The 72089-nt window shown below is 45.5% G+C and overlaps 2 protein-coding genes across 5 annotated transcripts; one reads left to right on the plus strand and one right to left on the minus strand.

Moving 5' to 3' along the window:
• Window positions 1-22008: 22008 nt before the first annotated feature.
• clu (clusterin) lies at window positions 22009-32606 on the plus strand. 3 transcript variants are annotated; one of them, XM_066659065.1, is made up of 9 exons: window positions 22009-22120; window positions 25659-25788; window positions 27876-28024; window positions 28667-28837; window positions 29795-30179; window positions 30252-30392; window positions 30530-30756; window positions 32042-32217; window positions 32317-32606. In XM_066659065.1, the coding sequence occupies exons 2-9, from the start codon at window positions 25701-25703 to the stop codon at window positions 32327-32329; spliced, it is 1350 nt and encodes a 449-aa protein (XP_066515162.1). In that variant the 5' UTR covers window positions 22009-22120; window positions 25659-25700; the 3' UTR covers window positions 32330-32606. The 3 variants fall into 3 exon arrangements, with proteins under 3 accessions (XP_066515162.1, XP_066515164.1, XP_066515163.1); XM_066659066.1 differs by lacking the exon at window positions 22009-22120 and adding an exon at window positions 25445-25564; XM_066659067.1 differs by lacking the exon at window positions 32317-32606 and having other exon boundaries at window positions 32042-32221.
• Window positions 32607-34589: 1983 nt separating this feature from the next.
• reps1 (RALBP1 associated Eps domain containing 1) lies at window positions 34590-56719 on the minus strand. 2 transcript variants are annotated; one of them, XM_066659069.1, is made up of 20 exons: window positions 56108-56719; window positions 54438-54561; window positions 52321-52514; window positions 51811-51967; window positions 48833-48957; window positions 48348-48510; window positions 46848-46911; window positions 46353-46507; window positions 44935-45056; window positions 43633-43713; window positions 43118-43205; window positions 42777-42875; window positions 42559-42631; window positions 42183-42313; window positions 41830-41897; window positions 41134-41307; window positions 39427-39516; window positions 37466-37614; window positions 37271-37376; window positions 34590-35906 (listed from the first exon to the last, which is right to left on the minus strand). In XM_066659069.1, the coding sequence occupies exons 1-20, from the start codon at window positions 56258-56260 to the stop codon at window positions 35838-35840; spliced, it is 2385 nt and encodes a 794-aa protein (XP_066515166.1). In that variant the 5' UTR covers window positions 56261-56719; the 3' UTR covers window positions 34590-35837. The 2 variants fall into 2 exon arrangements, with proteins under 2 accessions (XP_066515166.1, XP_066515167.1); XM_066659070.1 differs by lacking the exon at window positions 43633-43713.
• Window positions 56720-72089: the final 15370 nt, after the last annotated feature.

Consider the following 72089-nt stretch of genomic DNA (forward strand, 5'->3'; position numbering starts at 1 on the left):
CCTGGAGTAGCAATAACTGAGGTTCTATTCTCCCGTTCCTTTAAAGGAACACTAGGTAAGATCTGGTATTGTGGCTCCTGTTCCTTTAAAGGAACACTAGGCAAGATTTGGTATTGTTGCTCCTGTTTCTTTAAAGGAACACTAGGTAAGATCTGGTATCGTGGCTCCTTTTCCTTTAAAGGAACACTAGGTAAGATTTGGTATTATTGCTCCTGTTTCTTTAAAGGAACACTAGATAAGATCTGGTATCGTTGCATCTGTTCCTTTAAAGGAACACTAGGTAAGATCTGGTATCATTACTCCTGTTCCTTTAAAGGAACACTAGGTAAGATTTGGTATCATTGCTCCTGTTCCTTTAAAGGAACACTAGGTAAGATTTGGTATCATTGCCCCCGTTCCTTTAAAGGAACACTAGGTAAGATTTGGTATTGTTGCTCCTGTTCCTTTACAGAAACATTAGGTAAGATCTGGTATCGTGGCTCCTGTTCCTTTAAAGGAACACTAGGTAAGATCTGGTATCGTGGTTCCTGTTCCTTTAAAGGAACACTAGGTAAGATCTGGTATCGTGGCTCCTGTTCCTCTAAAGGAACACTAGGTAAGATTTGGTATCGTTGCTCCCGTTTCTTTAAAGGAACACTAGGTAAGATTTGGTATCGTTGTTCCTGGGCTCTCCCTGCTGTTTGAGAGTGTAATTGACTTTCACAGCACTGTCCTGAAATCAAGGGGTAGGTAGAGGGGGGAGGGAATGGATGGGGTAGTTTTCTACCTGCCCTCTGAAGTTACATAGTGAAGTTTCTGCAGTGCTGAGCCTGGAGCAGCAACAACAGAGGCTCTATTCTTTCTTGTTACTGGAATCACAATGATTTTGAAGCTGCAGTGTTAAGGTACAGGTATCACCTAGAGTTGCTTTAAATGTTAGCATTAGATTAAACCTCATTTATTTGGCACCAACAGGACCTAGTACTACTCAGATATATGTTCCTCTGTCCTCTCAGCTGTGGGAACGATGGCCCGCCCAGATCTCACCAGCCCTGTGGTGGTCCTGTGGGACATGGAGGACTGCTACAAAGTATGCAGAGCAACAGATGGACTACAGTCCATAACATAACAAAGAGGTCGTTTTAATGATTCTGCTGATATCTGTATATTTAAATGATCTCAGTTCTGATTGGTTGCCCTGTATGTTGTTTATTATGCATAAGTATAATGGCTAATAGGGCTTTAGACAGTTCTGGAAACTGTGGCCCATTAGTAACAATGTCATGTTTCACTGCCAGCAAAACAACACCAAATCTTCTCATCAGATCTTCATTAAAAAGGCCCCAGAGATCACTCTCCATAACTGTAGCAATTTGAATTCTCAGGTGGAGGTGCAGGAAAGCAGCAAAGGTCATTTGTCTCCTTGAGCAGATGTTTTACAGCACACTGCCAATTTTCCGCAAAAACAAGGGCTGCCCAGACACCAGTCAGCCCCGCTCAGACCTGACTGTAGCTACACCCATATGAGACATTATTTTTATATTAGACAGACATGTAAATAGCATCTGGCTCTATATTTTCTAATTAGAGGGAACGCAGAGAACTCTGGACAGATTGCCAGTTGGCCGATCGTCTTTATCGAGACACCAGGACACGCTGATGACGAAAGACACATAGATTTGTCAGCGTCTACATTCTTAACCGACCTGAGCGTGCCAAGTTTCCTCTGAGATCTCTGTGGCTTTCTATCAGTTTCTGAGCTAGCAGCACTTCTTGGGGAGCAGCGTGTCTAGGATGTCTATGAGGCCCTCACTCTCCCCATCACTCTGTTAGTCAGTGTGGCCTTCTGTTGTTAACAAATCAGAATTAGCAAGGGCTCAAAACTGGGTTGAATGTGTGGTAAAATCAATGAATCCATCAATCAATTAATCAATAAAACACTTCATTTTCACACTCTCCACTACATGATTTCTAGATTACATTAGTGGTTATGCCCCTAACAAGTTGTAATCTGACAGTGCAATAAGATGCATTAAAGGCACACTAGGTTATAGTGAACAGCAAATATGCCCTTGATACTACAGGCTCAGTATGCAATATATACCTTTTGGAGGAGAGTAGGGAACCACCTACCCTGCCTTAACTCTGAAACTGCAGTGAGAGCCCAGCAGCAAAAATACATAATTTAGCAAGAGATCCTTTAAAGAAACACTAGGAAAGATTTGGTATCGTTGCTCCGGTTCCTTTAAAGGAACACTAGGTAAGATTTGATATCGTTGCTCACGTTCCTTTAAAGGAACACTAGGTAAGATTTGGTATCGTTGCTCCTGTTCCTTTAAAGGACCACTAGGTAAGATTTGGTATCGTTGCTCCCGTTCCTTTAAAGGAACACTAGGTAAGATTTGGTTTCGTTGCTCCTGTTGCTTTAAAGGAACACTAGGTAAGATTTGGTATCGTTGCTCCCATTCCTTTAAAGGAACACTAGGTAAGATTTGGTATCATTGTTCCTAGGCTCTCCCTGCAGTTTGAGAGTGTAATTGACTTTCACAGCACTGTCCTGAAATCAAGAGGGAGGGAGAGGGAGTAGGAGGGATGTGGGGTAGTTTCCTACCCTCCTCCATAAGTTACATAGTGCAGTTTCTGCAGTGCTGAGCCAAGAGCAGCAGCAACTGAGGCTCTGTTCTTCCTGTTACAGCTCAATGAAATATCACAATGATTTTGAAGCTGAAACTTTAAGGTAAAAATTCTACCTAGTGTCCCTTTAACATTTTTCTTTGTTCTCAGAGTTTAATCCAGAGCTGTTCCAGGGCTGCTGAGAAGTTTGTGAACCTGACCTTGGTGACCAACTCACTCTTCTTTCCAGTAAGTAAAAGTGTATATGAATAATGTTTTGATAGAAAGCTAATATTTGAAAAGAGTTCAGCCCCTGAGTCAGAAAGGCAATCCCGAGCTGTTATTCTGAACTCTGAGTAGCACAGCGCAGGGACGTAAGACCAGTCAGGACCTGGGATCCACCAACTCTGCCATGTGTCAGAAGTTTATGGACTAAGCTTTCATGCTCTGGATCTAGCAGGAGATTTTTAGAGGTTTGGTCAAAGAACAAGGATCAGAAATATTCCTCTCTGTGAGATATTCAGTCTGCCTCCTGAAAGAATAAGACCACGACACAAGACTTAATCATACCTAACCCTGTTCATACTTTTTATTGATCAGGATGTCACTGCTGATGATCAGGGCTGCTGCTGGCTTGATTAGTTTTGTTGGTGAACTATACTCAGACCAACAGTGACACTGAGGGGTTTAAAAGCTCCAGCAGCACTGCTGTGTCTGATCCACTCTACACCAGCACAACACACACTAACACACCACGTCAGTGTCACTGCAGTCAAATCCTACCTACTCTGTAGGGGGTCCTGAGTCTCGAAGAACAGGGTTACACCAGGACAAACATAGTATGGACTAGAGTCTGTAATTGTAGAACTACAAAGAGCCCCTGTGTGGTCAGGGGAGCTGAGAGAATGGACAGGGAGTGTAGACAGAGGAGGACAGGTTATGGCTGTGCAGTCAGGACTGTAATGATTTCAACTGTTCTAATCAGACTAAACTCTTCAGATCAGAAAACATACTTCATTCCCTCCTATCAGATGTGTGAACCCTTTTCAAAAGCTGCAATGATCCGGTCACTTCCTGACAGCCAGGAACTGTATGATGCTGTGTTCTTTTCCCATGTCTCACTGTAAAGTAAAACTGGGGACAACATCCTGCTTACACTAGGTAAGATTTGGTATCGTTGCTCCCGTTCCTTTAAAGGAACACTAGGTAAGATTTGGTATCGTTGCTCTCGTTCCTTTAAAGGAACACTAGGTAAGATTTGGTATCGTTTCTACTGTTCCTTTAAAGGAACACTAGGTAAGATTTGGTATCGTTGCTCCCGTTCCTTTAAAGGAACACTAGGTAAGATTTGGTATCGTTGCTCTCGTTCCTTTAAAGGAACACTAGGTAAGATTTGGTATCGTTTCTACTGTTCCTTTAAAGGAACACTAGGTAAGATTTGGTATTATTGCTCCCGTTCCTTTAAAGGAACATTAGGTAAGATTTGATATCGTTGCTCTCGTTCCTTTAAAGGAACACTAGGTAAGATTTGGTATCGTTGCTCCCGTTCCTTTAAAGGAACACTAGGTAAGATTTGGTATCTTTGCTCCTGTTCCTTTAAAGGAACACTAGGTAAGATTTGGTATTATTGCTCCCGTTCCTTTAAAGGAACACTAGGTAAGATCTGGTATCATTTCTTCTGTTCCTTTAAAGGAACACTAGGTAAGATTTGGTATCTTTGCTCTTGTTCCTTTAAAGGAACACTAGGTAAGATCTGGTATCGTTGCTCCCGTTCCTTTAAAAGAACACTAGGTAAGATTTGGCATCGTTGCTCTCGTTCCTTTAAAGGAACACTAGGTAAGATCTGGTATCATTGCTCCCATCCCTTTAAAGGAATACTAGGTAAGATTTGGCATCGTTGCTCTTGTTCCTTTAAAGGAACACTAGGTAAGATCTGGTATCATTGCTCCCGTCCCTTTAAAGGAACACTAGGTAAGATCTGGTATCATTGCTCTTGTTCCTTTAAAGGAACACTAGGTAAGATCTGGTATCGTTGCTCTCCTTCCTTTAAAGGAACACTAGGTAAGATTTGGCATCATTGCTCTCGTTCCTTTAAAGGAACACTAGGTAAGATCTGGTATTGTTGCTCCTGTTCATTTAAAGGAACACTAGGTAAGATCTGGTATTGTTGCTCCCATTTCTTTAAAGGAACACAAGGTAAGATTTGGTATTGTTGCTCCTGTTCCTTTAAAGGAACACTAGGTAAGATTTGGTATCTTTGCTCTCGTTCCTTTAAAGGAACGCTAGGTAAGGTTTGGTATCTTTGCTCTCGTTCCTTTAAAGGAACGCTAGGTAAGGTTTGGTATCTTTGCTCTCGTTCCTTTAAAGGAACGCTAGGTAAGGTTTGGTATCTTTTCTCTCGTTCCTTTAAAGGAATGCTAGGTAAGATCTGGTATAGTTGCTCCTGTTCATTTAAAGGAACACTAGGTAAGATTTTGAACTATACTCAGTCCAGCAGTGACACTGAGGGGTTTAAAAACTCCAGCAGCCCTGCTGTGTCTGATCTACTCGCAGCTTTTCAAAAGCTGCAATGATCTGGTCACAGCCAGGAACAGTACGATGTTGTGTTCTTTTCCCACGTCTCACTGTAAAGTAAAATTAGGGACAACAGCCTGCTCCACTTCTGCATGAACGGCCCGAGCTAAAGTGCTGTAGGCTGCAGGGACGGTGGACTGTTAATAGGTTCATGGCTATGACATCACAACCACGATTAATTCAAACGGCAGACTCTGTGGTTACTGCGGACTGAGGGCTGTTTTGAGCTGTTTATTTATGATGTATAAATCACATTGCTGTATTGCATAAAAGCAAGGACACATTTCAAAAGGGTTCTTTAAATTACACTTCTTTTTGCTGTAATTTTGAAGACATGTTTGGTCAGTTGTGGTAATCTCTATGTTCTCACAAATTCCAGAAGCACCTACTGAGGCCTCACTGAAACTAACAATGACAAGTGCTTCCCTTTCTGTTGGTCAGCGATCATCTCTTCCAGATGTGTTTTAAAAGGACAGCGCGGTCCTGATCTAAGCCATGAAATGTGAGGGGTGTATTGATGCGGATTCGTTGAGATGGCCTCACAGAGGGAACAGAATGAAGGCATTTGTGTGTTGTGGTCTGGGGTTGCAATAAAACACTGAAGCTCAGAGTATTACCATGCCTTGTGCTTCAGAAAAAACACAGGTTTCATGCACACGCACTGCATGGTAAAGCCAGTGTTTGATGAGAAACTGAATTCACACAACTTTACAATGTACACTGGAGCTCTGAGGCTAATAAAGCTGACTAACTACAGTTGAAATCATTCCTGTAGATACGTCTCTCTCTCAATCACATATTCAGTGCCATGTAAACATTAATTTGACAATCTGGAGCCCACCAACCCACACACTGTGAAATGTGAATGTGAAACTCTGTGGGTTGTGTATATCAGTAAACATGGGATAAAATGAGTCGTTCTGATTTTGTGCTGCATCTTATGTAGAGTGCAGAATTGTCACGCCCCCTCGTCTGAGTGTGTCCAATCACAGTGCTGGACCCGAATTAATGTGGAAGCACAAAGATGAGGTTAAAGAAGCAAAACAGACACATGAAAACCGAAAGAGAACAGAGCAAAAATGTCTAAAAGCCAGAGCTTCTGATTCTAGCTCCTCACTGCTGTGCACTCGGGGTCGGGGTGAACAGCGAGTGACTCACTATCATTTAAAGGAACAGGAGCTGAAAGCAGCCGTTCTGAACAGGGCTTTTTAGACATTGTGTGTGTTTGTGTGTATGTGTGTGTGTGTGTCTGTGTGTCTGTGTGTGTGTGTGTGTCTGTGTGTGTGTATGTGTGTGTGTCTGTGTGTGTGTCTGTGTCTGTGTGTGTCTGTGTGTGTGTGTGACTGTGTGTGTTTGTGTGTGTGTATCTGTGTCTGTGTGTCTGTGTGTGTGTGTGACTGTGTGTTTGTGTGTGTGTGTCTGAGTCTGTGTGTGTTTGTGTGTGTGTGTCTGTGTGTATGTGTGAGTGTCTGTGTGTGTATGTGTGAGTGTCTGTGTGTGTGTGTGTCTGTGTATCTGTGTCTGTGTGTGTGTGTGACTGTGTTTGTGTGTGTGACTGTGTGTGTTTGTGTGTGTGTGACTGTGTGTGTTTGTGTGTGTATCTGAGTCTGTGTGTTTGTGTGTGTATCTGAGTCTGTGTGTATGTATGTGTGAGTGTCTGTGTGAGTGTCTGTGTGTGTGTGTGTGCGTGTGTGTGCGTGTGTGTCTGTGTGTGTGTGTGTATGTGTGAGTGTCTGTGTGTGTGTGTGTGTGTGTATGTGTGAGTGTCTGTGTGTGTGTGTGTATGTGTGTGTGTGTGTATCTGTGTCTGTGTGACTGTGTGTGTGACTGTGTGTGTGACTGTGTGTGTATCTGTGTGTGTGTGTCTGAGTCTGTGTGTGTGTGTCTGAGTCTGTGTGTGTCTGTGTGTATGTGTGTGTGTATGTGTGAGTGTCTGTGTGAGTGTCTGTGTGTGTCTGTGTGTCTGTGTGTGTGTGTGTGTGTCTGTGTGTGTGTCGGTGTGAGTGTCTGTGTGTGTGTGTGTCTGTGTGTCTGTGTGTGTGTGCCTGTGTGTGTGTGTGTGTGTCTGTGTGTGTGTCGGTGTGAGTGTCTGTGTGTGTGTGTGTGTGTGTGTGTGTCTGTGTGTGTGTGCCTGTGTGTGTGTGTGTGTGTCTGTGTGTGTGTCGGTGTGAGTGTCTGTGTGTGTGTGTGTGTGTCTGTGTGTCTGTGTGTGTGTGCCTGTGTGTGTGTGTGTGTGTCTGTGTGTGTGTCGGTGTGAGTGTCTGTGTGTGTGTGTGTCTGTGTGTCTGTGTGTGTGTGCCTGTGTGTGTGTGTGTGTGTCTGTGTGTGTGTCGGTGTGAGTGTCTGTGTGTGTGTGTGTGTGTGTGTGTGTCTGTGTGTCTGTGTGTGTGTCGGTGGGGAGGGGGACATCCAAAACACCACATACACAGGTTTGAATCTGGCCAATGCTGGTCCAGACCAAGAACAACGCCTATACACACTAAACACAAATGTTTGTATTCCGATTCTAGTGAGGACTTTCCATTCAAGCGAACCCTAACCTCAACCTCAAGAACTTAAAATATGTTTATCCCTCATAGCTCTTAGGGTTCGGCCGCAGTCAAACCTCCACGGACCTCGACATGTTCATGTTTTCGTGATCTTAGGAACATTAGGTCCTCACAAACAGCTGCTTACACGCGTATCTCCCTCGGTTCGTGCCAAAAGTCCTCAGAGCCCGTTCACAATGCTCCGAAAGCTGAATTCTGAGGTTCACACATGTACGTTTGGCACAGACATCTAGAGCTGCAGTACTGCACCTGCTGCCCATGAGGAATGTGTTAGAGACTGGACCTTTCCACTGACCCGGATCAGCCCCCTGCCTGCACTCATTCCCCATAAATACCTAAACACCTCATCCATATGCTGCCCCTGCCTTCAAAAGAATCCTTCAGGTCACTGGGTGTGATCACTGCATCGTTGCTCATTCTGTAATAAATGCTTTGAAATCCCATATGGAATAAACATTACCGTGTATTTCCTGAAAGCCAATGTCTAAACCTTTCACCTCTCATAAGGAGTGAGTTACACTAGTAGCTGCTATAGTCTCCATAGAAAAGCTTAGGTTCACAAAGCCCAGTGTCAAACGTAGGCTGGAGACGTCAGCTGCTCCACAGCATCCCATTCTGCTTCATGCTTTTGAGTAGGTGCTGGGGGAGTTGGGGTCCACAAAGGGTGCGCGTGAACCATCGGAAGGGTGCGTCAAATAATTCTGGACCAACAATGTCAACACAGGCAACACCTTAGTTGTGAAAACACTTGCTGGAACTGAGGGTCCCAAGAAGTGATTGACAGCTTAGAGGTGCTTTTCCTCACTCTGGGACTTCCCTCTGTGTTCGAGTGGCTGTTTCTTTAAGTGTCCAGAGTACACACTTTCCTTCCAGGTGGCGTGTAGTGAAAAAGAGGAACGATAGAGTGAACTCACCTTTCATTCTGAGAGTGTGAAGATGTGTCAGCAGGGCTGGGAAAGAACAGGCTGCGGACACCAGCGCTCTTCACAGGTCCTTTGTCGTCTGTCTTCGGCTACAATCCGGCTTTGAGCTTCAGCATTCTGCTCCCAGCAGCTTGTTTACGTTGGAGGTTTGTTCGTATGAAGAACACTGTGAAAATGTTGTTCTGCGCCTGGTTGGTTTTTCCGTGGGAAAAGCTGCAGACGGACAATAGCTGTCCTACATGTTATCACCTCTAACACGTTCTGTTTCTCCGTCCAGAGCATGTGCAGAGTGGAGAAACACCAGCAGAGACAGGGAGTGTGTTTCTCTGTGGATGGAACACATGGAGAAAAAGGGAGGGGACAGAGAGAGAGAGAAAGAGAGAGAGAGAGAGAGAGAGAGCGCCTGCCAGCCCAGCCATGCCCTGGTCTAATTGCTAACAAATGTCTGGCCAGAGAAGGACCGGCACCTTTATCTTCCGTGGACTGGACAGAGGCAAATTTATGGAAATCAGGACCACTTTGCTCCATGGTGTTTGCCATCTGGCGCCTTTGCAAAGTTCCACAAGTTGGGATTCAGAGACGAGGAGCCGACACACAGCAGTAGGTTTGGTGATTGATAGGCAGCGATAGACACAGCACGAGCCGTTAAAATAAAGCATTCATAAATAAATAAAATGGAGGAAATTAACCCTTTCAAATGGACTGATGGCTCAGAAGCGAAAGTAAAACACTTTCCATTGACCTCCCTTTCAGACGCCATACTCTCCTACACAGCTTACTGACAAGTACACAAAGTGTCTTTGATGTGACGCCCTGAATAGCACCCCCTTGTGGAGCATATTGGAAATTGGCACAAGTGTGTGAGTATGAATCTGAGTGAGTGACGCAGCAATGGATGTGAACTCATACGCCCAATTCAGCCGACTGCATGTGGATGTAATAAAGGTGTTCCCTGCCTCCTCCTCCACCATTTTGAACTTTCAGAGTCGACCTTGTGATGACTTGTGTCTCGCTCCATCTAGCAGCAGTAGTATCTGTGATACGGGCAGTTTAATGTCAGCGTTATATCTGCGAGTGGGGTTACATCAGGAGAGCAGATGATGTTCTGTGGTCCATGTGGAAGCTCTCCAGGCCGTGACCAGGGCAGATTCCACTGAGGAAGATCACATTTACATGGAGAGAAGGGAAGTGCTTGTTTTTGCTTCCTTTGTCTCCACTAAGTTCACTTGGTCTTAACCTTGGAAGCCGTCTCCTCCTCCTCCTCCTCCTCCTCCTCCTCATAGGTCTTTAGGGTGTATTTCCAAAAATATGGAGCTACAAAAGTCAACAAAAACAGGAAGGCATGTCCGACATGACAGGCTTCCACAGCCGGATTGAGCCTTTTATAGATCTGCACAAATAGCTGCGTTTGGAACAGATCTTCTGAGTCTGTGACAGAATGATAAACTCTGCAAGATGTTCTTCAAGACATCTGGACCCTGTTCTAAGGGCACAATGTTCCCCAGTTGAATCCAGACTGAAGCCCCAAGAATCCCATTCATTGAAACACTCTGAAGTTAGGCTCATTTTGGTTTCAATCTGGAGAAAGACTAAATTTAGCCTAACTGCACAAATCACATGAGGATGTTAATCAAGGCTGCTTTAAAAAAAATAAGGAATCACTTATAACCCCTAGCCTCCAGGGGGCCCTGAGTATATTTAGTCTATTTGGCTCCTTTAAAGGGAACATACACATATATGACTGGTTCAGTGTGTGTACTGTACATTGATGTGTGTATCTGGAGCCAACCGACCCACGCACTGTGAACAAGACCCAGTCTGTTTTTGTGTCCTACCTCAGTCAGAGGATGAGGGAAAAAGTGAGTTGTTCTTACCTCAAACACAGAGAATTTAGAGCCTTTATTTGTTGTCCCGCCCCCTCATCATCTCAGTCTCCAATCACATCACAGGACCTGCGTTTATGAGAAAGGGCAAAGGTTAAAACAAACACAGCAAAGGCTCATCAGGTATCCATTTTATCTACTAAAGATAATGAGTAGTGGACCTATGTGTCTTATAAGAAACTGTCCACAGGTGTGAGTGTGTGAGTGACTGGGTGAGTGTGTGAAACTGTCCACAGGTGTGAGTGACTGGGTGAGTGTGTGAATCTGTCCACAGTTGAGTGTGTGTGAGTGACTGGGTGAGTGTGTGACACTGTCCACAGGTGTGTGTGTGTGAGTGACTGGGTGAGTGTGTGAATCTGTCCACCGGTGAGAGTGTGTGAGTGACTGGGTGAGTGTGTAAATCTGTCCACAGGTGAGAGTGTGTGAGTGACACTGTCCACCGGTGAGAGTGTGTGAGTGACTGGGTGAGTGTGTGAATCTGTCCACAGGTGAGAGTGTGTGAGTGACTGGGTGAGTGTGTGACACTGTCCACAGGTGTGAGTGTGTGAGTGACTGGGTGAGTGTGTGACACTGTCCACAGGTGTGAGTGTGTGAGTGACTGGGTGAGTGTGTGAAACTGTCCACAGGTGTGAGTGTGTGAGTGACTGGGTGAGTGTGTGAAACTGTCCACAGGTGTGAGTGTGTGAGTGACTGGGTGAGTGTGTGAAACTGTCCACAGGTGTGAGTGACTGGGTGAGTGTGTGAAACTGTCCACCGGTGTGAGTGACTGGGTGAGTGTGTGACACTGTCCACAGGTGTGAGAGTGTGTGAGTGACTGGGTGAGTGTGTGAAACTGTCCACAGGTGTGAGTGTGTGAGTGACTGGATGAGTGTGTGACACTGTATACAGGTGTGAGTGTGTGAGTGACTGGATGAGTGTGTGACACTGTCTACAGGTGTGAGTGTGTGAGTGACTGGGTGAGTGTGTGACACTGTCTACAGGTGTGAGTGTGTGAGTGACTGGGTGAGTGTGTGAATCTGTCCACAGTTGAGTGTGTGTGAGTGACTGGGTGAGTGTGTGACACTGTCCACAGGTGTGAGTGTGTGAGTGACTGGGTGAGTGTGTGACACTGTCCACAGGTGTGAGTGTGTGAGTGACTGGGTGAGTGTGTGAATCTGTCCACAGTTGAGTGTGTGTGAGTGACTGGGTGAGTGTGTGACACTGTCCACAGGTGTGTGTGTGTGAGTGACTGGGTGAGTGTGTGAATCTGTCCACCGGTGAGAGTGTGTGAGTGACTGGGTGAGTGTGTAAATCTGTCCACAGGTGAGAGTGTGTGAGTGACACTGTCCACCGGTGAGAGTGTGTGAGTGACTGGGTGAGTGTGTGAATCTGTCCACAGGTGAGAGTGTGTGAGTGACTGGGTGAGTGTGTGACACTGTCCACAGGTGTGAGTGTGTGAGTGACTGGGTGAGTGTGTGACACTGTCCACAGGTGTGAGTGTGTGAGTGACTGGGTGAGTGTGTGACACTGTCCACAGGTGTGAGTGTGTGAGTGACTGGGTGAGTGTGTGAAACTGTCCACAGGTGTGAGTGTGTGAGTGACTGGGTGAGTGTGTGAAACTGTCCACAGGTGAGAGTGTGTGAGTGACTGGGTGAGTGTGTGACACTGTCCACAGGTGTGAGTGTGTGAGTGACTGGGTGAGTGTGTGACACTGTCCACAGGTGAGAGTGTGTGAGTGACTGGGTGAGTGTGTGACATTGTCCACAGGTGTGAGTGTGTGAGTGACTGGGTGAGTGTGTGAAACTGTCCACAGGTGTCAGTGTGTGAGTGACTGGGTGAGTGTGTGAATCTGTCCACAGGTGTGAGTGACTGGGTGAGTGTGTGAAACTGTCCACAGGTGTGAGTGTGTGAGTGACTGGGTGAGTGTGTGAATCTGTCCACAGGTGAGAGTGTGTGAGTGACTGGGTGAGTGTGTGAATCTGTCCACAGGTGAGAGTGTGTGAGTGACTGGGTGAGTGTGTGACACTGTCCACAGGTGAGAGTGTGTGAGTGACTGGGTGAGTGTGTGACATTGTCCACAGGTGTGAGTGTGTGAGTGACTGGGTGAGTGTGTAAAACTGTCCACAGGTGTCAGTGTGTGAGTGACTGGGTGAGTGTGTGAATCTGTCCACAGGTGTGAGTGTGTGAGTGACTGGGTGAGTGTGTGAATCTGTCCACAGGTGAGAGTGTGTGAGTGACTGGGTGAGTGTGTGACATTGTCCACAGGTGTGAGTGTGTGAGTGACTGGGTGAGTGTGTAAAACTGTCCACAGGTGTCAGTGTGTGAGTGACTGGGTGAGTGTGTGAATCTGTCCACAGGTGTGAGTGTGTGAGTGACTGGGTGAGTGTGTGAATCTGTCCACAGGTGAGAGTGTGTGAGTGACTGGGTGAGTGTGTGACACTGTCCACAGGTGAGAGTGAGAGTGACTGGGTGAGTGTGTGACATTGTCCACAGGTGTGAGTGTGAGTGACTGGGTGAGTGTGTGACACTGTCCACAGGTGTGAGTGTGTGAGTGACTGGGTGAGTGTGTGAAACTGTCCACAGGTGAGAGTGTGTGAGTGATTGGATGAGTGTGTGACACTGTCCACAGGTGTGAGTGTGTGAGTGACTGGGTGAGTGTGTGAAACTGTCCACAGGTGAGAGTGTGTGAGTGATTGGATGAGTGTGTGACACTGTCCACAGGGGTGAGTGTGTGAGCGACCGGGGTCCACTACACTAACTCTCTCTAACTTGACACGAGGGGGGCCTTTGTTAATTTGCAGGGCCCTACGTAGGGTGCGTAGTGAGTGTATTAGGGTGGTCCGACTCTGCTGGCGTCCCATCCAGGGTGTTTTCCTGCCTTGTGCCCAGTGATTCTGGGGGATTCACCTTCAACTTTATTTTGATGAAGCAGTGGCAGAAGACGAATGAATGAACGATTGAACAAATGAATAAATGAATGGATGGTCTTGGATGGCCCTGTGAAGTACTGGCGCCCCCTCCAGGGTGTATTCCCACCTTGCGCCCAATGATTCCAGGTAGGCTCTGGACCCACCGTGACCCTGAACTGGATAAGGGTTACAGACAATGAATGAATGAATGAATGGTCTTGGATGGATGGCATTCAACTTTTCAAATGTCTGGTTCGGATCATCACCACTGAGACACACTCTGTCTTGGAAAGTTTCTATAGAATAGTCTGTACATTCATTCATACATTCATTCTTTCATCTTCTGACAATGCTTCATCCAGGTCAGGGTGGCAGAGCGTCTGGGGCAGGGAACATTTCATATCAAACCATTTTGAATGTCTTAGTTTACGTTTTCACCAGATGGTTAGGCAGAACTTTAAGTAGGGTTTAATTTACAGCCCACAAACGTTCACAAACGGCTCTGGGTTTAACCCATGTCTAATCCAGGCCTGGACCAACTAAAAACAGGCTTCCTTCAATAGGTAAATAATTATATTCTTTCAAAGGCTGCAGGCTCCATTTCATACTTTGAGGTTTGTTGGTATTAGATGTAAAAGCCTCCTCCGAGAACAGGAGAGGCAGTTATTAAAGGGGAAGTGGGCAGGGATTAATGAGAAGAGCCTGTTAAACTGGCTAAGATTTACTACAATTGGCAGACTAGCAGTTGGCCTCTGTTAAGGGGTCACTATTTATATCTCAATGTTCGTGTTCGTGCAGGCGTTGGCGTTGCATGTGTTCTTGATCTAACTGCCTGAGCACGAAGGAACCTCTGCAACGATCAATAACAATTTAAAGAAGAAAAGACAAACAGGTTGTAGCTTGTGCCTGATACCTCTTCATATTCATATTATATTCAGATGTAGATAGACACTGATGTACTTGATTATTTATTGTGTAGACAACATATATTCACTTTAAGATGTAAAAAAAAGGCAAAGAGTTTGTGTCGTGGTTGTGATGTCACAAAGGCCTTTCTACAGCATTTCAGATTAGATCTTAACAGTCCATATCAGAGTTTACTGGAGTGGAGCATGTAGGAAAACGATTCGTTTCTTCGCAGCTGTCAGGAAGGGGAAAGATCACTGCAGGATTCCAAGAATTTTTTTTTACGTCCCCAAGGATTGAAGTCTGATAAAAAACAGTTTGTGGTGTACGTTTCAGCTTTCTGAATAAGGGCCAGTGCAGTGCAACCTGTCAGAATGAAGGTAATTTATATGTCAGTAGAGTTTGGAAATTTAAAAAATGAATTCCAACTATTTCTGTAACATTAAATCACAATAAACCAGTCAGAATTTAGATGTGTCATGTCTAAGGGATGGGAGGCAAGTGCAAAACTGTTTGTGAGATGTCTACAAACAAGTGCTAATTTCTCTTGCGGGCCGCCATGCCTGTGGCAGACGAGATCCTGAGAGCAGACCACAGGTTTGAGTAAAAGTGTAATGACTTCAAGACCATCAGCTTCGATCTGGCTGCCAAAACCACACAGTTCACAGACGGGGAATAAAAAAGTGTGAAGGTTAATGAGCTATCAAAGAGCAATCAAACGAACGATTTACTCTCAAATTGATTCAGATGGTAGAGGGTTTAGAGGATGAACCACGTGCTAAATCTCACCACCAAAGTAGTCAATCTTATCAATAAGCACTGAGCATGCTCGACTGTTGACGGTCTAAAGTACTTTCTGCATGCGTGCTATTAATGTCAGCACTGATTAAAGTCATCACTGATTTCTCCTTTAAGCCACATCCACATTTATTTTCGAATTTAAAAAAGGACCTCAGAAAATGATTGTTCGGGAATTTGTATCAAAGTCAAGATGTAAAATATCTGTATCAAAAACTGGGAAACCTACTAAACATCACTGCATTCCACTACGTCACAGGTTACAAGTGATTGCTAATGTCTAACACACACTAAAAACAGTTTAAACAGTGTTGTGTCCATAAGACTTTACACAACACTGCCCTTACAACGTATGCAGCTAAGGAGTCCAGGCTTGTTTGCTGTACAAGGCCTGTAGTTCCCAAATTAGCATGAGGCTAACTGCCACCAGGTTAGCACTTTGGGATATAATGAGTGTCTAAAAAGAGCTAGAGCACGCAGCAGTGTCCGACTCTCTGTAAAAAAGGCTTCCCTGCCACCTAGTGGACAAGAGGATACAACAAACTCAACAACTGAGCCTCCAAGCATTAACTCATTTAAAATCGCTAGTCAGAAAAATACTGATAGCGGAAACTGCTAATTAAAAGCTCGACTGCTTATGCTTTGAGACTGGAGCTGCACCCCTGCTAATGATTTAGCTTAGTTTTCCCAGAACCCTGAAACTTCAACCACATCTGAAATAATTCACACAGCCCAACTTAATATCACACAATAGCATTAATTCTGAATGCTAGATTCTTATTAAAAAATGGGATGAAGGCCTACAGCCACTACAATGTAACTGAAGACTTCCAGAGCAAGGTGTAAATTCAGTGGCCTCTGACCACTAGCTTTGTCCTCCTTGGTTATGAGGCATTTCTAAACATTGTGTCAGAATCAGCCAAAGTCAGTGTTTCACTTGTTATTGCAGATGGTATCAGTTATTCAAATGGACTCACTATTTACAGCATCTGAGCCCTATCCAAATGTGGTGCATGGATAATACACCCCAGCAAAAAACAAACTGGGGTAAATATAGGTGTAAATGTGCAGGTGGTGATTCACATAAATGATTCTGGATTTTTAGCTTATTGAGTATCTAAACATGTAATATAGGGGCAATGTGTGGTCTTTACTCTGCAACTGAGAGTCCATATCCATAATAAAAAGAGATTTTCTTTCCTTTCTGGAAAAAAAAAAAAAAAAAGAGGGAGACCTGTTAAACTTTGGGCGCGGTACAGTGCTGCAGCAGTTATAGTGTCTCTGTGAGGAGTGTGGTGTGTTCTCCCTATGTCTGCGTGGGTTTCCTCCGGGTGACTGTCTGTGAGGAGTGTGGTGTGTTCTCTCTGTGTCTGCGTGGGTTTCCTCCGGGTGACTGTCTGTGAGGAGTGTGGTGTGTTCTCTCTGTGTCTGCGTGGGTTTCCTCCGGGTGACTGTCTGTGAGGAGTGTGGTGTGTTCTCCCTGTGTCTGCGTGGGTTTCCTCCGGGTGACTGTCTGTGAGGAGTGTGGTGTGTTCTCCCTGTGTCTGCGTGGGTTTCCTCCGGGTGACTGTCTGTGAGGAGTGTGGTGTGTTCTTCATGTGTCCCAGGTTTTGCAGAATTTTCCCCAGTCATAGGTTGTCTACAGTTCTGCTGTTAGCTTTTAGTCAAACTAAAAATCTGGGAGGTGTGGACAGGCACATGCTTCCACTGAGACATGTGAACTACCAAGTCTTACCCCACATCACTGCACAGCCCCACACACCAGAGGAGAAGGGGCAGCAGTTTGGTAAACTGATGCTAACACACTGTATTTACTCAAAAGTGAAATGTGAATGCCCTAATTGTTAGTCAATTATGATCCAGAAACTGAGGATGTAGAGAGGTGTGTAGGATTAAGGTCATGATCCTAAACGGAAGTTCTGCCGAAAGGGTGTGGATTCAATGTAAAACACTCATTCCCTTGTTTCTGCTTTGTTTGTTATGTGCTTTTATAAAGGGTCAGCTACAGTGTGGTGCACAGACGTGATTACTGCATCTCACACCAACTGATGTCAGGTCTGTGGACAAACAGTATTTAAAGAGAGTACCTGTTATTTTATCATCGCTCTGAGATCAAGAGGGAAAGCAAAAGGATGAAGGGCAGCTGAGACATGTCTGAGAGATTCACGCTGCTCACAAACAGTTTATAATCACTGCTGACTCACTCTCTGAGACACAGGACAATCCACATCTGTGCTCCTGAGTTCCTTCAGGCAGGAGACACCCAACAAAACAACATCTAGATGTGACGAGCAAAGACACGAACCAAAACACCTCATTAACCACGGCCTGCCTTCACCACAGGCTTTAACCCAACAGGGCAATGTTCACACAGTCCACAGAAGTGAAGTTTACAGCTGGACAACCTCCGTCATCATCAGTCTAACAGCAAAACACTGTTTACCGTCCAAACCTTGTCGAGTGGAACGTATTACAGGTTTGTTTCATGAACCAACATTGCTCTTAGAGCCTGGTTCAGACTGGAGAGAGGTAACAGTTACAGATTTAATGATAATACAATGGTGCAGAACCTAGTCAGAGTCATATTAATGAAGCCATTTTACTTAATAATAGTTATAATGTATATATAAAAAAGATTTATTCACTTTACACATACTTTCATAAATGTGACACACTATCCTAAAAAACTCTATCCCAAATTGTGGCACAAAACTTAACACCAGAACATTATATAATCCAAGTTTCTAAGTTTAAATTCAGTACCTAGCTGAACTATGCTGTTACATAAATAGTAATAGAGCCTACCTGGAATCATTGGGTGCAAGGCGGGAATACACCCTGGAGGGGGCACCAGTCCATCACAGGGCAACACAGACATTCATTCACACACTCACACACTCCTCACAGACAGTCACCCGGAGGAAACCCACGCAGACACAGAGAGAACACACCACACTCCTCACAGACAGTCACCCGGAGGAAACCCACGCAGAGACAGGGAGAACACACCACACTCCTCACAGACAGTCACCCGGAGGAAACCCACGCAGACACAGGGAGAACACACCACACTCCTCACAGACAGTCACCCGGAGGAAACCCACGCAGACACAGAGAGAACACACCACACTCCTCACAGACAGTCACCCGGAGGAAACTCACGCAGACACAGGGAGAACACACCACACTCCTCACAGACAGTCATCCCTGGAGTTGTGTGACTGCGACACCTACCTGCTGCACCACCATAATACATGTATTTATTAGTAAAGGTGAATTATACGATATTTACCTGGACATGTTACATGTTAACAATTTGATATTTACAATTTTGTAACTATTTAAAATGTATTCTTTAATATTATTAAGCAAGTTCCTCACTCAGTAGTAAGTCCAGGTCCTGCTTCTGTATGGGTTTGGGTCGCTTTAAGCCCTAAATGAGGTTACATAATGACTTTGCGTCACAGGAAAATAATAAAGCCCACTCAGAGCAGGGCTGTGGAGTTGCAGTGAAACGAAATAAAGTCTCTCACTCTATCGACTTCATTATAGCCTGCCTTTCCTGAGCTGCACAATGCAGTTTTCCTGTGTTTTCTTACTTTCTGCATTTTTTTATCCCTTGTTTATTACTTGTCCCTGTATTAGACACTGATGCAGCACTGAGAAAGGGAGCTTCTGTTTGCCGGTGGAGATCAGGGCCACAGCTGAAGCTGATCAGCTGATGATTCACTGCTTCACAATGCAGGCACTTCATAACACTGCATTTACAAATGGTACAGATTTGTGGCGTTGACAGTAAAAAAACAGAAGCCCTTTTCCCGTAATCTCCCGCCCTCTCATTCAGACGTCCAGTGGCCCACGACCAACTCTTTTGTCTGAACTAGTTCTTGTCGGCACTGACCCGATTTACAGCTGCAGAATACCTTAGTAGTGTTTAAAGTGGTGCTGTAACCATGCCGTAGTCTGCAGACTTCTAACAACATTCAACAGGGAAGATTTCAACCACACGATGTGAGCTAATGAAATCACACATAATGGGATATAGGGCGGCACGGTGGTGCAGCAGGTTAGTGTCGCAGTCACACAGCTCCAGGGGCCTGGAGGTTGTGGGTTCGATTCCTGCTCCGGGTGACTGTCTGTGAGGAGTGTGGTGTGTTCTCCCTGTGTCTGCGTGGGTTTCCTCCGGGTGACTGTCTGTGAGGAGTGTGGTGTGTTCTCCCTGTGTCTGCGTGGGTTTCCTCCGGGTGACTGTCTGTGAGGAGTGTGGTGTGTTCTCCCTGTGTCTGCGTGGGTTTCCTCCGGGTGCTCCGGTTTCCTCCCACAGTCCAAAAACACACGTTGCAGGTGGATTGGCGACTCGAAAGTGTCCGTAGGTGTGAGTGAATGTGTGTGTGTCTGTGTTGCCCTGTGAAGGACTGGCATCCCCTCCAGGGTGTATTCCTACCTTGCGCCCAATGATTCCAGGTAGGCTCTGGACCCACCGCGACCCTGAACTGGATAAGGGTTACAGATAATGAATGAATGGATGGATAATGGGATATATTCATTCAGTCATTCACCAGTACACACACATTAACCCTGTCTCACACACTCATTCACAACTGTGGATAGTTTTATACACTCACCCAGTCACTCACACCTGTGGACAGTTTCACACACTCACCCAGTCACTCACACCTGTGGACATTTTCACACACTCACTCACACCTGTGGAGAGTTTCACACATTCACACATCCTCACCATCATTCACATTTGTGGACAGTTTCACACACTCACCCAGTCACTCACACACTCACACCTGTGGACATTTTCACACACTCACTCAGTCACTAACACCTGTGGACAGTGTCACACACTCACCCAATCACTCACACACTCACCCAATCACTCACACACTCACACCTGCGGACAGTTTCACACACTCACTCAGTCACTCAGACCTGCGAACATTTTCACACACTCACTCAGTCACTCACACCTGTGGACAGTGTCACACACTCACCCAGTCACTAACACCTGTGAACAGTGTCACACACTCACCCAGTCACTCACACCAGTGGACACTTTCACACACTCTTCCAGTCACTCACACACTCACACCTGTGGACAGTTTCACACACTCACTCACTCACACCTGTGGACATTTTCTTACACTCACTCAGTCACTCACACCTGTGGACATTTTCACACACTCACTCAGTCACTCACACCTGTGGACAGTGTCACACACTCACCCAATCACACCTGCGGACAGTTTCACACACTCACACCTGTGGACATTTTCACACACTCACTCAGTCACTCACACCTGTGGACAGTGTCACACACTCACCCAATCACACCTGTGGACAGTGTCACACACTCACTCACACCTGCGGACACTTTCACACACTCACTCAGTCACTCACACCTGTGGACAGTGTCACACACTCACTCACACCTGTGGAGAGTTTCACACATTCACACATCCTCACCATCATTCACATTTGTGGACAGTTTCACACACTCACCCAGTCACTCACACACTCACACCTGTGGACATTTTCACACACTCACTCAGTCACTAACACCTGTGGACAGTGTCACACACTCACCCAATCACTCACACACTCACCCAATCACTCACACACTCACACCTGCGGACAGTTTCACACACTCACTCAGTCACTCAGACCTGCGAACATTTTCACACACTCACTCAGTCACTCACACCTGTGGACAGTGTCACACACTCACCCAGTCACTAACACCTGTGAACAGTGTCACACACTCACCCAGTCACTCACACCAGTGGACACTTTCACACACTCTTCCAGTCACTCACACACTCACACCTGTGGACAGTTTCACACACTCACTCACTCACACCTGTGGACATTTTCTTACACTCACTCAGTCACTCACACCTGTGGACATTTTCACACACTCACTCAGTCACTCACACCTGTGGACAGTGTCACACACTCACCCAATCACACCTGCGGACAGTTTCACACACTCACACCTGTGGACATTTTCACACACTCACTCAGTCACTCACACCTGTGGACAGTGTCACACACTCACCCAATCACACCTGTGGACAGTGTCACACACTCACTCACACCTGCGGACACTTTCACACACTCACTCAGTCACTCACACCTGTGGACAGTGTCACACACTCACTCACACCTGCGGACAGTGTCACACACTCACCCAATCACACCTGTGGACAGTGTCACACACTCACCCAATCACACCTGCGGACAGTTTCACACACTCACTCAGGCACTCACACCTGTGGAGAGTTTCACACATTCACACACCCTCACCATCACTCACACTTGTGGACAGTTTCTTTCTCTCACTCCCTCCCTCACTCACTCCCGTGGACAGTTTCACACACACACACTCACTCACACCTGTGGACCCAGGGGAAAGAAAAAATGTCCTGAAGCCCAAGTGTGTCTCCTGAGCTTTAGTCTCAGTAAAGTCACAGTTTTCAGACTTGAAAAACGATCTGAAACACCACTCTCTCCTTTTCCTCTACTGTTTCTCATGCTGTTTGTATCACCTTATTTCTCCCAAGGAATCTTATGAGAATCACCATTCAGTCTCCGGAGTCATTAAACTGATCTGGTGACTTGTAAATCTGAACACTCACGACTAGAAAACTGATTTAAGAAAAAAATCACATTTGTCCTGCTCTGAGAATATAGCCTCAGTGTTCCAAGTCGGATGAATCTAAACGTACATTAAACCTTTGGACCAGCGGATTCAGATTCATTTAACCGTGGGAAAGAATCGATTCTTCAAACAGATTCGGACAGATATGCTGTAAGGATTTAAACCGATGGCGCCCACTAGCGGCCGCGGGAGCGATGACAGAGAAAACATTGCACAACTTCTGGAAAAGTCCAAAACCACGGGGACATGAATCACAGCGCCCACAGCCTCCGGTATAAATAGAGAGAGCCCAGCCTTCCAGCTGCAGGAGGACGCGCGCGCGCACAGACACATCTGGGTAAGTGCTGCACTTCTCACCTTGGAAAGAAACAGGGCGGTGTGCTTCTGAGCATGTGTCTGAAAATACATTTCGATTTCTATAGCTCGTATAGGTGCATAGGGGCGTATATTGATATTATGGGGTGTCAGTAGTCTCTATTGATGCAGCGTCCACCATAATAACAATACCTATAATAACAATGCTTATACCAGAAGTGCATGCTTTATTCCTCATATATATATGTATTTTTAATATCATATAAATGCAGGACGGTGCATGCTTTAATTTCAAAGGCTCTACATGATGTTCTCATGTTCAACATATGGCTGTAAACACGTAGAAAACAGTAAACACTCATGGGATAAACATCTATATGTAATACTATGTATAATGTGAATCAGTTATTAAATATTGTTCATCAGCAAATATAAATAGAGGTCATATACTCAGTGTTTTTCTCATTGCATCTAGTGAGGAAGCTACAGACTTAACCTCGTACCTGTGCGATGACAATAAACATTCTATTCTGTTCTACTGTGTTTCTGTGGAGGGAAAGTGTATTGATTTTTCAATGCAGAGGGGAATTTGAGCCCCCTTGTTGCCGGGGGTGGGGGGGGATAGGTTCAGCTGCGTCCTCACTGCAGCACAACTTCAGCTTCATGAAAACAAAACAAGCAAATCCCTCCGGCTTAGAGCTGGCCATCTGCGGAGTAGAGAAGAGCTGCTTTAGTTCACTGTAAACACTCCAGTTTTTTTCAATCCTCAAAATAATCAAAACGGAGGCTCTGGAGCTTTATGCTCTCTCTGGAACCCTCCGCAGCCAAAGCAGATAAGCACATAACACACCAATGACTGCAACTGTGCCACCAGCTCTTTAATCAAATGCCCCGCTGGTCTTGAGCACAGATATTTGGAATGCTGTGAGCTGCACTGCACGGGACGGCACTGTCCCACAGCGTAGAGCCAAGGGCTGGCCGTTTCAGTAAACAGTTCTGTTGGGATTGTGTGTGTGCCTCTTGTGTAACTAAGGGTCCTGGCTTGATCTGTGAAACTATTCGAGCTTTTCTCAGTGTGCAGGCTTCCTACAGGATTAAGAGTTCTGTAGCCAGCAGGTAGTATAAGTCTATAAGGCAGTCTTACCCGGTAAGTTACTGGCATGGTGTGGTTACCTGAGCTGGGTAACAAACCCCCAGAGGGCAAAGGAGTCATCTGGTCATCAGTTAATCCCCAAAACTAATCTCTGTTCTGAATTAAATATGTTTAAGAAAATCCCCCTTAAAACTGGCAATCAACCAAAACATTATAAAACGTTTCTACACTCATTGTCCATTCCCTGCTTCACTGTCCACAGAAGCACTTTGTACCCTGTTCTTCAAAGGTCAGGACCACCTCAGGACTGTGTTGTGCTGCTGGAGTTTTTAAACCCCTCAGTGTCTGGACTGAGAACAGTCCACCGACCAAAAACATCCAGCCGACAGCGTCCTGTGTCACTGATGAAGGACTAGAGGACGGCCGACACAGACTGTGCAGCGACAGATGAGCTACTGTCTCTGACTCTACATCTACAAGGTGGACCAACGAGGGAGGAGTGTCTCACAGAGTGGACAGAGAGTGGACACAGGGTTTAAAAACTCCAGCAGCACTGCTGTGTCTGATCCACTCTACACCAGCACAACACACACTAACACCACCACCACCACGTCAGTGTCACTGCAGCGCTGAGAATGATCCACCACCACATCACACCTGCTCTGTGGGGGTCCTGAGCGCTGAAGAACAGGGTGAAAGGGGAAAATATAAGTATGCAGTGCAACAAATGGACTTGTCTGTAATCATAAAACTAGTGTCCTCCTGTGTGGTCAGTGAGTGTAGAAACAAAGAGGTGGTCATGATGTTCTGATCAGTGTATATCTCTCTCGACAATCTCCACTCGAACATCTAGTACTAGCTTCCAACAAAAGCCCCATCCCACAATTTCCCTTAGGTTTATAACGTAAGATTGCGTAAGAAAACATGGCTGTCTGTTTCTAAGTGTAAATCCTCAGCCATGGCACTGACCACATATTCATTGATGACGTCTACTAGCGAATAAACATCCCATTTGATTTACACTTTAAAGGGAATGTCTACGATGGTGGGGATTCAGTTCTCTCAGGTTGTTTACGTTCAATATCTCTGCGTCTTTTAAGGTGGAATGGTGTGTTTGAGGAAAACACTGGAAACGACTGTTGAGTGTACGTGGCAGAAGTTTAACTGTAATGTTTTATTAACGGTCTGAATCACCATAGAATCTCGTTTGTAATTCGAGTTGTTTAGTTTTATAGCACTTTAGCATTTAGCTGTTAGACATTTCCACCTTAAGTGATCTGAAACAGTAAAAATAAGTCAATATTATCCACCTATGGAGCTGGAATAGACCAATATCCTCATATTGGTTCGTGCTTTTCAGTGTTTGTTGTTTTCTCTGGTGTCTAAAAAAACTACAGATGCCTCTACCATATGAGAGAGAGAGAGACTAACATACAGGATGGATATATACACGTAATTACCCAACACTGAGAAGTTCACAATGAGATTACGTTTGTCCTGTGTTGTATCCGTACTCTACATGTAAGGATTAAAATGGCGGTAGATTTTCCCCTCAGAGAAAAGGAAGCTAGCCGGTAAGCTAACTTTTACACTGAGGGAAATATCCGTCGCGAAATGGAAATGTGTTGTGTTCTACATGCAGTTTTGCACACAAATACTTACAACACTGTTAGAGATACTTAAATATTGTTTATATATGTGATTTCTTGCAAGACTGATGTTTAAATGCCCTACTAAGGCTTGAACTTATGTTTTACCCAACGCGATTGGCGAAGAGAGAGAGAGAGCGGAATTGCACCATATATGGCAGTGGCCGGAAATAGTGGACGGCCGGGAGTTAGAGGAAAGACAGATATATAACTCATATACAGACTCCTTACATTGGAGTCTGATTGGAGAGCTAGCAAAAGGCGGAAAAACATCCGAATTTTATATACATTTTATTATTTATTTAATTTTTTAATTAAATAGATAAACTACACTTTCTATTGGGCGAAAGCAGAAAAAACGCACCATCTTTCTAATATTTCAGATTACACTATTAATAAACGAGTTTGTTCACAGTTCAAAATTATTCAGCTATAGTCTAAAGCCTATAATAACTGTATTAAAAACACTAGTATATTACCGCTGTCCAGAGCATAATTATCATCCATCTTCTGGATCTAATCGGCTTTAAAACACACAGAAAATCACAGACAAATCCCTCATCATGGCCGTTAGTTCCAGAGCTAATAATAGCCCAAACACACACAGGCGCTCACACTGCTGGGGCGTATAACGTCTGTGGGACGATGACTTGCACAAATTGAAGTGACTGCAGTGAAATAACCATACGCTGTGAAGGTTACATCGTGTTAATAACGGTCCAATGTGTGTGCCCTCGTCATTTTTAAACGAAGCCAGCTTTGAGTCACGCTAACCACGGCAGGGCAGAAAACTAATCATTTACTTCATCTCTCTTCAGTGTTTCTCTGCATTCAAAACTGGACTCTGGGAGTGACCGAAGATGAGGGTGCACTGGCCTTTCCTGGGCCTCTCTCTCCTCTACATCTCTGCCCAGTGTCTGCTTCCGCCCTCCAAAGAGGAGCTCCAGCGTAAGGAAAGAAAACTGCTAACGTTAGCCGGGCTCCTTTAGCTCAGTCCAGTTACACTGCTGTAAAACAGAGCAGCTTCAGCTAACGTTTGGAGTGGAAAAATCATTTGCCTTTAAAACGTGTGGCAGGCTCTCTTTTCCAGAGAGGATTATCTTTTTAATCATGTTAAAATTACAGTTGCAGTAATGCAGGGTTAGGCCTCTTGCCAGAGGACTCCTCTGGGTACAGCATGTGTTCCAAACAAACTCAGAACCAAACAGCGAGGACAGCCAGGTCCTATTTGTTTCATACTCACAACGTGGGAGAGTGCATTTTGTGAATTTTATTACTTGTACAAAGCTATCCCCATTAAAGGGTCTTACTTTAGCGAACATTAATAAGATGTTTTCTGGTCACGTACCTGTAAATTTTGATGGGTCTAAATTATCTTACATTTCTGGAGATCATTGTAGTAGACACTATATATATATAGTCTGTGCTGTCGCATAAAACGAGGAAAATACCGACACATACAAGGGTTTGTGCTAATTTTCCATAAGTGAAAATTGTTTTGTCGTTGCATGTGACTGTGTCATGAAATTCACTCTCATTTATGTGTAACCCGGCCTCACACTCACTCGTGATATAGTCACATATTTAGGAGACTGCAAGTCGTGACATAATCGCGTATTTTCTACATTTTATGCGACAATATCACAATCGTAAGTGAATGGTTAATTACCATAGAAACACTATGCAACAGTAACACGACAACACTTCCTCATTATGACGTCACAACCATCCGTTAATACCACTGTCTTATATTCATTTACGGAAAATTTAATGTTAATAATTCATTATTTGCTAAAACATCGAAGCAAATAATGGCTAGAGAAATGTCCTTTTCAGTTTTAACCTTTTGAAAATTAGTCAAAATAACGTTAAGTGAAAGAAATGTTGTTAGCGTTAAAGCTAAAGTAGGACACCAATAATAAACATTGTTTAGGAGAAATATTATAATAAAATACCTTATGCCTTTGTTGTAATAAGAACCTATGATGTGTAATTCGCATCATAACTTTTTCTATGTTATGAGTAATGACGCCTTAATGAGGAAGAATTTTCACGTTACTGTTGTATGGTGTTTCTATGGTAACTACCCATTCACTTATGATTGTGATATTGTCACATAAAATGTCAGAAATACGTGACTATGTCACGAGTGAGTGTCCCAGTAAACAAGGAACGTCCCTGGACGTTCAAAATAGGTCTAAAAGTAGTCTGTCCGTCAAGGACATATTTTAAACGTCAATGGACGTCCAAAATCCATCTTAATAAGTTAGTTAAATGGTGACCAATCGATAACGTCAGTGGACGTCCAAAATGCGTTTTATACAAGTAATTTATTTCGGGACCAATTAATAACGTCAATGGACGTCCAAAATACGTCTAATAGTCTTTTCAATGTCTGTGTTTGGACGTATTTTCAACTTTAAAAACGTATAATCAACTGAGAACGTTGATTAGACGGCAGTCATTACGTTATTTCAACGTTGAATCAACGGCTAATTGTTTACTGGGGTGAGACCGGGATGTTATGTGACTGTCCCAAACAGGAGTGAGACTGAGTTGTGGCATATGGTGTTACCCATGATGCTCTACAAACCGTATTCACATTTATACATCACCTTAATCATTGCACATCAGCCAAATTTCCCTACTGTGCTGTTCTGATATGTGGGAACTGTAATGAAGGTAGTTACAAGTCATTAGACTGGTGATGTCCCTTTAGTAATTTCGGCTACAGCCCTATTTTCCTGTTGGGAAACAGTTGTAAGCTGACCTGGGTTTATTTTCTGACAGTAGGATGATACTAAACTGCAGTATAGATTAGTATTTCATGTCGTTTTAATTAGCCTCTTGGCTGCAATGCAAAACTACAGAAGAAAATTTCAGAGTAAATAAATAAATAAATACGTAAATACACTCCCCAAAATTTCAGACACCTGATTAACTACTGTTTGGACTGTAAATCTGATTGGTCATCAGATTTTCACTTTGACTCGGTCGTACGTGACGGGCTCAGAGCTGTATTCATCTGTCTGCAGAGATCTCAGAGGTTGGGGAGAAGTATGTGGACCAGGAGATTGAGAATGCCATCAGTGGAGTGAAGGAGATGAAGAAAGTGATGGAGAAGTCTGAGGAAGATCACAAGAAGATCCTCTCCTCCCTGGAGGAAACCAAACAGCAGAAAGAGGTATGAGTTCCAGTTAAAAAGATAAATAAAGTTGAGTTTAGAATATTATTTTATGGCTAGGATCTTCCAGGCTGATATCTACATGTCCTTGTAAGCATCTTGTAAGGACCTTCTGTGGCCTGTTTACTTTGCTAATGTTATCACTTATCAATGAATAGTGATCTTTTCAAAAGAAATCCAACTTTCTTACTGTTAAAGAAACAAAATTTAAATAAAGTTTTTTTTTAAAAAAAAAAGGAATCATTAAGAACCAAACGCTTCTTAAGCAAAGTAGTTTTAATTAAATTATTATTTACCTTTATGGTAATGAGATGACCTCGATAGCACGTGGATGAGGGCCACTTCCAGCAGAGATGTGACGCTGGTGACCCACTGTCAAACTATACGTGAAGCACAAGTGTTCCATAAGTATTTAATATACTTCTACAGCCACAAGTCTCACTTCTGGCAAAGATATGGCCGTGCTCTCTGTGGCACACTGGATGCGAGCCAGTGGCGTCATTTTTGGTTTACAAGGCCCTCATGTGGCAAGTTGGAGAGGTCCACTCTAGTACCATCACTCACTTAATATTTTGTCACATCTTACATCACTGTAGGGTGCAGCCTCTTTTGTCAGCTCCATTTTCCAAATCTGTGTGTTAGGATGCCTTGAAGGCTGCTGAGGAGATGGAGGAGAAGCTCAGCGAGGAGCAGCGAGTGTGTAATGAAACCATGCAGGGTCTGTGGGAGGAGTGTAAGCCCTGTCTGAAGAACACCTGCATTAAATACTACTCTCGCACCTGCAGCAGTGGCTCTGGCTTGGTGGGCAGGCAGGTGAGAACATACAGACCGTACAAATTACGCCTTTAAGAAACTCCTGCATTGTCTGTAAACCAGTTTGACCAATCAGTAGCAAGCATCTGTCCATAACAATGAAAGTCAGTGTCCACAATGAATTCATTAATTATTACGGTGGTCTACAAACATTTGGAAATGTAACATAGGCATTAGTGTGAATTATATCAGAGGGAAGTGGGCAAGAAGTGGGAGGGGCCAGCTGCTCCACAAACACAAGCTCAAATAACTTCGATATTAACTCACTGTGGTATAATGTGAGATACAGGCGGAGTCCTGAAGATAGTACAGCAGTGCCTATATCTCACATTACAGCATGAACCTTGAGGGTATCATTGTGATTATACCACAGATCGTTATCGTCGCTTACTATTAGGATTTACGTTTTTAAATCAACTTTCTGCAAGGTAAAATCCATTCCATCACACTTCTTTTTGACGACCCCTGGATCTCGGGATCATCCGAGGCCTGGTGGTTAGGGAACTGAGCTTGTAAGCGGAAGGTTGCTGGTTCAATCCTCAGAGACGGCAGGTCATGATTGAAGTGCCCTTGAGCAAGGCACCTAACCCCCAACTGCTCAACGTTGCTAGGGCTGCCCACGGCTTTTTAAAACTTGGTTATCTCCAGAAAGCCGGTCCGTGTTTACACCAGATTTGATTGGAACCGTCTTAATCAGGACAGCGACAGAGTGAGCGATACACTGATAGAGTCAAAGCCGTGGTTTATCATTGTTTACAGCAGTTTCAGATCATAGTGATATCTGATACACACGTAAAACAGTCGTTGCTAGGTTACGTGTGTGTTGCGGAGTAATACCAGTGGAGCTTATTGGCATTCCTTGAACGCCTCTCAGCCACATTACATTGCGGGGTCGGAACTAACAGGGGTTTTAATGAAACATGCCGAGCGCCTCACCTTCCTGTGTTCATCTCTCAGCTGGAAGAGATTCTGAACAGGACGTCTCCGATCTCCATCTTTATCAACGGTCAGAACATCGAGACCCTGGAGAAGGAGGACCAGCAGCAGAGCCAGCATTTCCAGGACCTGGAGAAACGCTACAGTGAAGTGGCTGACGGAGTGGATAACATTTTCCTGGACAGTATGAGGGTGTTTGACCACATGCACTCCTTCCACCAGCCCGGCCCCTTCCTCAGCCCCTACCGCATGCCCAGCATCTTCAGCCGGCCCGTCCGGGTCTACAGGTCTCCGGTCCAGGATCCCGAGTACCACAGCATGTTCCACCCCATGATGCAGATGGCTCGCAGCATCTTCAGCTCCTTCGGGCCCTACATGGGCGGTGACATGGAGTTCCCCACTGAAGGTAAAAATCTGGCGACAGGGTTTTGACGTCTAATTCAGTGTCCGTTTAACATCTCTGCATCTTTGTCTCCAGAGGGCGCTGTGAACGAAGATGTCATCATAACTAAGCCATTTGGAAACGATAAAATGACCTGCCGGGAGATTCGCCGAAACTCTGCAGGCTGCCTCAAACTGCGGGAGGAGTGTGAGAAATGCAAGGAGATCCAGCACATTGGTAAACTCCACATCCGGAACTCATCGTTTCATTCGAGAGCTTGATGAGACGCCCTCTCGTGTGCGGTAACCTTAAAGTTGATTACACACATGACAAGTCAAGCTTAAGAGGGGTCTGTGCTGCTTTTCTTTCTGCAGATTGTTCTGGAAAGAAGCCTCTGGAAGGTCCCCTGAAGCAGGAGCTGGAGCAGGCCCTGGCGGTGGCTGAAAAATTCACTCAGGAGTACAACAGGATCCTGAAGCGCTTTGAGGAGGAGATGTTCAACACCTCGAAGGTGCTGGATATGTTCAACAAGCAGTTCGGCTGGGTGTCCTCGCTGGCCAACCACACCAAGAGCGACGATGGGATCTTTAAAATCCAAACGGTGAGAGCTAACTCATCTGGTATTCATTCATTCATTATCTGTAACCCTTATCCAGTTCAGGGTCACAGTGGGTCCAGAGCCTTTGGGTGCGAGGCGGGAACACACCCTTGAGGGGGCGCCAGTCCTTCACAGGGCAACACACACTCACACCTACGGACACTTTGAGTTGCCAATCCCTGGTATTTATTTACATATATATTTATTATTAAAGGTGAACTGAATTGAACTGATTGGTCGGTATGGGGTGCAGAATTTATGTTAATCCTGCAGATGTCAGCATTACACCACAGGACACACTCACTAACAATAATACAGCTGTGTCTTTGGACTGGAACAGATCCACAGACTCCAACATTAACACAGTCACGCTGTAAAAACTACACCAAAAAGCACATTTTGTAATAAATAATCAGTGCACATGAACATTAGTCTTGGGCCCACCATCCCACTCAGTTCGGATCGCCTAAGTCAGAAAGCCGTTCTGATTCTACTCTTATTCTGACGTCAAGAGTTGTCCTGCCACCATGTCTAAGTTTCTCCAATCACAGGGCTAGACCTACGTTTATGTGAGAGCACAAAGACAAGGTTAAATGCAGCAAAACAGACAACGAGCGCTGAGAAATAACGAAGAAAATGAGAACGGAAAAGAAAGAGAACTGAGCAAAAACGACTAAAAGCCAGAGCTGCTCCTCGCTCCTCACTGCTCCACGTTCGGGGTCGGGGTGAACAGCGAGCAGCTCGTTATCATTTAAAGGAACAGGCGCTGAAAGTGGCCGCTCTGAACAGAGCTGTGTAGAAAGGAGAAGAACACTGCTGTATGGTTTGATCCTTGTGGTGTTTTGAGTAAAGTAGATCACAGATGTTTCATTAAGACCCTGAACTGTGTTCACTTGTGGGAATATGCTGCCTTTACTGATGGCATATCAACAATAACGAAACACTATGTTCTGATAGTAGACGTGTTGACGTCCCCTTGCTGTGGAAATATTTCATCTGTGAAACACTGGGTGCAGTTCTTCATGCTGAAGGCACTTTGACACCTGCCATCTCCCTAAACAGTACATTAAGAAGCTGTACTTAATGTTTTGGCTCATCTGTGTATAAAGCCAAATACCACACTTGATTACAGTTTCTTCTCAGGTAACTGTGCAGCTTCAGTGGAGCTCTGCTCAGATAACATCACATCCAGCTCCTTAAAATCCTGTAATTCAGGCACACGGTCGAAGTCAACTCTAAAAAACGGCACAAATAAAGTAATCTGAAGTGGTTCTCTGGTTGAATGTAGGTGATATGCAAGAACACAGAGGACCCAGAGAAGACAGAAGACACCAGCGTGTCGGTCAAACTGTTCGATGAGCCAGAAATGAGCTTCACGGTGTCAGGAGACATCCCCTGGACCGACCCCAAGTTCTCTGAGGTTGTGGCGAAGGAGGCTCTGGACCGCTACAAACAGAATGCAGTGTGAGTCTCCATTTCTTCACCAAGGTTTAAAGGACACCTTATAAGTGCCTAGTTTTCTTTAAACCTTTAAAGCTGAAATATCCTTCTTGTTTCTTGCAGGTTTGCAAAGTAAGCGCTGATCCCAGGTGTCACCCGGTGACTCGACAACCCCACGGTCACCACAAGTCACTGAAATAACTGTAATAAGCTTTAATCTGCATTAATATCTCACAGCGTAAAGACAGCTGTTGTACTTAGCTGGATGTCCTCTGTCTAGCCTCATCCCTGCTGATCCTCAACTAAGCGTCAAGAGATCCTCAGGAGTTTGTATGAACAGTTAAACTGCTTCCGTTGATCTAGAAATAAGCAGCTGGAAAATTGACAAATGTTAATAAAATGTACAATGTTCCAAACCCTTTATTTGTTCACGTTTTAATTGTTATTATTATATATTTACAGATGCACCACACGGCTGTGTTTCCACCTTTTCTCCCCCTAGTGTCAGACAGTAACACTGCAGTGTTGTTTACCTGTAGAAAACAGACCACAGCTGATTTTTTCAAGGCTAAAGAGCTTGGTATTTGGCTGGTAATAAGGTAAATAAAGCAGCCCTGCAGTAATTCGCCCTCCAACTTTAATAATGTCTGAGGAGTGTTGGGAAATGTGCAGAGATATGAGAATAGCAGCCAATGATCGTAAAACACATCTAAACGTCTACATTTCTAACCCATTAATTCCAGGCATTGATACACCATCGTTCTCCTGCAATGAACTGTCCGTTAAACATTTATTGTTCTTTGCAAAACACATTGTGCTTTTTGCTGAGTCCCATTCACAGAACGTTTGCTGAATCATGGTACTCTTGCATCATAACAGAATTAAGGCAGGCCAATATTTAATGTTATATTTAATCAGAAATAAAACCCCAGTAAGAGTTCTTACCTCTCCACTGCTCGCTCAATGACTTTTCAATTGAATATTACTATTGAGTCCATTCTCTGTAGTTTTTCTCTAATGACACATGGTGCTTTTCCACGTCATGGTGCCTACTCTACTTGTAATGTATGTGCTTTTGGCACCTGGTCTGTTTCCACTAAGAATGAATGAATAAACAAATAAATACAACCTCACAAAACACGTCATGACGTCCCAGAACACTTTTACTGGCTTTAGAGTCCACCACAATGGCGGCGGTGAAATGAAGTGTTGTTTACCCATCGTGTATTGGCATTGTTTTTGTGTTTTGGGACTGAGCACCCCAGTTCAGACAGATCAGTGGAGTTGTTTGTGGCAGTGTCCAGCTCTAGCAACTGATTAAAGGAGCATTTGAACGTCTTCAAAAGACCCACAGCGTGATTTAACAAGCTGCTGTCGCTTGGAGATGTTACAGATGGTGAGTTTGCGCTGCATTTGTAGACGGGTCTCTCTGTCCAGTCAGTGCTCTGCAACTTTGAGTCCCTGGGCTTGGAACCACAAGCGCAAATCTTGTTTCATTCTTTCATTCATTCATTATCTGTAACCCTTATCCAGTTCAGGGTCGCGGTGGGTCCAGAACCTACCTGGAATCATTGGGCGCAAGGCGGGAATACACCCTGGAGGGGGCGCCAGTCCTTCACAGGGCAACACACATACATTCACTCACACACACACCTACGGACACTTTTGGGTCGCCAATCCACCTACCAACCTGTGTTTTTGGACTGTGGGAGGAAACTGGAGCACCCAGAGGAAACCCATGCAGAGACAGGGAGAACACACCACACTCCTCACAGACAGTCACCCAGAGGAAACCCACGCAGACACAGAGAGAACACACCACACTTCTCACAGACAGTCACCCAGAGGAAACCCACGCAGACACAGAGAACACACCACACTCCTCACAGACAGTCACCCGGAGGAAACCCACGCAGACACAGATAGAACACACCACACTCCTCACAGACAGTCACCCGGAGGAAACCCACGCAGACACAGGGAGAACACACCACACTCCTCACAGACAGTCACCCGGAGGAAACCCACGCAGACACAGAGAACACACCACACTCCTCACAGACAGTCACCTGGAGCGGGAATCGAACCCACAACCTTCAGGTCCCTGGAGCTGTGTGACTCCGACACCTACCTGCTGCGCCACCGTGCCGCCCAAATCTTGTTTCAGGAAAGCGAAAATAAAATGAATGTAGAGTTGAGCACTGGAGGAACCATGGAACCGTGGAAAAGCGCCAACAACAAGTCCCCCGTGTTGTAGCCAGAATTCACGACAAAAGAAAAGTTATTAAAATATTGTGCCATTTTTATTTTGTGTAAAAATCACACAGCTGCTAGTTCATTCTGCAGAGATACATCCATGCAGTTAAACATCTATGATCCCACAGCCATAATATAAGCAATTAAATAGAATATTTGCTGTTAGTCAGCAATTAATGCAAATTTACATATGAGACCAAAAGGTGTGTATCATACAATATACAACGAACCCCTTATACAGTACATCGACCTGAACAGCAGGAAAAAGGCGGCTCACCTTGATTCAACACGGGAAACGATACGGAGGTGGGTGTGAAAACCTGAACCACGGGTCTAAGGCTTTAAGGAATAGGGAAAGAAACCGGGGGACGACGGAAAAAAACGAATCAAACGACGAGAAAAAGAATCAAAACGGATGAGACGAATCCGAATAACGTAAAAGTCATACTAGTTAAGATAATTCACACACGAATCAAGTGGTTCGATTTTAAGAGCAGTTTTAGATCAAATAAGAACACGAAGGACATGCGGTGACGAACAAAGGAAAGCCGAGGGGACGAAAGTGCAGTCGCGTTACTTTTCAGGTTTCACATTTAGAGCCGACGTCACACGAAAGCTTGATTCCGAAGCGTGAGTCTGATTGTGCGCCACGTGAGGCACAGTACAGGCGTCGTATTCTTACGAGTGCAGGGGGCCATGTTTTCTGTTACACTGGGTCAATGACTGTACAGGGCAGAGAGAGAAAAAAAAATCATTTCATTATACCACAGATGTTAAAAGAAGAAAACAGAGCAGTCTTTGACGCATTATGCCGTATAGTTGTAGCCACTGCTCACGCACACACACAAACACGCGTTAGATGTGTCCTCCACTGGCAGGTTAGGGAGGTTACAAGGATTATGAACGAGTGCCTAGCACTGACTGTCGTTCATTAACGTACTTCTGAAACAGAGCATGATCTCCCCAAAATCAGACCTCTGACCGGCCTACAGCACACGGGTTATTAAACTTCACTTGGCTGCCACTGCAACTACTGGAGCATTAGCGCGTTCCCTTTAGGCTTCTGAACAGCGCCCCCCTCGAGAGCAGTGGCTACCCCCGGTGTTGCAGACTCGCAGCAGAGGACTGATGTTTTAACAACAATTCAAACTCTGTTTCATCAAAGTGCCAAAATCTATTATGTTCCTACCCCTATCTCTCAGAACATCCCCTCAGGGTCAGGGTGGGGACGCGTGAGAGCGATGTGGAAGGAAGCAGCAGATTCCCTCCTCTCGCAGAGGGAGAGCGACAGGCGCAGGATGAGGGGATACAGGGCTGAAATGTGCGTCCTGGCGGAGGACCCGCTGGACCTTCTTCCGATCACTCCCGACAGTTCTTCCTTCACGTGGTTACAAATGAGAAAACGGTCTCAGCTGTTCCAGTTGAACTTCCAAAGATATTCTCTCCTCTAGCAAGTCCTGGAAAAGTGAATATAGGGAAATTAAACATATACAGCTCATGAGAAACTATACGTGTGCGATGTGTGTGTATGTATATATCTGAAAGAGCACGAGTGGGTCAAGAAGTAGCCTTGGTTGGACAATGAAAGTGAAACACCTGGTTTTAGACCACAGTAATTTATTAGTGTGGTGTAGGGCCTCCTTTTGCGGCCGATACAGCGTCAGTTGGTCTTGGGAATGACATACACAAGTCCAACACACAGTGGTCAGAGGGATTTGAAGCCATTCTTCTTGCAGGATAGTGGCCAGGTCTCTACGTGATGCTGGTGGAGGAAAACGTTTCCTGACTCGCTCCTCCAAAACACCCCAAAGTGTCTCAATAATATTTAGATCTGGTGACTGTGCAGGACATGGGAGATGTTCAACTTCACTTTCATGTTCATTAAACCAGTCTTTCACCAGTCTCGCTGTGTGTATTGGTGCATTGTCGTCCTGATACACGGCACCGCCTTCAGGACACGATGTTTGAACCATTGGATGCACATGGTCTTACTGGTGCAGTGTGGAGTTAATGAAGATTGTCCACCAGGCTGCTCCAATTTAGCCCTGAAACCTCCCACACTACAATAACAGGTGTTTCACAGTTTTATTGCTTTCTCAAGGTTGACTCCTCATCTCTGGAACCCTCTTCCTCCACTTGTTCAAGAGGCCAACTCCATTTCCACATTTAAAACCAGCTGTAAAACCTACCTCCTTTCTCTTGCCTTCAGTTCCCATTAACGTTAGTCTACTTCTGTTTACTTTGTCTCTCTGTTGTGATTCTATAAACATGCTGTCTGTCTGTTTCTAAAAACTGTACTGGGAACAGGTATTAAACAGATGCCGTTTATATGAAACGAATGGAGTAGACGTGTGAAACCTCCTGTTTCGGAAAATCAGAATGCTTATATGGGCTTAGTTTGTACATTCAGCAGGAGAACTGAGTTGTGCACGGTTTCTGAAGAGAAAAACATCAAAAACAACCCTAAAAATACATATTTGCTCTTCACGTGCATGTGCATTTTACTGCCACGGTGCCGCTTGTGGCCTGTGCAAAAGGCTACACTGATTAATACTGAAACATACTGTGCTGCAGCTCCTGCATCTGGTGCAGATCTATTACAGCGGTTGAATAAACTGCTCACGTGACTCAGATTTTTAACATGATATCGTTTATCGCTATAAGTCTTGAGATGATTATTGCATGTCCAAATTTACAGCCTACCCTGAAGCGCCGTGGTGGTGTTGGGGCCAATACGACGGGGAAGACAGTGGTCTGTAGGGGCCCGATGATGAATGTGTGCCTATGAAGCTATGGGTTTCGAGAATTGGTCTAAACACACCTTTAACTGCTGCTGTAATTCACTGTTGAGTCGAGCCAAAACCGTGTTCGTCTCTTTATTTCTTCTAATGGAAGCCTGGATAGCCTTCTTGTCCTTCCCAGCGGACCTATTTAGAGCAGAAGACACATGAGCACAGGACAATGCCACCGTGGTTCCATTAATAGGCTTCGGCCGGCATTGTTCGGAGGGGGTAACCTTGGAATCGACGGCTGAGTGGCTAGGACAGTGGCCACCACACCGGACTTCTGCGGGTGGTCCTCCGCATCCGGTCTGAGCTCGTCCTCTGACTTCAGCCTCCGTCTGACGGGTTTAGGAGGGGGAGCAAGAGGAGTGGATCCTTTGGCCTTTTTAATAAAGAATAATTACATTAGTGCCGACAAAATAAAAATGTGAACACAAGCAGAAATTTAATGCTTTAACTTCTTTGAATTAGCCACAACTTCTTCCCATAATTCACTCTTTTAAATATCTATCATCAAAAGCTTCAGGCTTAAGATGGAAGAGTGGAAATAATCACAGCAAATGTTGCTAACAATTCATCACCTTTTTAATTCTAAAAACTAAACACACAACCCCAAAAAAATTCACTTTAAAAGCACTAGAAATTAAATGTTCTCTAAAAATTTTGAATTTTTGAAAACTATTTTTCATAATGTGGTGAATTTGGGTCAGGATTTCCGGATTCATTTTTCAAAAATATACCCAGAGAACAAAAGTAACTTCTAGATTGTTTTATATGTTTCACTTTGAATATAGTTTTGGCCACACACGGAACATACTCATACACGGATGCTATTAAAGAAAACTTTAATAGCCCTTAATTAGCAACGTGCAACAATCATTCATTCATTATCTGTAACCCTTATCCAGTTCAGGCTCGCGGTGGGTCCAGAGCCTACCTGGAATCATTGGGCGCAAGGCGGGAATACACCCTGGAGGGGGCGCCAGTCCTTCACAGGGCAACACAGACACACACACTCACACCTACGGACACTTTTGAGTCGCCAATCTACCTACCAACATGTGTTTTTGGACTGTGGGAGAAAACCGGAGCACCCTGAGGAAACCCACGCAGACACAGGGAGAACACACCACACTCCTCACAGACAGTCACCCGGAGGAAACCCACACAGACACAGGGAGAACACACCACACTCCTCACAGACAGTCACCCGGAGGAAACCCACGCAGACACAGAGAGAACACACCACACTCCTCACAGACAGTCACCCGGAGGAAACACACACAGACACAGAGAGAACACACCACACTCCTCACAGACAGTCACCCGGAGGAAACCCACGCAGACACAGGGAGAGCACACCACACTCCTCACAGACAGTCACCCGGAGGAAACCCACACAGACACAGCGAGAGCACACCACACTCCTCACAGACAGTCACCCGGAGGAAACCCACACAGACACAGCGAGAACACACCACACACCTCACAGACAGTCACCCGGAGGAAACCCACACAGACACAGCGAGAGCACACCACACTCCTCACAGACAGTCACCCGGAGGAAACCCACACAGACACGGGGAGAACACACCACACTCCTCACAAACAGTCACCCGGAGGAAACCCACACAGACACAGGGAGAACACACCACACTCCTCACAAACAGTCACCCTGAGGAAACCCACGCAGACACAGGGAGAACACACCACTCCTCACAGACAGTCACCCGGAGGAAACCCACACAGACACAGGGAGAACACACCACACTCCTCACAGACAGTCACCCGGAGGAAACCCACGCAGACACAGAGAGAACACACCACACTCCTCACAGACAGTCACCCGGAGGAAACCCACACAGACACAGCGAGAGCACACCACACTCCTCACAGACAGTCACCCGGAGGAAACCCACACAGACACAGCGAGAACACACCACACTCCTCACAGACAGTCACCCGGAGGAAACCCACACAGACACAGCGAGAGCACACCACACTCCTCACAGACAGTCACCCGGAGGAAACCCACACAGACACAGGGAGAACACACCACACTCCTCACAAACAGTCACCCGGAGGAAACCCACACAGACACAGGGAGAACACACCACACTCCTCACAAACAGTGCCGCCCGTTCAACAATCATATCAGCTCAAATTATACAAGTACAAAGAGAACTACACCTACAGAGTTCACAGTGGCTGCAGTTCGTTCTTCTGGCTGAGCTTCACTCTTTACAGTTCTCATAGTTCCAGGAGCGTCTGCACACTTCTCCACCTGAAACAGAGGGCAAGGCTAGTTTAGTGACAGAGCAGCTTTCATGCAAATGGTAACTGAAAGTTCTTTACAGGATCATTACAGGGAAAATCTCGAAAATCTAAAAATAGCTTTGTTTATACAAAACAAAAAGGCTGTGTGATGTGTTGTCGGTTCTCTTTGTTCTTGCATCTAGCAGCTGCAGCTCTCTAACAGCCCTTTTCTACCAATGTGGAACCGGTTCAGTTCCTGATCAAACACCCAATTTGGAAATGCTGAGAGTGTTTCCACCAACAAATTGGTTCCTGAACCAGTGACATTTGTTCTCAGTTGGAACCAAAGAACAGTAGAAGGTTGAGCTAAAGAAATTCCAGAAAGAGCTCAGAGCCTTAAATAAAGAGTTATCACACAGTGGGGTCATTTGCAGCATGTTACATTGTCCTCAGTGGTGTGCTAGTTAAAAGACCAGAGAACCTAATGAGCCTTTCTACATTTTCATTTTAAAATGGGGAAAGGTTAAATGGGAAATGCCCCTTATATATAACACTCACATTCATTCAGTCATTTATTATCTGTAACCGCTTATCCAATTCATGGTCGCGGTGGGTCCAGAGCCTACCTGGAATCATTGTGCGCAAGGCGGGAATACACCCTGCAGGGGGCGCCAGTCCTTCACAGACACAAACACACACACATTCACTCACACCTACAGACACTTGAGTCGCCAATCCACCTACAAAGTGTGTTTTTGGATTGTGGGAGGAAACCGGAGCACCCGGAGGAAACCCACGCGGACACAGGGAGAACACACCACACTCCTCACAGACAGTCACCCGGAGGAAACCCACGTGTACAAAGAGAGAACACACCACACTCCTCACAGACAGTCACCCGGAGGAAACCCACACAGACACAGAGAGAACACACCACACTCCGCACAGACAGTCATCCGGAGGAAACCCACGCAGACACAGAGAGAACACACCACACTCCTCACAGACAGTCACCCGGAGGAAACCCACACAGACACAGAGAGAACACACCACACTCCGCACAGACAGTCACCCGGAGGAAACCCACGCAGACACAGGGAGAACACACCAACTCCTCACAGACAGTCACCCGGAGGAAACCCACGCAGACACAGGGAGAACACACCACACTCCTCACAGACAGTCACCCGGAGCGGGAATCGAACCCACAATCTCCAGGCCCCTGGAGCTGTGTGACTGCGACACATACCTGCTGCACCACCGTGTCGCCTATAACACTCACAATTAGATACAATTAAATATCTGTAATCTGGAATAAAGCTGTAGTGTACATGTGATATTTGGTTTTAAACAGGGTCTTTCACTCACCACTGGCCCCAAATATTTTCTTATGACTTTCAAAATAATTGATGAAATTTAGTGAAATCTGACACAGACCTCGGTCTATGAGAAACACGAGGAAGTCACAGCAAGTGTTGAACGTGTCTGACATTAACATCCATGCAGTAGCTAGTAAAACACCCTCTAATAAAGATACATAAAGATCTTCCTATGGTCCATTTTAAAAATCTTTCTATAGATTTCTATTAGAAGTCTTCCAATGGTTTCAGTCAACTCAGACTAACTGTTTAGGACTTTCTCTCACCTGCACACACTCTGGCTGCTTCTCCCCATCATCTGTTGGTTGCTCCACAGTGAAGGCCTGGAACTGACTGAAATCAGCAAAATTGGGCTGCTCTGGGATCTGCTGGGGTGAAGTGCTGGTATGAGCTGGAAGACTGTCTCCATCTACTGAACGATGGCCGTGTGGCACTGATGTCTGCATGTGAAGGGACACACACACACACACACACACCTCTGCTTAAGTGGAAATAGACCAGACTTGTATAGTTTCAGTACTGTTTTAGTGGAAATATATTATGGGGGATAAACAAACCCCTCACATATTCAGTGCATGTGGGGATCTGGAGCCCACCAACCCACACACTGTGAAATCAAACAACCCAGTGAGCTTTCTGTGGTCTGCCTTAATGTGAAAACAACACAAAAATGAGTTGTTCTGATTGTGTGCTGCACCTTCTGTAGAAATTTAAATATAGCCCCGCCTCCTCGTCTGAGTCTCTCCAATCAGCATCTATTAGTACTCAGCGCTCTTGTTTCTCATTGTGTTTATTTTGCTCTGTTTAACCTCGTCCTTGCACTTCCACATGAGCACGAGTCCAGCGCTGTGATTGGAGGAACTCAGATGAGGAGGCGGGACAATTCTAAAGTCTCTGCTCTCGAAACAGGAAGCAGCACAGAATGAGGACGTCTGACTGAATTAGAAATTAGAAAGGAGTACCTGTGTGGCCAGGGGACGAGGAGGAACAGCAGGGGGAAAAGCCACAACTCCGGCCTGCTGCTGGGCACCTGTCAAACATTTAAAACACACACACACACACACACACACACACACACACACACACACACACACACACACACACACACACACACAGACAAATTTCTCACCACCATAATACTTCTAATATGACCAACAATGAAGCTAAAATATTAAAAACAATCAAACTATGGTAACCACGGCTACTCCTTTTCCTTCACTCTCAGCAAGATTAGTATTTCTCACTGTACTATTCATTAAGGAACAAAGACAGCCGGCGCGGCCTCTGTAGCTCACAACGTGAGTGATGTGTGTACCTGCAGGAACAGCCGTAAAGTTTCTGTTCATGTCTAAAGAGGAAGAACGCGAGTGTGAAGCGTGGGGGCGAGGAGGGGGAGGCGGCGGAGCCACAACTTTCAGTCCTTCAGGAGACGTCCCAGAGTGAGACCTGCAACAAACACACTCCTGTTCACAACCACCAACAGCACAGTGCTCAGCGCGCACACACACACACACACCATTAGGGCTTACAGGAATTCCGCCTCTTCCTTCGAACAGATTTGTCAAGACAATGCTGTTCCTATAAGCACTGCGAGGCATGCTTCATAATTCTGAAGAGGCTGAGCTCCTTTTTGAAAAACCACATACAAACAAAAACCCACTCGTGAGTGATGCGTTAGCAATAGTCTTTACCTTTGTCTGGTCACAGCACTTGAAATGGGCTCCTGATCCGAGGCAAAGGAATCAGAGCTGCTATAACCATCACCTGTAAAATAAATAAATAAATAAATACAACAAAAGAGGAAGCCAGCGTTGATCTAGACATTATTTAAATTTTGTATCTTCCTCAAACTCCAGTCACGTGGTGCGATGATCACGAGACAAGCTCACAGTTGCTTTAATAAACCTACCTACTGTGGTTCCAGGAAATTTAATTGCTGCTGCTATTTTTTTCTCCTCTGTGTGTTCAGGTGGTTTAGGCATTAACGGACTTGTTGGATGTGCGTGGTCTGTGAAATCCAGAGGCAAAGGACACATTAATAGAGCTACTACCCCTCAGTCTTACTCTAAAGCACATTCACTCCTTCAGGACATGGAGCTCAGACACTACACACACACACGCAGCAGCTTGGCCTCACAACCTTTTCAGTTTTAACACTGATAAAGAAACTCATGGGGAGAGGGCACAGACTCAAAAACCAAACAGAAATCCATCAGGAAAAGAAAGAGAGGTAAGAACACCAGCCCTTACCACTCCCGGTTCTCTTCAGCTCCATCTCCTGCATGTGTATCTTGCTAGGAGTCATACGGATGGGCACAGGATGAACTATTGCTGTGTCCTGTAAAAACATTAAACATAAATCAGTCATCCCTGCCGTGACACGATATAAATTTATTGCTAAATGAGGTCCACAAAATGTGCAGCAAAGAAGAATGAAGACCAAACGGCTGCGGGAAAAACGTACGTCGCTAAGGCATTGAGCTAAACTATAAATCCATTTTATTATTATTATTATTATTACTACTTTTTAACTTGTGACACATCTAAAACAGACAGAACTTCAACAGTCACCAACAAGGAGTGTGTGAGAGAATAATTCATGAGTTAAGCAAGCAAAATAAATAATAAATAAATAAATAAATAAAAAGATTGTATAGTGGCGGATGAATTGGCAATGAACACATGCATTTTCCAGACAGAATCCCAAGAGTACGGGGTTAATGAAAAACCATTAATCATGAAAGAGCACTAAGTGATTGACTTACAGGGTCAGCTGGTGCAATGTTAGAATCAAATTGGGTCAGAGTTTGTGAGCTTGAGGAGCGTTCGCTAAAAGTCTCCCACTGCTGGAGAGACAGAGCAGAGACATGTCAGCTATCAACAACACCAGGGCGCCTACAGTACAGCTACAGACTCCGGTGTTTACTCCACGGAGAAGAAGAGAGCTATACGTGACACCAAAGAAACACGCTTTTATTTTGACACCATTGTACAGTAAAATCCCTTAGCAGTTAGCATTGCCCACAGATTCCTTTAACTTGAAAAAAAGTTACCATAGCCTACACAGTAAACAAGGAACGTCCCTGGACGTTCAAAATGGGTCTAAAAGTAGTCTGTCCGTCAAGGACATATTTTAAACGTCAATGGACGTCTAAAATCCATCTTAATAAGTTAGTTAAGTGGTGACCAATCGATAACGTCAGTGGACGTCCAAAATGCGTTTTATACAAGTAATTTATTTCGGGACCAATTAATAACGTCAATGGACGTCCAAAATACGTCTAATAGTCGTCTTTTCAATGTCTGTGTTTGGACGTCTTTTCAACTTTCATTTTCAACCTTAAGAGAACGTTGATTAGACGGCAGTCATTACGTTATTTCAACGTTGAATCAACGGCTAAATGTTTACTGGGTAGTCTTAACCGTGGTAACACTCACACATCACGTGTCTTAGAGGGTGTGTTTGTAGTTATTTAAGTACACTCCGTCCCTAAGTTTTAGACACCTTTTATAATGAGGCAGTTCAGCTACTTTAAGGTGCACACACCTTGGACGTACGGGTTCAGTTGTGCTGGCGTTGCTTGCATAAATAAAACGAGAATAAAACTGAACAGCTGCACCTTTAGCTCACTAATGGCAAATGTGGGTAAGAGGTGAATAAAACACCCAAGCACTAGGCTGCTCTTTAGAGTGGTAGAGCATCAGTCATTACTTCTGGAATGAGTCAGAGTGAACTCTGTGGTTCAAAACTAACCCTCCACCGTCGGTACCGGACCTCACTAATGTTCTTGTGGCTTATTTTTTGTTTAAGTCCAAAATCCTCCCAGAAACTTACTGCAGCAAAACAGTGACAAACTATTTGTTCATTTAAAAAAAAAAATATTTTGAAAGAGCAGCTGTCCACAAACTGTTGGCGAGATAAAGCTGAGCTTCTGAATAACAATAACGTGTTAAATTCAAACCTAAGAGAAACACTCAGCACAAGGCAAACCTGTGAGATCTAGAACCATCTGTTGATTATAAATACCTTAACACAATTTAATAAGATGTGGTACAACAAGCCAAACCTCGTTGCTCTGGTTGAGCTCGGGCCAGTTCTGGTTCAGGGAAGGCATAGAGGGGGATTTATTGGGGGTCACCTCCACTGGGGAACCAGAGAAGCCCACCTCAGGTGCGGGTTCTGGGACTCCTGGAACAGAGACACACACAAAAAGACACTTAAACGCTGTATTTATGCGGTGCCCCTTTTAAAACTTAAGGCCAGAACTGTGAGAGCAATCTGGCAGTGGTTTTCAGTGCTATTCCTCGGGACCCATTACCAAACTTGATCAGGCATGCTGGGAAAATACATTAAAATGTATTGTGGCAGTGGCTCCACAGTGCACTGCTATAGTGAACTGGTTAAAACTGAAAACCTGACGCTCAGAGTGTTCAGGGAAACCTTTTCCAAACCCTGCGTGCACCAGTTGGCTGTAAGGTAGCTGTGTTTTTATAGATACAGTACCAGTCAAAAGATTGGACACACCTATTCAGTGAGGGGTCTCCTTAGATTTGGGCCATTTTCTTTGTTTTTCTATTATTTTTACGTTGTAAATGACTATTTAAGACATTAAAACTATGAAGGAACACATATGGAATCATGTAGTAAACAGAGAAGTGTTGAACAAAGCAGAATATGTTTTATACTTTAGACTCTTCACAGTAGCCCCCTGTTGCTTTGACGACAGCTTCACACACTCTCTCCGTTCTCTCAGTCGGCTTCATGAGGTCGTCCCCTGGAACGATTTTCAGTGAACAGCCGAGGCCTCGTCGAAAGTTAATCTGTAGAACTGCTCCCTTCTGAATGTGTCTGAGACTGTAACTGGGGCTGGTACACAGCTCTATACAGTGAACACCAACGACTAATGAGATGTGTCCAAACTTTTGACTGGTAGTGTATGTATGTGTGTACACACACAGTATACATTTAGCAGCACATTTATCATGCAGTTTTAGATGATGGGTTGATGGCTGGCTGGATGCAGAGATAGAGACACAGATAGATACTTTATCGCTCACGAAGGAAGTTTAGCAAATTGAGGAATTTACTGGTGGAACAGCGGTGCAGCTGTTGCCAGCTTTTGATAGTCACGCCCAAAAGGTGCCCTGATTTTTGGCTTTGACCTAGAGACTTCCAATGGTTAGCACTCTCTACCTGACCATCAAGGACACCAGAAAACATTAAGGAAGGAGATAACGGACAGAGGTTAAGATATTTGTATTTACACTTGTATTTAGGATCAGTCCAATAGTATCTAGTATAAGTGGGTTTCAAGTTGAGGGGTTTTCTGATTCCTGCCTGTGGTTAATGACTCTACGATACCCAATGTGTGAGGAAGAGATCAAGCTGAAACATGCCCGGGTACCCCTTTAATGTTCTGAAATATCACTTCTTTTATTTCTCCATCAGAGTCACGGTTACGGGCTTTTCTTTTGCACTCCCTACCTGCTGAGTCATCCAGGTCAATAAGCTTTGGCATGAGGCTCTCGGGGAGCTTCTCGGGAAGGTCATAACCATTCTTTCTAGCAACCACAAGATGAAATGCAGCACAGAACTCGTCCAGGGTCAGAGCACCGTCTTTATCAAAATCTGATAGCTCCCTGCAGGGCAGAGAAAGTACAGCAGAAGTTGAGGAAATAAATTCAAAACTTTACGGTGAAAAAAAAACACTGGTTAAACGTTGTGGTTTGCACAGGAAGCCCACTTCCTCTTTAAAGCATGACTCAGGCAAAGTAATGCAGACACTGCAGATGGTGTAAATAATAGCACAAACAGTTAAGAGACATTTGCAAAGTGCCCATGAAATAACGGTTATTACTGTTATGAAAAAGTATGACGTACAAGGCCTTGGACTCATATCAGGTTTTGAAGAGGCTTAACAAGGCCACTCAGCTGAGCACAAACAATGAAGATCAAAGGACACTCAGAAAAGCTACTTACCAAATGTGAGACAATTCTAGAATAGGCAGCTTCGACTTAGTGAAAAACTCCTTCGCAGCAGAGCCTGAAATAACAGTGAGGCACGAGGTTATTAGACGAGAATTCACACCGCAGTGAGAGAATGAAAGAGCATTATTATTAAATATTTACACAGTTTATATCTGTGCATGCGCGCTGTGAAAATAACATTACATACTGGCACTGCAGTGTGCCTCGCAATGTACTAAACTGCTTTAGAGACTGATTATATTTCACCACTATATCGTTAGATTATCGTTGAGATCGTAAAATCTCAACATTGGATCATTTTTTCTAATTAAATATAAATTTTCTGATTAAAAATGAATGCTGGATATGTTCAACAAGCAGTTCGGCTGGGTGTCCTCGCTGGCCAACCACACCAAGAGTGACAATGGGATCTTTAAAATCCAAACGGTGAGAGCTAACTCATCTGGTATTCATTCATTCATTATCTGTAACCCTTATCCAGTTCAGGGTCGCGGTGGGTCCAGAGCCTACCTGGAATCATTGGGCGCAAGGCGGTCCTTCACAGGGCAACACACACTCACACCTACGGACACTTTTGAGTCGCCAATCCACCTACCAACGTGTGTTTTTGGACTGTGGGAGGAAACCGGAGCACCCGGAGGTAACCCACACAGACACAAGGAGAACACCCCACACTCCTCACAGACAGTCACCTGGAGGAAACCCACGCAGACACAGGGAGAACACGCCACACTCCTCACAGACAGTCACCCGGAGGAAACCCACGCAGACACAGGGCGAACACGCCACACTCCTCACAGACAGTCACCCGGAGGAAACCCACGAAGACACAGGGAGAACACGCCACACTCCTCACAGACAGTCACCCGGAGGAAACCCACACAGACACAGGGAGAACACGCCACACTCCTCACAGACAGTCACCCGGATGAAACCCACGCAGACACAGGGAGAACACACCACACTCATCACAGACAGTCACCCGGAGGAAACCCACGCAGACACAGGGAGAACACAGCACACTCCTCACAGACAGTCACCCGGAGGAAACCCACGCAGACACAGGGAGAACACAGCACACTCCTCACAGACAGTCACCCGGAGGAAACCCACGCAGACACAGGGAGAACACGGCACACTCCTCACAGACAGTCACCCGGAGCGGGAATCGAACCCACAACCTCCAGGTCCCTAGAGCTGTGTGACTGCGACACTACCCCCTGATTAAAAATGTAAATGTAATTTGTGTAAATTTAATAAACCACTGATGGAAACCCAACACTATTTGTACTATCGTTCTTACAGGATGGTGGGAGTCCAGCAGAAAAACATAGAACACATTTGTTTTCAGGAATCCAGGCTGAACACTTTAAACTAAACCAATAAGAGGCTCATCTGCATATTACAAACGTCAACTTTGATCCCAACAATGATGGTTAATAAAATGTGACACAATGTCCTAACAGAGAGACTACGCCAGGGTGTACGTACCAGGAATAAAACCTGTTAGATCAGGCTGAATAGTTTTGAACTGGTTAATGTAATACTGTCTTTGCTCATCTGTGATCTTCCAGGGGTCGTCGTAGCCACTGGACTGTCTTTGGATTTCATTAGTAGCTGCAGCCGATGCCACTGTTCGTACTGTTGTGCTCTCCTATAGTCAGTGAGGGCAGGAGCAGTAGGAAAACAAAGAGGAATACAAGAGAATAAAACAGTACATTAGAGACCACACTATCTGGCAGAGCTACAGCTGAAAATCAGAAGACACGGCAAAGTCATGAATTGTTTCATATGTAAACATTTGCTCAGCTCCCATGGCTACTTGCTTTGTTTGCTGCAGGTTTCTGTAAAAAGGTCTACCCCGTTTGGGCTCGACAAATATTGAATCAACGCTGACCTGTTCGTGAAAGCAGACACCACAACACAGGAGCTGAGTGAGAACGTGCATACGTCAAATACAAAACACATGACGGTACCTGAGCAGAAGAGGGGTGCATTGCTGGAAGTGTGCTGGAGGGAGGAGTGTCAGTGAAACTGACCCAGCTTTCCTGAACCGGAGGAGGAGAGTGAGCCGACCAAAGCCCATCGCCTGTTACCGGACCTGTTTCATTGACAGAAAGGTGAAGGATATAAAGTGAAGATGAGGAAACGGGGCAAACGTTTTCAAATTGCACGTGGCTCTCTGTGTATTCCCGCGTTATTCTTCTAGTGGAGTAACTGTACTACAAACTCAGCAAACAAGCAACAAGGAGCTCAAACATATGGAGAAAAGCAGTGTGGCTTGACTCCACGAGCAAACGTCCAGTTCTTGTCCTGAAATCTCCTCTCAGAGAAAGTGAGAGAGGAGGAGGAGGAGGTAAATCAATGACACGCATGACTGAACTGGGCAAGGCTTATGACTAAATCAACAAACAGAACCACTCTCAGACTCAAAACTACAGAGAAAGGATTATGTTCTGGTTTTTTTTTTTTTTTTCTGAGGCACAGCAATTGTTCGACAGCATCCAGTTTTTCAAAAACAGCAAAGTCTAATAATTTACAAGCATCCTAAAGATGTTTGATGTTTTACACACAATAATAACTGTAAACATGTAACCCACTGTAGATTTAATTATTACTCTGATCATAACACATTACAACACATATTAGTTATAAACATATTTTATAACTAATATTTTTTATTCATAAGGTATTCTGGGTAATATTTGGTGCTGGTTTGTTAGGGTTATTACTGAAAACATAGTAGAAGTTACGCTGGAAGTATCTGAGCAGAACTGACATTGCTGATCATAGGACTTTTCTGTAAAGGGAAGCAAAAAGTTAATCATAAGCTGAAGATGGTGAAATCCTAGAGGCACACCACAGTTTGTCATCACTGTTTTCAACAACAAAACAGTTAGTGATGAACAGCAGTGGGTACTTGACTAATAGTGGAGAACTCTTAACAAGGCACTTGACCGACAGTGGGTCACTACCAGTGGGCACTTGACTCATAGTGGGTGGGGTCACTACCAGTGGGCACTTGACTCATAGTGGATCGGGTCACTACCAGTCGGCACTTGACCGACAGTGGGTCACTACCAGTGGGCACTTGACTCATAGTGGATCGGGTCACTACCAGTGGGCACTTGACCCACAGTGGGTCACTACCAGTGGACACTTGACCCATAGTGGGTGGGGTCACTACCAGTGGGCACTTGACCGACAGTGGGTCACTACCAGTGGGCACTTGACCGACAGTGGGTCACTACCAGTGGCCACTTGACCGACAGTGGGTCAATACCAGTGGGCACTTGACCCACAGTGGGTCAATACCAGTGGGCACTTGACCCACAGTGGGTCAATACCAGTGGGCACTTGACCCACAGTGGGTCAATACCAGTGGGCACTTGACCCACAGTGGGTCAATACCAGTGGGCACTTGACCCACAGTGGGTCAATACCAGTGGGCACTTGACCCACAGTGGGTCAATACCAGTGGGCACTTGACCCACAGTGAGTCAATACCAGTGGGCACTTGACCCACAGTGAGCCATTAGCAGTGGGCACTTGACCCACAGTGAGCCATTAGCAGTGGGCACTTTGACCCACAGTGGACCGGGTCACAACCAGTGGGCACTTGACCCACAGTGGGTCACTACCAGTGGGCACTTGACCCATAGTGGGTCGGGTCACTACCAGTGGGCACTTGACCCATAGTGGGTCACTACCAGTGGGCACTTGACCCACAGTGGGTCGGGTCACCACCAGTGGGCACCTGACCCACAGTGGGTCGGGTCACCACCAGTGGACACTTGACCCACAGTGAGTCGGGTCACCACCAGTGGACACTTGACCCACAGTGAGTCGGGTCACCACCAGTGGACACTTGACCCACAGTGAGTCGGGTCACCACCAGTGGACACTTGACCCACAGTGAGTCGGGTCACCACCAGTGGACACTTGACCCACAGTGAGTCGGGTCACCACCAGTGGGCACTTGACCCACAGTGGACCGGGTCACTACCAGTGGGCACTTGACCCACAGTGGACCGGGTCAGTACCAGTGGGCACTTGACCCACAGTGGGTCAGTACCAGTGGGCACCTGACCCACAGTGGGTCGGGTCACCACCAGTGGACACTTGACCCACAGTGAGTCGGGTCACCACCAGTGGACACTTGACCCACAGTGAGTCGGGTCACCACCAGTGGACACTTGACCCACAGTGAGTCACTACCAGTGGGCACTTGACCCACAGTGAGTCACTACCAGTGGGCACTTGACCCACAGTGGACCGGGTCACTACCAGTGGGCACTTGACTGAGAGTAGGTCACTACCAGTGGGCACTTGACCCACAGTGGGTCGGTTCACTACCAGTGGGCACTTGACCCACAGTGGGTCGGGTCACTGCCAGTGGGCACTTGACCCACAGTAAGTCACTACCGGTGAGCACTTGACCCACACTGGGTCACTACCAGTGAGCACTTGACCCACACTGGGTCACTACCAGTGAGCACTTGACCCACACTGGGTCACTACCAGTGAGCACTTGACCCACACTGGGTCACTACCAGTGAGCACTTGACCCACACTGGGTCACTACCAGTGAGCACTACAAGTGGACATTTGACCCATAGTGGGTTGAGTCACTACCAGTGGACATTTGACCCATAGTGGGTTGGGTCACTACCAGTGGACATTTGACCCATAGTGGGTTGGGTCACTACCAGTAGACATTTGACCCATAGTGGGTTGGGTCACTACCAGTGGACATTTGACCCATAGTGGGTTGGGTCACTACCAGTGGACATTTGACCCATAGTGGGTTGAGTCACTACCAGTGGACATTTGACCCATAGTGGGTTGAGTCACTACCAGTGGGCACCTGCCCCACAGTGGACCAGGTCACTACCAGTGGAATCTTGACCCACAGTGGGTCACAAGTAGTGGGTAATTGATTGACAGTGGGTACCTGATTGTGCTTCTCTGAATGGTGGCCACACGACTCCTGCCACTGGAGGCTGTCTCTCCACAGCGCCACCGCTCGCCTGCCGCTTGTGCTTTCTCCACGCATGGGGCGAAGTGGGTGGGGACTGATGAGGGGACACTACAGGCGAAGTTGTGTCTGGCTGGGGTCAGAGAGCGAGAGAGAAAGAGAAAGAGAGAGAGAGAGAGAGAGAGAACAACAAATTATCACATCATCATCATCCACACCTTTCCCAAGGACATACACCCAAACCGGTAGCGCTGCTGGGTGTGGCGTGAAATTACCACAAACAAAGAGAACATTCATCTGAAATTGATATTTGAAGCAAACACATTCAAACACAAGGGTGTATTGAGCAGACCATAGGATTATAATGATTTGGGCTGTTTCTAGTGTTTTAAATACATGTATCAATAACGTTAATGAGTCAATAACAAACCAGCACAGCCTCGAAAACTCACTTTATTAAAAGTAAATATTAAAACATCCACAGACCTGAGGATCAACAGTGGCCACAACGGGCTGGATGACCTCGTGTGTGGACACTTTCTTGGGCTGGACTCTGCCCGGGGGTCTGGGGATCACACTGGAGTAGGGCCCCTGGTTCTCGGTGTCCGGATACATGGTCGCATGCCTGGCCTCCTGCTCGTTCTTGCCCACCACGAAGCGTGGGAGGGGCAAGTCTTTCACTGCAAAACCCAACAGAGGAGAGAGGTGAAGCAATAACGCTCATCTGAGTCCACTTCCCAACTCTAAACCTTCCCTAACTCCAGCCCAATAATATCATTTATAAGTGTGTATTAGTTTAACCCTTTCAAAAGCTCTTCTCAAAAGCCCAGTGTTATATTACTACCATCTAATACCTGACCTCTCGGAGCAAGTTTCATTACATTTAATCAGGGGCTGCTGATGGATTTTTGCAGGAAAATCCTGCAGTGGCTGGAGTTCAGCATGAAATCAGGAACCAGGCCGGCGTTTTTAGAACTACATTCTCATACTCAGGCATGTCATGGCATAGTTGTTCAAACAGGAGCCAGTGATGTTTGTCTATGACAGTCAGAGATTGTGTTTGAATGAGCCCAGACCGTGTCTGATGCTGTAGTACTCTCCCAGTTCGATAAGGTGTACGTTAGCGATAGCCGCTCACTGAGCCGGCAGAGTATGGTTGAAAATGACTGACAAAACAGAGCCAAGTGCCTCGAGACTCCTACTCTGCTGAGACTGTTGCCACTACTGTGTCTGTTGAGTCCTAGAAGGCATTGGAAAAGCTGCCGTCAAGTTAATTAATATCAAACCAGTTTCACCAGCTCATGGTGTCAACACCTTTGGACTGTTCAGCACCAAACAGCCGTTGGTGTAAATTCATTTCCTACCAACAACCCAGCAGAAATGTTATTACTTCCTATTATAATCTCTGATTTTCATATTCATCTTGACAAAGCACAGGATCCACCCAGAAAGGCATTTGCATATATTGTAGACTCTACTCATTGTTGATTTTACTCGGAATGTAACTCAGTACGGCAAACACACTCCTCGTTTAACACTCAGTGTAATCTCACAGAATACATCAGCATTGTTTCATCACACGTGTGGACGGTTTCTCTCTCACACACACACACACACACCTAGGGACAATTTCCCACAGCCAGTCAAGCTACCGACATGGGCTTGGGCTTTTGGATTTTGGGAAGAAAACCAAAGCCCCTGGAGGAAACCCACACAGACACAGGGAGAACATGCCCGCCCCCTAATTTATTCTTCTTATACTTTATATTTTAATATATACAGTATAAGAATGAATTAAACACTCAGGCTCAAACAAACCGAGGATTACAGCACTAAAAGACGTCATTGTTTTCAGTTCCAATCGGCCGACGCCGTATGTGGGGAATATGTCGGCTGTGCTCATGTTTTCTAGCGGAAGACGACTTGGGGCTATCACTGGGAGTTTTGTAAAGCGGCTTGTGACAACAGCCATCATAAAAAACCTCTCTATAAATAAAACTGAACTGAAATCCTATCACAAGTCGTACGAGACGACGACGAGACCCCGGTGCTTCGTCTTTCAGGCTCCAACAGAGCAGAGGAAACACTGCTTCCAAAGTATATCTGTGCTTCAGGGCCCCTTTTTTTTTTTTGCAATTTCCTGTTGACTCAGTTTCCATTCTCTTACAGTATCTCCAAGCCTGCAGGGATGTCCTTATTTCCTGCTTATTTACATGGCCACCCGCTTTTCATTCCCCCCTTCATCTACGAAACCAGTCATTTCCCCAAATCTAAATACAGGGTTTGGACGCTTTCAAGCTAGCGCCTGAAAACCCTGCTGAGGAGACACCGCAGACTACTGCACCGACAACAGAAAGTAATCTAAGAACCTGTAGTGAAGCCTCAGCGTAGACCACACTGCTGGAGTGCTGTTGTTTTCCTAATAACAGTGGGGTGGACTCAGAATCTGAAAGAGCCATTTTCCATTAGGCTTCATAATAAATAAATAATGTTTACTGACATTTGTGTGCCTTCCAGAGCTCAGAAAACTGAAAGAAACACGTGCTGGACCCACACATTTCGTGAAAGTGCAAAAAAAACAAAGCAGTTTAGACGTCGCTTACCGGTGTTGAGGCTCTCGACGCGCAGGGGCAGTCCAGACTGGGCTATTGCAATCAGTTTCAATGCGATGTAGAACTGGCTCCGACCAAAGTGACCAAGACGGGTGGCGCCACAGAGCTCAGTAATCTGAAACAACAGGAGCCATTCAGAGACTTTACTGCAAAGTGCTGGCGTTAATGAGGATTTGCGACTGCCTGTAAACATCTGTCATGTTTATATCACAGCCTCTACCTGTCCTAGGATCATCCGGCGTAACCCTACGTCCCTTTGGATACAGATCTGATCACAACTCTGGCCACTTCACGAGTGCTAATGGTGGACATGAGGCATTAAACTCTTCAGACGTCTGGTTCCTAACACTTCTGCGTCGGTCAGTTTCTCTATAACCGAGCGCTGCACATCAAACCCCTCTGAGTGTTTACATATTAACCACTTAGTTATTCTGAGGTTTTGAACCTGGAGGACCCTGTTCTTATGTATGATGTCTAATAGCAAAACTGTGAAGGCAGTCAGCAAAAGTCACTATCAGAGAACAGTTCTCTGCACTATGACGTGTGCTATCAGCCAGCAAACCTTATCAAATCTAACTCACACAGTCAGAGAGCAGCTGGGCACAACGCACACAGTGCGACCACAATTCGCCAGCCGCTGAAAGGAAGACTGTTTAAAATGTGAGAGACACATACAGCTTTGTTCAGCAAAAACCATCTGAATTAGAGCTATTTTACTACTGGGACACGGTGGAGACAAGGGTTCCTCCTACAACTAGGTGCAAGTATAAACAGTGAATGAAGGAATGAATGAATTATGGGAACTGCTTTAACTGTAATTTTAGTTATTCGTACTGATTCTAATATTTTTTAAAGCAAGGGAGTCCTGTAATACATACAAATGTACAGCTGATCCCAGAACAGCAGAACCTGAACAACACATCCAGATCCCTCTCAGACAACAAGGAGCATCTCAAACTGTAGAGCTCCAAAGGCCGTCTCAAAATGGGCAGATTCAGGCAGACAGTTTTACGTATGTCATAAACCTAAGTAGCCAATCATGGGGCGGAGCTGTCGAGCTGCCAGCGAGGGGTGGAGGCTTAGGTGGAGATGGATCTGAAGGTCCAGAGTTAAAAATAAATCACTTTTAAGGGATTAGACGATGTTGTGTATTGATTTTTGTTTTAGATTTAACTCGGAAATCACCTCTAACTCTGAAACTGAACAGACATTACTTTTGAGGGGTTTAATCAATGACTTTTATATCTAAAGTGGGTCTATGAATATACAATTAATCCCCGCCCCCATCTCTACCCAACCCTCTGTCGGTGCCGGCAGCGCCAAAGCCACACCCGGCAAGCTGATGGGATTGGTTCCTTAGGTTTATGATGTAACAAACACTAGCGGTATGAATCCTTGTTTTGGACATGGTGTTGAACTCTTATTTAACCCATGGTATGTTTTCTAGCTTACAAACACCACCACACAGACATGCTAACAGGGTTAAACACTTAATGACACAAAATGGGATCATTAAAAAGTGGAAGGAGAGGGTTGGGAGGGCGTTTGGAAACTTTTAGTCCGGGATTAAACCTCAGAAACGTTAACCACAGCCCGAGGACGTCTCAGGGTTGTTAATGTAGCGATTAGTAAAAGCTGGGACTAAGTTGCTAGTATTTTACCTGCAGCACTACGTCGTTGGAAAGCTGGGCCGCTCGGAAAAGCTCCAGCACTTTGCCGTTGGACGCCACTTTCTTGGTGTTGTCCACATCGCAGTAGACGAAGAGGTCCGAGTAGTATTTCTGCTCCACATCGCTCAGCGTTAAACTCTCCATCCTTTCATACAGGGGACCGCCGCTAGTGCTGCAGTGTCAGCGACCTGAGACCCCCGCTCGGCTTAAACACACAGACACACACCCAAACACCTCCTCCACTGCTCCACAGCGCGCTACAAACTCGCACACATCAACCACACGGACGGTAAACACAGAGCCTCTCTGCCCCACTCTCTACAGACCCTTCACTGTTAGCTCCTCTAGCAGCTCGCTAACGAGAGGCCAGCAGCGGATAAACTCCCCTATTCGCCACCGCCGGGACTCTTCCGCGCTTCCAGTCCGCGGCGCCCAACTGCTAACAGCCCGTCCTCCTTTTCCCGGAGCCCGTGTCTCGGCGGCGGAGCGCGGCGGCGGCGTAAATGTCGAGTTTGGTTAAAAATGCGCTGTTCGTAAAGTTTCGCTCGGCAGCGCCGCCATTCCTGAAGCCCCCCTGACGTCACCGCGGTGTCATCGTGAGCGCGGAGGACCCGGATGGAAGAGAAGAGCACGTCTCAAATTTACACCTCGCTGCACTCGTTCCCTTGCTCCCTCGTTCCCTCGTTCTTTTGCTCGTAGGGAAATAACCGCAAGGGTCTGTCCCAAAATAATATCAATTCTTTGAGATATTTCTTTAAGACCCTCTAAAGAGGAAATGAAATTATTAACTTTGTTAACATGAGTGTGTGGTGTTGTTTATTCATTAGTAGATGATGAAGCATCATGAGTGAAATAAGTGGTCAGTGCATTGGCTGATCTTTTGCACTTTTTGTAAGTGGAGTGTTCTCAGAAACACAGATTCAAACAAGCAGGGTTTCTGATGTCACAAACCTAAGTAACTAATATTATCAGCAAGTGAGATGGGGCTTCAAGGTGTAGAGTTATATAAGCCACTTTTATGGCACTAGAGATTGTTTTCCTGGAAAAAAAAAGACAAATACATCTGTAATTCTGATGAACAGAAATTAACTTCAAGGGGTTTAGTCGCGGTCCGGCTGGTGACTTTAAACTGTAACACCCTGAACTCTTTTATTAACGCCTAATTATTTATTCATTCATTCATTATCTGTAACCCTTATCCAGTCCAGGGTCGCGGTGGGTCCAGAGCCTACCTGGAATCATTGGGCGCAAGACGGGATTACACCCTGGAGGGGGCGCCAGTCCTTCACAGGGCAATACACACACAAACATTCACTCACACGCTCACACATACGGACACTTATTTTGAGTCGCAAATCCACCTACCAACGTGTGTTCTTGGACCGTGGGAGGAAACCGGAGCACCCGGAGGAAACCCACACAGACACAGGGAGAACACACCACACTCCTCACAGACAGTCACCCGGAGGAAACCCACGCAGACACAGGGAGAACACGCCACACTCCTCACAGACAGTCACCCGGAGGAAACCCACGCAGACACAGGGAGAACACACCACAATCCTCACAGACAGTCACCCGGAGGAAACCCACGCAGACACAGAGAGAACACACCACACTCCTCACAGACAGTCACCCGGAGGAAACCCACGCAGACACAGGGAGAACACGCCACACTCCTCACAGACAGTCACCCGGAGGAAACCCACGCAGACACAGGGAGAACACGCCACACTCCTCACAGACAGTCACCCGGAGGAAACCCACGCAGACACAGGGAGAACACGCCACACTCCTCACAGACAGTCACCCGGAGGAAACCCACGCAGACACAGGGAGAACACGCCACAATCCTCACAGACAGTCACCCGGAGGAAACCCACGCAGACACAGGGAGAACACGCCACACTCCTCACAGACAGTCACCCGGAGGAAACCCACGCAGACACAGGGAGAACACGCCACAATCCTCACAGACAGTCACCCGGAGGAAACCCACGCAGACACAGGGAGAACACGCCACACTCCTCACAGACAGTCACCCGGAGGAAACCCACGCAGACACAGGGAGAACACACCACACTCCTCACAGACAGTCACCCGGAGGAAACCCACGCAGACACAGGGAGAACACACCACACTCCTCACAGACAGTCACTCGGAGCGGGACTCGAACACACAACCTCTAGGTCCCTGGAGCTGTGACAGAGACACTAACTGCTGCGCCACCGTGCCACCCACAACCAACAGTTTTTTAATGGAAAGGAAAAAAATAGTCTTGCTTAAAATTGGAAATGTATTAAAAAATAAATGTGAGTTCCACATCTACAACACCTTCCTCAGATGCTGTCCTTGTGCCACAAATGTGCTGCAGGATATGACTCTATGAATATGTCTATGCACTTTTTTTCTCTCTCAAACACTGTCTACAGCACTCACAGCCCCTCCCACAGTGTTTGAATAGTTAGGTATAGGGCTGAACAGCTTGCTGTGATTTTGAAACAGTTGCACAATGAGCTATTTTAATTTTACTCCTCATTATTTGATGTGGTCTGAACAAGTTTTCCAAGGGGAGTTTAACCTAACACACAAAGCTTAGAAACGAGCGGCGTAGAGCTTAGAGTGAGTCTAGAGAGAAAACGTATTGGAGGTAAATTTATAGAAACCATCTCATCTCACTCACAAGACTAGGCCCCAAAAACCACAGTGAGATACTGTTCTCTGGTCATTTAGCCCCAGTCCAGTACAGTATACCACCATCAGAAGTGCATTCATTAGTAAAGTGTGTGTAGTGCAGTAGTAGGTGGTTTGGGACAGAGCCACTTTCACAGTGAGAGGTGTGGATGTGTGTCCTGTCTTTGTGGGACAGCCATAGTTGGCAGGGTTACTTTAAAACTGTATTTAGATTACTGACTACAGGCTTCTGATCCCTTACTTACCCTTACGCTTACTGTACTTTTAGTTTTATAGTCATTTAGTCAAATATTAATCAAACCTAAAGGGTCCGGGCATTCTTTACATAGGTGTCATTTTAAAATGAACTGAAACGGTGTAATATATCCAATGTTGTTGAAGTGTTATGTTAAAGTTATAGCACCATTAATTCATAGTCTGTAAGCACTTATTCAGTCCAGGGTCACGGTGGGTTGCCAGTCCACCTACAAACGTGTGTTATTGGACCATGGGAGGAAACCGGAGGACCCGGAGGAAACCCACGCAGACACAGGGAGAACACACCACGCTCCTCACAGACAGTCACCCGGAGGAAACCCACACAGACACAAGGAGAACACACCACACTCCTCACAGACAGTCACCCGGAGGAAACCCACGCATACACAGAGAGAACACACCACACTCCTTACAGACAGTCACCCGGAGGAAACACACACAGACACAGGGAGAACACACCACGCTCCTCACAGACAGTCACCCGGAGGAAACACAAGCAGACACAGGGAGAACACACCACGCTCCTCACAGACAGTCACCCGGAGGAAACACACGCAGACACAGGGAGAACACACCACGCTCCTCACAGACAGTCACCCGGAGGAAACCCACGCAGAGACAGGGAGAACACACCACGCTCCTCACAGACAGTCACCCGGAGGAAACCCACGCAGACACAGGGAGAACACACCACGCTCCTCACAGACAGTCACCCAGAGGAAACACACGCAGACACAGGGAGAACACACCACGCTCCTCACAGACAGTCACCCGGAGGAAACCCACGCAGAGACAGGGAGAACACACCACGCTCCTCACAGACAGTCACCCGGAGGAAACAAACACAGACACAGGGAGAACACACCATGCTCCTCACAGACAGTCACCCGGAGGAAACCCACGCAGACACAGGGAGAACACACCACGCTCCTCACAGACAGTCACCCGGAGAAAACCCACGCAGACACAGGGAGAACACACCACGCTCCTCACAGACAGTCACCCGGAGGAAATCCACGCAGACACAGGGAGAACACACCACGCTCCTCACAGACAGTCACCCGGAGGAAACCCACGCAGACACAAGGAGAACACACCACGCTCCTCACAGACAGTCACCCGGAGGAAACCCACGCAGTCACAAGGAGAACACACCACGCTCCTCACAAACAGTCACCCGGAAGAAACACACGCAGACACAGGGAGAACACACCACGCTCCTCACAGACAGTCACCCGGAGGAAACCCACACAGACACAAGGAGAACACACCACACTCCTCACAAACAGTCACCCGGAAGAAACACACGCAGACACAGGGAGAACACACCACGCTCCTCACAGACAGTCACCCGGAGGAAACCCACACAGACACAAGGAGAACACACCACACTCCTCACAGACAGTCACCCGGAGGAAACCCACGCAGTCACAAGGAGAACACACCACGCTCCTCACAAACAGTCACCCGGAAGAAACACACGCAGACACAGGGAGAACACACCACGCTCCTCACAGACAGTCACCCGGAGGAAACCCACACAGACACAAGGAGAACACACCACGCTCCTCACAGACAGTCACCCGGAGGAAACCCACGCAGACACAGGGAGAACACACCACGCTCCTCACAGACAGTCACCCGGAGGAAACCCACGCAGACACAGGGAGAACACACCACGCTCCTCACAGACAGTCACCCGGAGGAAACCCACGCAGACACAAGGAGAACACACCACGCTCCTCACAAACAGTCACCCGGAAGAAACACACGCAGACACAGGGAGAACACACCACGCTCCTCACAGACAGTCACCCGGAGGAAACCCACACAGACACAAGGAGAACACACCACGCTCCTCACAGACAGTCACCCGGAGGAAACCCACGCAGACACAGGGAGAACACACCACGCTCCTCACAGATAGTCACCCGAAGGAAACACACGCAGACACAGGGAGAACACACCACGCTCCTCAAAGACAGTCACCCGGAGGAAACCCACGCAGACACAGAGAGAACACACCACACTCCTCACAGACAGTCACCCGGAGGAAACCCACACAGACACAAGGAGAACACACCACACTCCTCACAGACAGTCACCCGGAGGAAACCCACGCAGACACAGAGAGAACACACCTCACTCCTCACAGACAGTCACCCGGAGGAAACCCACGCAGACACAGGGAGAACACACCACGCTCCTCACAGATAGTCACCCGAAGGAAACACACGCAGACACAGGGAGAACACACCACGCTCCTCACAGACAGTCACCCGGAGGAAACCCACGCAGACACAGAGAGAACACACCACGCTCCTCACAGACAGTCACCCGGAGGAAACCCACGCAGACACAGAGAGAACACACCACACTCCTCACAGACAGTCACCCGGAGGAAACCCACGCAGACACAGAGAGAACACACCACACTCCTCACAGACAGTCACCTGAAGGAAACCCACGCAAGCCCCATACTCATATGATGGATGCAGCATGTGGGGACATCACAACTGATGCCCCCACCCACGCTGCATTGCGAGAGAAGATATCAGATGTGATGTGGATGAGAATCTGTGGCCCGACAGACAGTGAGAGTTCAGAAAGACTCCAGCTCTATTCCTTCTGTATACACAGTTCTGACTAAAGGGTGATTCCCATGCTGATATTTTTGATTTGTCTGTTCTTATTTTCTTTTTATCATTTGTGTTAAACCACTCTGAACTGAATAAACGGTTACAGACAATGAATGAATGAATCAAATAGTGCTAAAGTCACTGACGTATGTGGCTAAACACCCTGACTGTCCTGTTCATAATCAACGACACAAGGACGGGACAAAACGCTGCAGAAATCCCACAGAAAAGTTACATTAAATGGTTATTTTTAATAAGCTCCAATGCTTCAGTGCAAAAAAAATATTTAAAGGACTAGTTCTTTCTCTATTTCCCCTCGGTGGTCCACCTTGTAGATGTAAAGTCAGAGACAGTAGCTCATCTGTCGCTGCACAGTGTGTGTCGCTCGTCCTCTAGTCCTTCATCAGTGACAAAGGACGCTGTCGGCTGGATGTTTTTTGGTCGGTGGACTGTTCTCGGTCCAGACACTGAGGGGTTTAAAAACTCCAGCAGCACTGCTGTGTCTGATCCACTCTACACCAGCACAACACACACTAACACACCACCACCACGTCAGTGTCACTGCAGCGCTGAGAATGACCCACCACCATTCTTTGAAATTGGGGTACAAAGTATGCAGAGAAACAGGTGGACTACAGTCTAATTGTAATTGCACGATCAGTGGAGCTGAGAGAATGGACAGAGTGTAAAAACTTACATTTCAGTGCCACTAGAGGGCCACAGCGAGCAATGAATCACAGGGATCCGCACTCTGCACTGGGCTGTGGAGCAGTGGAACAGTTCTCTGGGTGAGGGAGCTCAATCCAGAACTTCTGGGATGAGCTGGAGTAGTGTTTGTGACCCAGAACTTATCACTGATCATCAGCACCTAATGTTCCCATTGGCTACCCAGTAAACAATTAGCCGTTGATTCAACGTTGTTATAACGTAATGACTGCCGTCTAATCAACGTTCTCTTAAGGTTGAAAATGAAAGTTGAAAAGACGTCCAAACACAGACATTGAAAAGACGACTATTAGACGTATTTTGGACGTCCATTGACGTTATTAATTGGTCCCGAAATAAATCACTTGTATAAAACGCGTTTTGGACGTCCACTGACGTTATCGATTGGTCACCACTTAACTAACTTATTAAGATGGATTTTGGACGTCCATTGACGTTTAAAATATGTCCTTGACGGACAGACTACTTTTAGACCTATTTTGAACGTCCAGAGACGTTCCTTGTTTAATGGGTAAATGCTATCAGGGCCTCACAGAAATGTTCCAACATGGGCGTTGGGGTGATCGTTTTATTTATAGAAGAGAAAAAGGCTTTGACAGAGAAGAATACAGTGGTACGCACTCCAGCACCCTGTGCTGAGAGATGCTGCCCAGTAAACAATTAGCCGTTGATTCAACGTTGAAATAACGTAATGACTGCCGTCTAATCAACGTTCTCTTAAGGTTGAAAATGAAAGTTGAAAAGACGTCCAAACACAGACATTGAAAAGACGACTATTAGACGTATTTTGGACGTCCATTGACGTTATTAATTGGTCCCGAAATAAATTACTTGTATAAAACGCATTTTGGACGTCCACTGACGTTATCGATTGGTCACCACTTAACTAACTTATTAAGATGGATTTTGGACGTCCATTGACGTTTAAAATATGTCCTTGACGGACGGACTACTTTTAGACCAATTTTGAACGTCCAGTGACGTTCCTTGTTTACTGGGTGGATGCTCTGAGAAGTGTCCTGCCCCCCACTCAGGACCTCAGTGGAAGTTTGAGGTTTGAGCTCCTACTTGTTTGTCTTTTTCTTTTCTTTTCCCACGAGTTGTGTTTTTTATGTTTTTTAAAGGTACTTTTATTTTTACTGCGGTCATTATTTCCCCCAAGTGTTAATCCTTTACTGGACTGGATTTAGGACACTGCACTTGTCTGTTACAGTCGCATTTCTGTAATCGTCCAGTAGAGGGCGCGATTGCCTGTAAATTCTTTTTATCGCCGCACGATCGCCTCAGAAACCCAGACGTATTTGAGTTCGAGTAAATAACCAAACAAAAGCTATTTTACATGAATGAAAGCGGTTGTTGTAGTGAGCTGATATTGGGGAAACACGCCATACTCTCTCCGAGGGGTCTGTCGGGGTCGGGGACTCACTTTCAGTGTTTTTAAACGTGTTCAAACACAAACAGTAAAAGCATTCAGCAGTTCACCAGGCTTCAGGAGCCCGCCGCAGTGAAGTATACAGTCCTACAGTGAATAGAGTCAGTGAGAATCCAACTGTTTACAGCAGTTAATCCAATGCTCTGAGAGATTCAAACACAGTTAGAGCTTTTAAAAAATCCAATGCTGTAGGAGGTTTACTTCAAAACTGTATGGAACTTTAAGAGTCTCAGAAAATGAATCCAACGCCGTGGAGCTGTACACCACCGCTCTGAGAGGTTTACACTGACACGGTTAGAGGTTTAATCTAAATCTGTTAGACCCTTAACCCACTGCTGTAAGAGATCTAATCTAACACTGTGAGAGATTTCATCTAAAACTGTAAGACACTTAACCCAACACTGAAAGATATTTAAGCAACAGATTTAATCCAACAGTGTTTGAGGTTTAATTTAAATTCATATTCAAATGTATTTGGGTAGCACAGATGAAGCCCGGTTTATTTACAAAGCAGCTTTACAGAAATATGGAATTTAAATAATAATAAGAATAATAATAATTCAGTAATTAACAGATGTGAACAAGACAAATTTGACAGTGCCAGAAAACAACGGTCGAAGCCAGAGGAAGAAACCTTGGGAGGAAACAAGACTCACAAAGTAGGGACCTATCCTCCTCTGGTCAAGTGACATTACACAGGGTTAACTTTAACCATAAGATTTTACCCAGCACAGTGAGACCTTTAATCCAACAGCATAAGAAATGTAATCCAGCACTGTCAATGATTTAATCCAAAATCTGAACAGGTTTATTCCAACATTGTGAGAGTGTTCAATAAACACTCAACCGTTTAATTAAAAAAAACATGTTATATTTATTAAGACATTTAATACACCACTGTAAGGCCTTTAATTCAACACTGCATTTAATCCAACGCTGAATTTAATCCAACACTGAATTTAATCCAACACCATGAAGTTAATCCAACACTGCATTTAATCCAACACCGTGAAGTTAATCCAACACTGCATTTAATCCAACACTGCATTTAATCCAACACCGTGAAGTTAATCCAACACTGCATTTAATCCAACACTGTATTTAATCCAACGCTGAATTTAATCCAACACTGCATTCAATCCAACACTGTGAAGTTAATCCAACACTTAATTTAATCCAACGCTGAATTTAATCCAACACTGAATTTAATCCAACGCTGAATTTAATCCAACACTAAATTTAATCCAACACTGTGAAGTTAATCCAACACTGAATTTAATCCAACACTGTGAAGTTAATCCAACGCTTAATTTAATCCAACGCTGAATTTAATCCAACACTGAATTTAATCCAACACTGTGAAGTTAATCCAACACTTAATTTAATCCAACGCTGAATTTAATCCAACACTAAATTTAATCCAACGCTGTGAAGTTAATCCAACACTGAATTTAATCCAATGCGGAATTTAATCCAACACTGTGAAATTAATCCAACACTGAATTTAATCCAACACTGAATTTAATCCAACGCTGAATTTAATCCAACACTGAATTTAATCCAACACTGTGAAGTTAATTCAACACTGAATTTAATCCAACGCTGAATTTAATCCAACACTGTGAAGTTAATCCAACACTGAATTTAATCCAACACTTTATTTAATCCAACACTGAATTTAATCCAACGCTGAATTTAATCCAACACTGTGAAGTTAATCCAACACTGAATTTAATCCAACACTTTATTTAATCCAACACTGAATTTAATCCAACGCTGAATTTAATCCAACACTGTGAAGTTAATCCAACACTGATTTTAATCCAACACTGAATTTAATCCAATGCTGAAGTTAATCCAACACTGCAAGACTGGTAAAACAACACCGCATGAGTTTTTAAAGGAACACTGTAAACCATTTAATTAAAAAAATGTTAGATTTATTCCAACACCTTTAAGACATTTAATACACTACTGTAAGACCTTTAATCCAACACTGTAAATGATTTAATCCAAGACAAGTGATTTAATCCAACACTGCAAGAGTGTTTAAACAAAACTGTAATATGTTTAATTCAACAGTGTAAAAGATTTAATCCAACATTTTATTTTCTGTTTTAATAAATGAACAGTGTTTAATTGAATCACCCAGAAACATTACGCTCTAGAGTTGGTGTAACATTAATAACAATAATCAATAATTAATCACTTGTTTGGGTAAATAAAAAAGGAATATTCACCCTCACAAACATCACACTTTGTCATCCCCAGACAAAACATTTGTGCCTCAGTGATCTGATGTTTACACCTGGAGTGAACTGTTTTAGAGCCTCCTCTGGGCCTCCTTTGCTGGACACTATTGCAGGGGTCAGATCAGTTTTAGATTTACAGACAGACAGACAGACAGACATACACACACAGACTGACAGACACACACAGACAGACTGACAGACATACACACACAGACTGACAGACACACACAGACAGACTGACAGACATACACACACAGACTGACAGACACACACAGACAGACAGACAGACATACACACACAGACTGACAGACACACACAGACAGACTGACAGACATACACACACAGACTGACATACACACACAGACAGACATACACACACACAGACTGACAGACAGACTGACAGACATACACACAGACAGACTGACAGACATACAAACACACAGACTGACATACACACACACAGACTGACAGACATACACACAGGCAGACAGACAGACATACAGACAGAATGACAGACATACACACAGACAGACTGACAGACAAACATACACACAGACTGACAGACAAACATACACACAGACTGACTGACAGACATACACACAGACAGTCTGACAGACATAAACACAGACAGACTGACAGACAGACATACACACAGACAGACTGACAGACAAACATACACACAGACTGACAGACAAACATACACACAGACTGACTGACAGACATACACACAGACAGACTGACAGACAAACATACACACAGACTGACAGACAAACATACACACAGACTGACTGACAGACATACACACAGACAGTCTGACAGACATAAACACAGACAGACTGACAGACAGACATACACACAGACAGACTGACAGACAAACATACACACAGACTGACAGACAAACATACACACAGACTGACTGACAGACATACACACAGACAGACTGACAGACAAACATACACACAGACTGACAGACAAACATACACACAGACTGACTGACAGACATACACACAGACAGACTGACAGACATACACACAGGCAGACAGACAGACATACAGACAGAATGACAGACATACACACAGACAGACTGACAGACAAACATACACACAGACTGACAGACAAACATACACACAGACTGACTGACAGACATACACACAGACAGACTGACAGACAAACATACACACAGACTGACAGACAAACATACACACAGACTGACTGACAGACATACACACAGACAGTCTGACAGACATAAACACAGACAGACTGACAGACAGACAGACAGACATACACATACAGACTGGCATACACAACGACAGACTGACAGACATATACACAGACTGACAGACATAAACACAGACAGACAGACTGACAGACATAAACACAGACAGACTGACAGACACACACAGACAGGCTGACAGATATACAGACTGACTGACAGACAGACATACACAGACAGACTGACAGACCGACATACACACAGACAGACATACACAGACAGACTGACAGACCGACATACACACAGACAGACTGACAGACACACACACACAGAGACAGACAGACATACACACAGACAGACTGACAGATATACAGATTGACAGACAGGCAGACATACACAAAGACAGACTGACAGACATACATACACACAGACAGACGGACAGCCACACACAGACAGACAGACAGACAGACAGACTGACAGCCACACACAGACAGACAGACAGATATACACACAGACAGACTGACAGATATACGCAAAGACAGACTGACAGACATACATACACACAGACTGACAGCCACACACAGACAGACAGACAGACAGCCACACACAGACAGACAGACAGATATACACACAGACAGACTGACAGAGAGACAGACAGACTGACAGAGACACAGGATGCTGATGTTTCATTATCATCATACACATTGACCCCACTGAACAAAACACGGACAAGTAGCATGGACATTGACAAGTGCGCGTGTCCACACACACACACACACACACACACACAGCTGTGTCTAAACATCTGGACATCTCTGGCCAAACGTCAGACGTTGCTGATTTTCTGAGTTAAAAGAAATGACTACAGCTTCGACGGTCTACGAATAACACACACAGAGCCCCACACTGACCCTCAGTAACTCACCCATAACAACAGCCTAATAACACCTGGGGATGAGATACATAACGAATGAATAAGAAGAGATACACAGTCCCTTCTTCATCCCACAACAGGGACATTGGCAAAGGTGATGTGCAGGAAAGTGATAGTTAATGTTTAGCACCTAGATATTTTTATATATTTCACGAAATTGTATTTTATTTTAAATACATTTATTTATTTAATTTATTATTTTTTTATTTTACAGTTTGATAAAAACCACGTGCTGTTCTACGCCGCTCTGTGCTGCTGTGCTCCATAGGAACGGTGTTCCCGGTAAAGAACGCGTTTACGCACGTGCTGTTTGACCCGGCGGTGCCAAAACTTTAACACACTGCCGTGTAAAGTTTACACACACACACACACACACACACACACACACACACACACACAGGAGGACACGCTTATCCCCCTCTCTACGACCACCCCATACTCTCTCTCTCTCTCTCTCTCACACACACACACACACACACACACACAGGAGGACACGCTTATCCCCCTCTCTACGACCACCCCATACTCTCTCTCTCTCTCCCTCTCTCTCTCACACACACACACACGCGCGGACACACGAGGTCTCGTGCTACGTCATCGCCAGAACGGGTGGGGAGGGTCTGGAGGAGGCGCTGCGTGTTTCACACACGGGAGAGAGAGAGAGTGAGTGAGAGAGAGAGAGAGAGAGAGAGAGAGAGAGAGAGGCGCGCTCACACGCAGAGTACAGCCACGCTTGAGCCTCGCGCGCGCACCCTCCTCCTGCCCACAACTGATCTGAGAGAGTAACACAGCACTGGGGGAGTGAGTGAGTGAGAGAGAGAGACAAAGAGGGAGAGAGAGAAAGAGAGAGAGAGTAACCTTCTGAACCTTTAGAGAAGCCGCCAGAGGAGTCTGCACCATCTTCATCCTCCTCTTCTTCATCTTCTGCTACTGAAACCCCACAAACTGCCCCCAAACTCCGAGGGGGACGTCTCTGCTGCGGACCACTGACCTTCCTCAAGACCCCTCTCCCGCTCTCACTAATTTTCAGGAGGCAAAGGAACTTCTTGGAAGAGAGGAGACAGGAGGAAAAAGAAAAGAATAAAAAACAGGAAGGAGACAAAAGAAGAGAGAGATATTTTTCGGACCCTCTTCTCAGGTGCAGCCCCCCCGTGCCATGCGAGGGTAAATGCTGGGGGCACGATGTCCCGCCGGAAGCAGGGCAACCCTCAGCACCTCTCCCTGTCCCACAGGGAGGCAGCGGCACAGCAGCGTGAGTACCACCTTCACCTTCATCTCCCGTGTCAACTGGACACTCTCCCAGAGGAGGGGAAGGGGAGGGGAGGGGGGCTTTTGTGTTTGGACTCTTGTTTTTGGCCTGTTTTGGTTTTTATTTCCGGTACTGACCCCCGCCGAACGTGGGGACTCAGCTCAGTCAGTCTCCAGCGCTCTGGGTTTGATAAAGTCAGGGTTTTAAAAAAAAGCCAAGTTTAAGACAGAGTTAGTGTTTATTATTATTATTATTATTATTATTATTATTATTATTTGTATTTATTGACCTTAACACTGCACACAGAGCATTTCCCAGATCCCTCAGGTCCAGCTTTCTCTGAGTTTAAGGTCAGGGTTCAAAACTAACCCTTTGTTTTATATTAATTCTCGTAAAGAAGCGGCTTGTTTGAAAAATCCACTGGCGGTGTTCGCTCTGAATTGGACACTAGTCAAACTCAGCGAACCTCACACTCCTGCTCTCCTGGGTTTGACAAAAGCCTGGATTAGGACACAACACGCGATGTAGACACCGATCTGTTTGTTCTTCAGTGACAGTGGACAGGAGGCCGTGCTCCGGTTAAACTCAGGTTAAACACGTCTCAGTTTGGAGACGGTAAACGCTACACTGAGCTTGATCTTGCTGTGTATGCGTTTCTCAGCCCAGTGTCCACTTAACTGCTCAGATCTCTCGTGAGATCAGAAATGAAGGACCCAAAAACAGGGCCTTAACCGGACTCAACTGGACCCTGACTTTGTTTAGTGGTGTGTTCTAGTGTTCATCTTTAGCGCAGTGTCTCTAACGACTTCGTTTTTAATCAGATCCTCGGCTTTTGAGGACTTGGCTCCACTCTACGTTCAATAGAATCTGTTACTTTTTTTTTTCCTCAGGCTTTTTCACACCTTATGAGACTTTTAGATGTTGATTTTCCACTGAAACTAAGACTAAAAGTCAAGACCTAAGGTCAAAAGGATTGAGAAACACTCTCACACTCACACACACTCTCCTTTTCGCTGTCTCTCTCTCTCACACACACACACACACACACACACGGCTTCGCATGTGTTTAGTTTCATTTGCAGGGCAGTGTGTTGCTCCCTCCACGTTTTGGATTTTCCGCTCTCGCCGCGATCCATTAGAAAGCCTTCAGATAATACATAATAAATCACCCCTGCGTGGCTTTAAACAGATTTCAAGAGCTCAGGCCCAAGTGCAGTTCATTTCCAGTCCCCCCCACCTCCCCACAGTGGGTCCTGAAATTTCATTTATCACAACGTAACAGCGCCCGAATGGTAGAATACAACTGCTGAACAGTGGCCTAATCAGTGGGATTCACAGCAGCACGCTCAGCCCAGTCTGGTCCTTACTGAAGAGCTGAGACGGGCCACCGATGCTGATTCAAGCAGATTCTCTGTTTATTTGAACAGATTTTTTTTTAAAAGACTGAGGAGGCTTCATTTGAAGAGCAGTATATTACTCTTTGATTAGGCCTCATGCCTAGTCTTTGTGCTCTAACCTCTAGACACCTTGCTTGCACAGTGCATGCATTTGATTTTAGAAAAAGAACTGATGCATTCAGAATATTCGTTGGATTCGTTTCAGTATCTGACCGTCGGATTATTCGCCCTCACTACTTCGGCTAGTCTTAGATATTAAACTTTACTCACTATAAAGTGGAGGGTTCATGAAAAAGCAGCCGCGATTTCAGGCAGTGAAAAGTGGAGCGCCTAATGAGGCTTGTGTTGTATACGCAGTGTGTTATCAGCCTTCACTGGGCAGTATTAACTATGTTAGCAGTGTATACTATTAGCCGTTAGACCCAAATATTACTAGAAGTGCAGTGTGTGTGACAAAGTGTCAGCAGTATCTGGTAGAGTAATGAAAACCTGGAACGCATTGTGTATGCAGTGTGTTATCAAAGCCACTGAGCTAATACAGATTACATTAGCGCAGTATTGAAAATTAGCGTGAGGCTACGTTAATTATGCTAGCAGTCAACACTACATGGGCAGTATATATTTTATATCTTTGATGTTATTAAAAAAAAGTGCTAGAAAGGTCATCCCTGGGGAAGTAAATAATTACAGAAACACTCAATGTAGCTTGTATCGTATGCTGCATGTTAGCAAAGCCACTGGGCTGCCACAGACTGTATTAGCGTGAAAAATATATCTCTACACCTGAGTATTGATGAACGTAGCAGTAGAGTAATTCCTGATATTGAAATCAATTACTGAAACACTCACTACACCTTGGTTTACACGTGCAGTGTGTTCTCAAAGCCATGTGGTATTCAGTATTCAGAAGCCTGCTATTATAGGTTGAAAACGTAACTGTAATTGCTCATATTTTAATAAATTACTGCATTTTCTCCTGTACGCAGCAGGCCCAAAGCCGACGCGTGGGTATAGACACTAAAACCAAACCGAAAACAGATAAAGGAAGGTTTCTAGGCAGAGATAGAGAAGCGAGTGTCACCTTCGAGCGTTGCTAAATATCTCTTTGCTAAAGTTCTGACACGTTTTAGATTTTTCCTCGAGGTGTAGACGAGGTAATGGTAATGAAAACATTAGCGG

The sequence above is a fragment of the Hoplias malabaricus genome, unplaced genomic scaffold (assembly GCF_029633855.1).
Source record: "Hoplias malabaricus isolate fHopMal1 unplaced genomic scaffold, fHopMal1.hap1 scaffold_189, whole genome shotgun sequence".
Taxonomy (NCBI): Eukaryota; Metazoa; Chordata; class Actinopteri; order Characiformes; family Erythrinidae; genus Hoplias; species Hoplias malabaricus.

Coding starts and splice junctions, on each gene's coding strand:
- clu (XM_066659065.1), top strand. CDS start 25,701: ATGAGGGTGCACTGGCCTTTCCTGGGCCTCTCTCTCCTCTACATCTCT. Junction 30,180..30,251: donor CATGGAGTTCCCCACTGAAG/GTAAAAATCTGG, acceptor CTTTGTCTCCAG/AGGGCGCTGTGAACGAAGAT. Junction 30,757..32,041: donor GGATCTTTAAAATCCAAACG/GTGAGAGCTAAC, acceptor GGTTGAATGTAG/GTGATATGCAAGAACACAGA.
- reps1 (XM_066659069.1), bottom strand. CDS start 56,260: ATGGAGAGTTTAACGCTGAGCGATGTGGAGCAGAAATACTACTCGGAC. Junction 52,515..54,437: donor CGTCGAGAGCCTCAACACCG/GTAAGCGACGTC, acceptor TGGGTTTTGCAG/TGAAAGACTTGCCCCTCCCA. Junction 35,907..37,270: donor AATTACAGCAGCAGTTAAAG/GTGTGTTTAGAC, acceptor TCACTTTTCCAG/GACTTGCTAGAGGAGAGAAT.